This window comes from Phytophthora cinnamomi (genome assembly GCF_018691715.1).
Source record: "Phytophthora cinnamomi strain GKB4 chromosome Unknown Contig119, whole genome shotgun sequence".
Taxonomy (NCBI): domain Eukaryota; phylum Oomycota; class Peronosporomycetes; order Peronosporales; family Peronosporaceae; genus Phytophthora; species Phytophthora cinnamomi.
The window spans coordinates 733254-801835 of NW_027151052.1; the positions used below are offsets into that span (position 1 = coordinate 733254).

At 55.9% G+C, this 68582-nt stretch overlaps 15 protein-coding genes across 17 annotated transcripts in view; 8 read left to right on the forward strand and 7 right to left on the reverse strand.

Moving 5' to 3' along the window:
• IUM83_16813 (Poly(A) polymerase) overlaps positions 1–1748 on the reverse strand; it is a gene marked incomplete at both ends in the record, with an annotated part of 1870 nt that extends 122 nt beyond the window's left edge. The window contains 2 exons of one of the 2 annotated variants that reach the window (XM_067941724.1): positions 1142–1169; positions 1366–1748. In XM_067941724.1, the coding sequence (XP_067781212.1) occupies positions 1142–1169; positions 1366–1748 (411 nt within the window). Of the gene's footprint in view, positions 1–60 lie in introns of those variants that run through there. The other variant, XM_067941723.1, reaches the window with a different exon arrangement.
• A 1041-nt stretch (positions 1749–2789) lies between these two features.
• On the forward strand, positions 2790–3600 carry IUM83_16814 (Avirulence (Avh) protein; the record flags this gene model as incomplete). Its single annotated transcript, XM_067941725.1, has 2 exons — positions 2790–3015; positions 3152–3600. 2 exons carry the CDS (start codon positions 2790–2792, stop codon positions 3598–3600), a joined length of 675 nt encoding a protein of 224 aa, XP_067781258.1.
• Positions 3601–4054: 454 nt separating this feature from the next.
• On the reverse strand, positions 4055–4613 carry IUM83_16815 (syntaxin-61; the record flags this gene model as incomplete). The annotated part of the gene is made up of 3 exons (XM_067941726.1): positions 4055–4226; positions 4311–4471; positions 4557–4613. 3 exons carry the CDS (start codon positions 4611–4613, stop codon positions 4055–4057), a joined length of 390 nt encoding a protein of 129 aa, XP_067781243.1.
• Positions 4614–5025: 412 nt separating this feature from the next.
• IUM83_16816 (Avirulence (Avh) protein) lies at positions 5026–5625 on the reverse strand (the record flags this gene model as incomplete). Its single annotated transcript, XM_067941727.1, has 1 exon — positions 5026–5625. One exon carries the CDS (start codon positions 5623–5625, stop codon positions 5026–5028), a length of 600 nt encoding a protein of 199 aa, XP_067781211.1.
• Positions 5626–5907: 282 nt separating this feature from the next.
• On the reverse strand, positions 5908–11913 carry IUM83_16817 (putative avirulence-associated protein 3.4; the record flags this gene model as incomplete). Its single annotated transcript, XM_067941728.1, has 1 exon — positions 5908–11913. One exon carries the CDS (start codon positions 11911–11913, stop codon positions 5908–5910), a length of 6006 nt encoding a protein of 2001 aa, XP_067781257.1.
• Positions 11914–12201: 288 nt separating this feature from the next.
• On the reverse strand, positions 12202–12936 carry IUM83_16818 (Urease accessory protein; the record flags this gene model as incomplete). The annotated part of the gene is made up of 1 exon (XM_067941729.1): positions 12202–12936. One exon carries the CDS (start codon positions 12934–12936, stop codon positions 12202–12204), a length of 735 nt encoding a protein of 244 aa, XP_067781242.1.
• Positions 12937–31511: 18575 nt separating this feature from the next.
• On the forward strand, positions 31512–32576 carry IUM83_16819 (di-trans,poly-cis-decaprenylcistransferase; the record flags this gene model as incomplete). Its single annotated transcript, XM_067941730.1, has 5 exons — positions 31512–31574; positions 31670–31838; positions 31909–32125; positions 32196–32315; positions 32390–32576. 5 exons carry the CDS (start codon positions 31512–31514, stop codon positions 32574–32576), a joined length of 756 nt encoding a protein of 251 aa, XP_067781256.1.
• A 134-nt stretch (positions 32577–32710) lies between these two features.
• IUM83_16820 (tRNA (guanine-N(7)-)-methyltransferase) lies at positions 32711–33544 on the reverse strand (the record flags this gene model as incomplete). Its single annotated transcript, XM_067941731.1, has 1 exon — positions 32711–33544. The coding sequence occupies one exon, from the start codon at positions 33542–33544 to the stop codon at positions 32711–32713; it is 834 nt and encodes a 277-aa protein (XP_067781294.1).
• Positions 33545–33795: 251 nt separating this feature from the next.
• Positions 33796–35085, forward strand: IUM83_16821 (di-trans,poly-cis-decaprenylcistransferase; the record flags this gene model as incomplete). The annotated part of the gene is made up of 5 exons (XM_067941732.1): positions 33796–34007; positions 34068–34318; positions 34404–34620; positions 34704–34823; positions 34899–35085. The coding sequence occupies 5 exons, from the start codon at positions 33796–33798 to the stop codon at positions 35083–35085; spliced, it is 987 nt and encodes a 328-aa protein (XP_067781293.1).
• Positions 35086–35376: 291 nt separating this feature from the next.
• IUM83_16822 (Transcriptional adapter 2-alpha) lies at positions 35377–37400 on the forward strand (the record flags this gene model as incomplete). Of its 2 annotated transcripts, none has more annotated exons than XM_067941734.1 (4): positions 35377–36837; positions 36903–36993; positions 37078–37155; positions 37234–37400. In XM_067941734.1, the coding sequence occupies 4 exons, from the start codon at positions 35377–35379 to the stop codon at positions 37398–37400; spliced, it is 1797 nt and encodes a 598-aa protein (XP_067781291.1). The 2 variants fall into 2 exon arrangements, with proteins under 2 accessions (XP_067781291.1, XP_067781292.1); XM_067941733.1 differs by having other exon boundaries at positions 37078–37168; positions 37234–37285.
• A 242-nt stretch (positions 37401–37642) lies between these two features.
• On the forward strand, positions 37643–39577 carry IUM83_16823 (tryptophan biosynthesis protein TRP1; the record flags this gene model as incomplete). The annotated part of the gene is made up of 4 exons (XM_067941735.1): positions 37643–37801; positions 37882–37972; positions 38068–38324; positions 38399–39577. The coding sequence occupies 4 exons, from the start codon at positions 37643–37645 to the stop codon at positions 39575–39577; spliced, it is 1686 nt and encodes a 561-aa protein (XP_067781290.1).
• A 187-nt stretch (positions 39578–39764) lies between these two features.
• Positions 39765–40321, forward strand: IUM83_16824 (N-5'phosphoribosyl anthranilate isomerase/indole-3-glycerol phosphate synthase; the record flags this gene model as incomplete). Its single annotated transcript, XM_067941736.1, has 2 exons — positions 39765–39818; positions 39902–40321. 2 exons carry the CDS (start codon positions 39765–39767, stop codon positions 40319–40321), a joined length of 474 nt encoding a protein of 157 aa, XP_067781289.1.
• Positions 40322–40448: 127 nt separating this feature from the next.
• IUM83_16825 (ABC transporter G family member 31) lies at positions 40449–42605 on the forward strand (the record flags this gene model as incomplete). The annotated part of the gene is made up of 1 exon (XM_067941737.1): positions 40449–42605. The coding sequence occupies one exon, from the start codon at positions 40449–40451 to the stop codon at positions 42603–42605; it is 2157 nt and encodes a 718-aa protein (XP_067781288.1).
• Positions 42606–43203: 598 nt separating this feature from the next.
• On the forward strand, positions 43204–44859 carry IUM83_16826 (Dicarboxylate/Amino Acid:Cation (Na or H) Symporter (DAACS) family; the record flags this gene model as incomplete). The annotated part of the gene is made up of 1 exon (XM_067941738.1): positions 43204–44859. One exon carries the CDS (start codon positions 43204–43206, stop codon positions 44857–44859), a length of 1656 nt encoding a protein of 551 aa, XP_067781287.1.
• Positions 44860–44945: 86 nt separating this feature from the next.
• On the reverse strand, positions 44946–46443 carry IUM83_16827 (kinetochore protein nuf2; the record flags this gene model as incomplete). The annotated part of the gene is made up of 3 exons (XM_067941739.1): positions 44946–44954; positions 45032–45076; positions 45166–46443. The coding sequence occupies 3 exons, from the start codon at positions 46441–46443 to the stop codon at positions 44946–44948; spliced, it is 1332 nt and encodes a 443-aa protein (XP_067781286.1).
• Between the last annotated feature and the right edge of the window lie 22139 nt (positions 46444–68582).

Here is a 68582-nt window from a genome sequence, read left to right on the forward strand (position 1 = left end):
TTGGCCCAGTGTTTAACAGCGAGGCCAAGGGTACGTGCTCGGTCATCGAAAGACGCGTACGCGCGCAGAAGTGGGGTGTTGCGTGTCGCCAATACATTCTCGAAGCACAGGTCGCACTCATACTCGCGGCCACTGCGCGTATGTAAAAAGCGAATAATGGGAACGCGGGCTCCAGCGATCACGTGGCGCACCTCGCATTTCGCTGCACGCTGGAGAATGGCTCGTAGGAGGTAAAGATCATCGCTTCGGCGTCTGCTGGCAGCGATGATGGTCTTTAAGTGTGCAGACTTTCCGTTGGAGCCCTTCTGGGGCTCTACGACGCCAAGTAATTTAGTTAGTTCCGCCATGACAGCATTCCGCAGTAGCCGCATCTGCGTGTCAAAGAACTCTAGTTGACGGCGCTGCTTTATATGCTTGTCGCCATTCTTCCCGGATCGATCCAGCGTGTTCAGTGCCTGCGTAAGTTTTTCAATGCTTTTCTGAACTTGAGCGCGTAGGTCCCTCAATTGCTCAGCCACCTCCGCGTCGGTAGTTGGTGCATGTTCGTTGTCACCAGCTTTTCCGTCGATTAATTGCTGGAGCTGGCGCTTCCCCATCACTTCTTTCGGCTGGGCGCCGACACTGCGGCCGGTGGGCAGGAGACACATATCCAGATCCGAGTTGCGCGATCCATAGAGCGTCAACGAGCTGCCGAACAGAACCACCTCGCAATGCCGCCACTTGCTGACCTCGCGCCGAAGAACAGTCTGGATGTCGCGCGCTACGCGGAGCCGCCGCGCCTCCTCCTCCGGCTCAATACTCGACAACTCGACAATCCGCTGCAGCTCCGACGTCCACATCTTCTCCGCGTCAGAGGTAGTGGCAGTCACCGACGCCTCCGCCTCCGCCTGCTTCTGCGTCTGCGCCGACTCTGTCAAGAACGTCAAGAAGGACTGCACCTGCTCGCACGCCGTGTCCTCGGCGGCCTTGGCCTTGTTCTTCTTGGCGCACATCTTCTTCTCCTTCTTGTCTTTCTTCTTGCTCTTCTGGGCAGTAACTGCAGCGTCATTCTCTTCCTCTGCATCTCTCTCCTCCTTCTCAGGACTGACCTCTGGGCCCTTCTCCTCCTTCTCCTGCTCCTCTCCCTGCTCCTCCTCCTCCGTCAGGATCTCCACCCAGCGGTGCAGCGCCTGCTCGTGCTCGGCCGTGGCCCTGCTCAGGATGAGCTCCGTGGCGTTGTCCACCACCTCCGCCACGACGATCCTCTGCAGCGCGCCCTCCGCCTTGGCGGTGCCGCTCTCGGCCGCCCTCTGCTGCCGGCGCAGCGCCAGCCTGGCGGGGCGCAGCGCGTCGCCCACCTGCTGCACGATCTGCTGCACGGGCCACAGCGGCTCCTCAACCTCCTCGTGCGTCTCCGCCTCGTCCTCTTCTGCGTCTGCGTCTGCGTCGGCGCTGACCCTCTTGGAGCCCATTGCCAGCTCCCGCCGCAGCCTCCGCTGGGTTTTAAACAGCGCGAACACGCGCTGCGCCGCCTCCACAGACTGCGGCGTGGCGGCGTCCCCCACGCCGTTGCAGCGGCCCAGCAGCCACTGGGCGAACACCAGGTCGCCCTCCCCCGCCTGGAACCACGCGGCCTCTCGGTAGTCGCCCAGCTCGGCCTTGGGCGCCCGCGCGCTCTGCGGCGTCTGCTTCTGCTCCTGCTGGGGCTGCGGGCTGGCGCGTGGCCGAGGGGGCGTCCCCGCGGCGGCCTCCGGCGCGGACGCGTCCATGCTGAGAGGATATGACCCCAGCGAGCGGAGGTGGGGCGGTCTGCGATTGGTGAGAATAACGCGGAATTTTCGCCAATGAGAGACGAGAGCACTTCAAGGTATCTGGTATCAGAACATGCGCAGGTCAGGCAGGTGGAGCGGAGGAACGCCGTTCCGAGAGGACATGCTGCCAGCTTCACATGGGTGGATCGACCATTTGTCCGGCGTTGAAGGTTGGCAGGATACGGTATCTACGGCGCAGGTTCTGGTGGCCGACGTGGTGCAGGTCGACGATGTGGGGAACGGGGACGATGAAGTCCCTCCACTCTGCCGCACTGAATCACTTACGTCGGCGCCGCTTTCCGGAGCGTGCGCTGGCGACGAACGAGCCTCTGGCCGATCGGTTTGGACCTTCGCGCCGGACTTCGCAGGCGAGAAAGTCTCTGCTGCTTGCAACGCGCTCTATGCGTTGCAGTGCACCCAATCCCGGCGACCAAGTCGTCGAAACTTCTTATCCCTTTCGGGTTTGCGCGCCGATCGCAAAGAGCCTTCTCGCGCGTAAGGAGCCGTACTGTATCTCGGCAGACTCAGCCGAACCCCTAAAGGCAGCAGCGGCGGCAACATGGCCGCATCAATCAGCCGACCGCTTCCTGGCGACTTCGGCGCTGTTAGGTGAAAGGCAAACGCGTTCTCCATGTCAACTCAAGCGAGCCAAGCCGCCGGCAACAAGCGTGGCGATGGCGAATCGCTGCCGGCGTCGCAGTGCGCGAGGGAAATTTGCACACTGCTGGATTGTATCGGTTCAGCTCGCACTTAGGCGGGACACAGTGGCACCGGGGCGCGTCTTCTTTAGCCCTTCTGCGAAACGCGAAATCAACCAATCGGCGCGCGCAGCTCTCGGCCAAGGAAGCAACGGCCATACAGCAGACCGAGCGCATTAGCAGCAGAAGCAGCGTTGGAGTCCACCGAGCGCCATCGCCGAGCATCGAGGTGCATCGGCCCCGGTTAGCACCACCTAACCTCGCGTTCACACCTCCGCCGCTCGCCTGCCTTCCTAGCGCCATGCTCGCCAGCAAGCGCCCGCGCCGCGCCGCCGCGGCCGAAGACTCGCTGGACCCGCGCGTGATGACCGAGCGGCAGCAACTGGCCTTCCTGCTGCGCGCCACGGCGCCGTCGGACGCGTCGGGCGGCTCCAGCGACTCCAGCAGCAGCTCCTCCAGCAGCGACGAGGAGGACGAACCACCACGTCGACGACGTCCAGCCAAGCGCAGCAAGACGCGCGCCACCCGTACGTTCCAAAAAGGAGGAGGAATCTTTTCCCTCCCTCTCTCCCCAACTGGTTTAAGGTAGTGCTAACCGGCCGTTATTTCTTATGTGTGTGTTGCTGTTGCATTTGCGTATTGTTTTTCACGATACTCCTCCAGGTGCAAGTAATGGCAGCACGACGGGGAAGACGTCGCCGAGGACAGGGGACGCTCCCGTGATTTATTGCGGTCGAGGGAGACCGCCCAAGAACTCTATCAAGCTCCCGCCGCACGCGCGCAACCACGCGCTGCACCAGGCGCGGCCCCCAGTCAGGATGTCCCCGCGGAGTCATAATACGCGGTCCGCGGACGCGGCCGTGGCGGCGGCGGTGGCCGCCAGCTTAAAGGCGGAGAAGCTCCGAAGCGTCAAGGCGGGGCGCGAGGCGGCGCTCAAGCAGGAGAAGACCAGCCCCTCCAGCGCCAGCGACGTGGCCATGCTGGGCGGCTCGGCGTTCTGCGCGCTGTGCTGCGACCTGGAGCCATTCTGCGACGCGCCGCTGTTCCTGTGCCCGGCGTGCGATCAGAAGTACCCGACGCAGCAGGCGCTCGGCCGCGTCTGTATGACATAGCCAACGGTGAAGTGGCGGAGGCAAGGGAGACGGGATGGAAATGTTAATCAGAGCACTGAGGAGGATGCGGGGAGCAAGTGGTGCCAAGTGCAGGAGCCAAAGGCTGCGCGTGTGCCGCGGCCTCATGAGTGGCGAACACACTGGGTCAAGTGGGCCAACCTGCTGGAGGAGGGAGGACGGCACATGGACGATGGAAGAGCGCGGCCTCGGAGGCGTGTCTTGTCTATAGCTGTCTGTATGGATTCGATATGATTGAATGGATGCCTGTAAATCCTTCATCCCTGTCGTCTTCCTACCTGCCAGTCTGCCTGCTTCCTGCCAGCCTGTTGCCGTCTCAGGACGTGGAGTTCTCCCTGCGGAGCCCTGCATCCTGCCTCCAGAAGCGGAAAGTGTGGCGTCTCGTAGCGTCAAATATATTACCCCAACTCTCTCGTCGCGCACCGCCGCGGCGGCCTCATGTCATGATCACCAAGTACGTCAGCAGCAGCAGGATGAGCACCAGCACAATAATAACGATGAAGTTCTTCATGCCGCCCGACTGCTTGATCAGCTCCTGCGTCTGCCTTGTCACGGCCTCCAGCGCCTGCTTGGCCTTGTCTGTGTCGTCGTTCAGGTCGTCCAGCATCCTGTCCAGCAGCAGCAACGACAGCACGCGAGTCAGTCTCCTTCCTTCGTCTCCTTCTCTCCTTCTCCCCTCTGCTCTTGCTTACTTGTTCTGCGTGTCCAGCTCCGTGCTGATGTTGAGGCTCATGTCTCCGAGCCGCTTCACGGCCGAGTGCAGCTCGTCCAGACTCTCGTCCTGCTTCTGCCGCTCGACCTGCTGGGCGCGCCGCTGCTCGGCCACGTAGTCGTCGTCCGCGTGGTCATCGGGCTGCCGAAACGTCAGCGAGCAACAACAGCATCAGTCAGCGCGATAAATGACAGACATACTGAACCAACACCTGGCCTGCGCGCACCTCGTGGCCCAGCTTGGCGTAGGACGGGGGCTTCCCCGGCGGGAACGAGGGCGCCATGGCTACTGCAGTCTAGCTCTGGAATAACTCTCGGGGAAGATGAAGCTCGCTGATTGGGCTAAATATAGATGGGACAAAGCCGGAGCGAGGGAGATGGGCAATTGCCTTCGGAGCGTGAAGCGCCGCACCGCACTGTGCTTCTTGGCCGATGTGCGGGCGGCGCAGCAAGGCAAGAGCTGCTATTGCTGCTGGCTGTTCATGGTGGCGGGGTGTCATGTTTTGCTTCGTTATGCGGTTCTCTGGGTGGTCTCCTCTCGTCGAGTACGTCGTAGCTGCTCTCTTCAACGTCACTGGGAAAAAATAAACAATAAATATCCACTGGGGCAGTGACGGCGCGGTCACTTGGTCGTCCGGGGGCGGGGGCTCTGCTGCACTGAGGCTCTTGCTGCCGACGCTTGCTCTGCCCGCCCAACTAGGTCACGCACGCGCGGCGGCTGAGCGCCTGCTGCGTCGGGTACTTCTGGTCGCACGCGGGGCACAGGAACAGCGCGTCCGAGAACGACGCCTCGTACGCCGTGTCGTAGTCGCAGCACAGAGCGCAGCGTGGCGGCCGTGCGGGCGCGAACGAGCGCGCCGCGTCCAGGTGCGCCAAGTCGTCCGAGCTAGACGGACTGGGCTTGTCCTGGGGCTGCTTCGACTTCTCGTGTTGCGTCGACACGCGCAGCTTCGTCCCCGTTGCGGCTCGTGGGCTCTTCTTGTGCTTGGGCGGACGCCCGCGCCCCCGGTGGGTCGGCGCCGCTGCTGCCTCCTCCACGCTGCTGACGCGCTGTATCCGCCGCGGCTTCTTCAGACGGCGCGGCGACGCCACGACCTCGTCCTCCGAGCTATCCTCGCTGGGGTGCGAGGCGTCCGACGCCTCGTGCGCAGTGGTGCGCAGCAGGAACGCGAGCTGCTGCCGCTCCGTCATGAGACTCGGGTCCATGTGCAGCAGGTGGTCCTCCTCGTGCTCCTCCAGCGCCAACTGGCGATGCTGGTGCTGCGCGCGCTGGCGCTTCCTGGCGCGCGTGGCCATCTTGCGCGTTGGTCTGTGGTCTGCGAACTTCGTGGCTTCTTCAGGTCCGGCGCGGGCTGCGAGGCATCCAGGCCGCTCGAGTTGCTCTTGGTGCTCTGCTCTGCTTGAGTCTTGAAAAGTCAAAGTGAGAAACGTATCGGCTGCTTTTCTATCGAACGCCGCACGGCAGCGCTAACAGCGATTAGAACCCCCAATAAGGCGTACAATAGAGGGTCTGTAAATAGACCAATGGGAATCCTCGATTTCCGCACTTCAACAAGATGTTGAAGTTAACACTCTCAGTCAGGCCCGGGGCGCGTACACCTTGCCGTCCTTGCCGCGCAGCAGGCCGATCTCCTGTTTGAGCGCCTCCACCTCCCGTGCCTGCAGTTTCACCAGTCGTACGAGCTTGTTGCGCTCCTTCATCTCGCGCTCGGCCAGAGCCGCGTCGTCCTCCAGGCTCAACAGCCCGCCGCCGTCGCCGCCGCTGCCTCCGCCCTGATTGTGATTGAGCTCGCGCTCCAGCTCGGCCTGGCGTTCCGTGAGCGCGGCAATTTGCGCGAGCAGCGCTGTGTTCTGCTCGGTGGCCTGCAGGATCGCGTGCTGCAGCTGCGGGTGCGTCTGCTTCACGCGGCGGAGAGCGCGTTCGCCCTCCACCTCGCGCAGCTTCACACGAACCTGAAGCTCGTCCACAGCCGACGCGTCGCACGCGCGGTCCAGCACCTCCAGATCAACCAGTTGCCCGAACTTCAGCCGTTGCAGCTGTTCGCTTCGCTCCTGCGCTCGTGCGATGGTTTCTTGCTGCAGTCGCTTCTCACGAGCTAACACGCTCTGCTGCTTGTGAAGATCGCGGAACTGCTGGCGGAGCTGCTTGTTCTCGGCCTGCAGGGATTCGATGCGCTCTGTCAGCGCGGCAAACGCTTGCGTCGTAAACACAAGGCAGCCCGCGGCTTGAGAGGGGAGCAACCAGCTTTGCTGGTTCGGTGAAGGGATCTCCAGGCACCGTAATTGCCGAGTGCTGAGCGCCACCACGACATCCAATTGGTTGAACCGCGATTGCTTTTCGCTCTGGAACAGCTGCGTGTCTTGTTCTGTGGCCGCCAACTCCTTGTCGATAGCGCGTTGCTTGGCTGCTTGGCGATCTCCAGCCTTTCGTAGCTCCTCGATGGCCTTGTTGAGCTCTCCCACTGCATCATCCACGTCTGCGCGCTTCTCGCGCAGCGCAAGCACCTTTTCGTATAGTGTTAAGTCACATCCAGGTGGACACGTATCCTCTTCCTCTTCGTCATCATCGTCGTCGTCCTCATCGTAGTCTTCGTCCTCATCTTCCTCCTCTTCCTCCTCCTCTTCTTGTTCCTCGCCATCCCGCGCGCTCTCGGGAGACTGACCGTTTCCATCCTTCCCATCTTCTTTTCCTGAAGCTGTCGGCTTTTTCTTGGCTCGCTTGATTTTGCGCCTAAACAACTTCTGTAGAGCTGAGAAGCTCGGGTGGGGCGTCGCGCTAGAACCCGTACCGCCATTTACCAGCGTGAGGAACTCGCCCTGTACGGCTCGCTCTTGGCGCGACCACTCGTCCAACTCACGCTTTTTGCTCGCCAACAAATCCTGTACATCTCGTAGCTCCGCCACAATCTGCGCCTTCTCGCCTTTGCTCTTTTCTAGCTTGCTGCTCAACAGATTCTCTTTGCTTTCAAAAGATTCAAGCAGTGAGAGCTCGCTGAAAAGTGTAAACAGCCGTAGCTCTGCTTGTTTAAACCCGACCTCAAGTGCTAGCTTTTCACGCCGTAGGTGCGCTACAGCTGCGTCGAAGGCGACTATCTCACGACGCTGTTTGAGCTCCAGCAAAAGAGCTTCCTGGTGCATCAAGTATTCACGCACGGAAACGTCATCCTCGTCAAAGTTGCCACCATTCGAGCCAAAAGCTTGGGATCCTGTAGCTGGAGCCGGTACAGTAGCAGCAGTAGCCACTACAATGCTATCCTCCATCTGCAGGTGCAGGTGTCCGATAGTAATTCCTGTCAACGTTCCACTTCCAGCTGCAACAGTTGCGTTTGGTCCTTCAAGCGCTCGTGCCACAGCAGCAATTGACCGATCCGGCGATTGGTGGGACTTCTCAGCTCCACCCGAGCGTGCCATGGACACATTGGAGTCTGCGGTTTGGTTTTGGGAGTGTGATATCACTTTCTTTTCCCGTAAGAATAGTTCGATATCGCCATCGCTTACGCGCTCGCGCTGTTCTGGCCACTCACGAAGATCTACGGCGAGCCCAGTGGGTGAGCCAGGTGGCCCTGTGGAGTCGCCACCTGCCCCAGATAACGTAGCACGAAGTTCGACTAGCCGTTCTTGGTCGCGCCGAATTTCATTAATCAGTTGCACCTTTAGCTCTCGAAGCTCGAGCACCTTGGCATTGAAGCGCAACCGCGATGAATACAGGCTCTCCTCGAGTAGCGCCATCTGTCTCAGCTTCTTCACCGCATTAACGCGCTGGTGCTCAGGAACTACGTAGTCTGCGGCCGTTTTCAGCTTGTAGTCTCCCATGTTACGCTGGGCGAACGCGATGGCGACAACATCTCGCGGGTCATCAGCATCCTCTCCTGGTTTATTACTTTGCCAGCGCGCCAGTCTTTCTTTCCTCTCAGTGCGAAGCCGCTTGCGCGCTTCAAAGCCGTGCACTGACTTCGACCCTCCATTCTCTTGCGCTGCAGGAGACCATCCTGTCCCGCCATGACCACCATCAATCGCAGGTTCAAGGTAGCTCATTATCATGCGGCGCTCGTCCTCTTTTAACGGAAACGTATCGTCTAGCGGTGTGTCCTTCTCCATAATGTCCAGCACTGACGGACGTCTCGTTGTCCCAACGATTTTCGTCCCAGTGGAGGGTTGTTTCTTCGCTGCTGCCTCGGCTGTGTGTATCTCTGCTAGACGCTTCTGCAATGTCACCGGCATCTTCATCGTACGAAAAGATTGCACGCTTAGACCACTCTCAAAAGCATGTAAAGTCAACAACTCGACAGCCAGCGGCCCAACATACGTTTCGCGCATCTTAAGCAGCAGAAGTTCTTCCTTCTCCACAGCAAACGCGAGTTCCTTGCGCACTTCGTCGCAGGCTTCGTCACCTTGTCTAGTGAGCAGATCGCCGTAGTCCAAATCTATTTCCCACTCTTCAGGGTCGACATGACTTTGCGGCGGTAGTGCCGCGTCTTGAGTCTGGAGTTCCTGGAGTTGCTTCCGCATCTTGTTAAGCACTGCACGAGTCGAGTCTTGCTTACTTAAGGTTGACCTTGCGCGAGCGTCGGCTTCGCTCTTTAGTTTTGCGTTCTCTATCGTATATGCCTCCCTAGGGTTCGCCAAGTCTGCCACGCCTAGTTGCATTAACACTGCTGCCGGGACTCCCGTTTTGCCTCCACTAGTACTGGAAGGAGACGTCACACTCGGCAGTCCATCGGTACTTTTCACGTCGCTAACAAAACGAATCACCCCCTGAAACTCTTCATTGTCTTTGGCAGCAGCTACACTCGGTGACAGCTTGTTCTCAATATACGCAGCGTAAGCCTTGGCTCCGTGGAAAGCTGGTAAGGCACTTAGGTCGGTGCTTGCAGTCCCTCCCCCACTATTGCTTGAGTCGTCGTCACCTTTATCATCTGACATAGCCTTCTGCTGCATGGTCACCACGGCTTCTTGCTTTTCGAAAGCCTGGTCGCGTGCGATGGTAGCTTCACCTAAAATACTCTCGAATTTGCCAGCGAGCACTGCAGACGCTTCCATGATCTTTTCGCTGTAAATTCGGCAAATACTTAGATTCCCGTCACTTCCCACAGTAATTGCATACGAATCATCAAAAGATAGCGCGAGGTGGAGCCTCCCGCCTGTACTGGAGGTAGCGTAATCGTGAAATTCGCCGCTTAGGAAGGCATGAGGTCTGCGGGCGCAGCGAATTTGGAATTTCCCATTCGACATACCGCACAAAAGAAACTTTTCGGACGTTGACAGCTCGAGAGATGTGATGCTACCACCATCTTCTGACGCAAGCTCCTGGAGTGGTGTAGGCTGATCATACTGAGCTACGAAAAGATTTCCACCTAATGGTGGCTGACAGCTCAGGTAGATGCGGTCTTTGCTTGCGCGACTGAGAGGCTTTCCTTTGTCTTTCTCGGGCACCATTGTGTAAAGGGCTGCCAAAGCCTTGGCCCCTGAATTTCCAGGTCTTACCTCTACCTGGAATTGGTTGCGAATTTTGTCTTCTACTTGTGGGGCGTTGATGCTTGGGTACTGGGTTTCTAGTGTGTCTAGCTCCTTCACACTCATGAAGCGATTGCGTTGGTGCAGTGTCCACTCACGAGAAGATAGATGAAGTTCATATGACTCTCGCTCAGCCGCTTTGGTTCCAGCATTAGCCACGTGGTCTTCATTTTCATGCGTTGTTTCTAACGATTCCGCGTCCTCTCGGTCGCCTGCTTCCTTCCTATCTAATTCGCCAGACGGTAAGAAAAACTCCAATACCTGGCCGTTTGCTAGCGTGGCAAGGAGTGCTTCATCATCATCACGCCAGCAAATGGCTAATACCAACGCTGGCACACGCTGGAACCCGTACGGTTCATATTCCGATTGGTACTTAGCAAACTTCGACGACTTGATACTCGGAACGACCTGAAAGAGGAAGAAAGTGCCGTCTGCACCAGCCGTCACGAAGGCCGACCCCGAGTGTGAATATGCCATGCACGTTACACGCTTGCTATGAGGCTTGAAAATGTTAATGCGCACCCAAGCGCGATGATCAATGTCCATAAGCATAACACGCACCAGACCATCATCGAAACCCACAGCTACTTGCCGACTTTGTGGAAGAGTATCATTGATGACGGCAGCGGTATTTGGTGTCCATGTGATTGCGGAGGCTGGTGCCAAACTCGTTCGTTCGCTGTTGTTGTCTTTGGCGTCGGCAAATGATTGTTCCGGAAACACTGTCATCAAACATGATCCAGAAATGTAGTCCCAAGCGCGAACGCTCCCATCTTCGCCACAAGTAGCTGCAATATGTTCGTAAGGTGAGCAGGCGACCCCAGTCGCCCGACCCGCGTCATTAGGAACATAGTCAAACTGGATTTGATGCTCCTCACTACTTTTAAACACCAACAAGTGAACACCACCAACACCATCTTGCAAAAGATAGCGGCCAATGTCTTCTTTCACCACTGCACGAATATCCATTTGAGGTTTGATCAGAACTTGACGTCTCATGGGAACAAGTGCAACAGTTTCATCAGTCGCAACATCCGCACTGTCTATCGAGTCAAAACTCCAAAACCGCACGTATCCATCTTTCCCCGCAGTCACGATGAGCTCCTCATCTTCGTCAAAGTCTACTACATTAATCGTGCCAGTATGGGGTAGGTGGCGGCGAGACGTCAAGATTTCACACTTGATAAAGTTACCGTCCCACAGCAGCAGCACACCGCGCTCTGTACCACTCAACACTTTCTTGTCAGGAAGTACGCAGAAAGCCTCGATATCGCTAAGTTCACTTTTGCCAAACTTGCCAATGTCACCTTGCAATTTCAGCCCTGTGAAAGTGGCTGCCATCTTCCAGAGACGAATGTGCCCAACGCCACTGGTTGCGAGAAAGCCGTTGTCGGTCGGGGCAAATCGAACACTAAATACGTCCTGACCGAAAGCCTTGCATCGGAGCACGGTCTGCTCCTCTCGCCAATTCCACACAGTCAGCAGAAAATCTGGGGCGCTACCCACAGATGCCAACGTCTCGCCGTCCTGGCTAAATTCTACGCTGGCATAAGCGCGTTCCGTGCCATTTCGTAGTACATGGGACACCGTTATCTGAGGGTAGCGGTAGATCGAGATGTTGGGCTTCACTCCCTTCTCGCCCACAGCGAAGAACTCGCCCGACGGGTGAACCGTAAGGCTGCCAATACCGCTGCCGCCAAATCCGAATACATAGCGACGCGACAGTACACTCGAACCGGAAGCGGCAACTTGAGGCATCATAGTTAGTAGTTGCAGGGTGTTCCCCGCCGCTGTGAGCAGCACACCCCCGTGCACTCCCTCAAGCCGGGGCTCCAGGACGTGTAAGATGTGGCGCTTGCCCGTGTCGAGCCCGCACATCTCGCTGAACACAAGGTGGTCCCTGGAAACCTCCCAGTTCGCCAGCGGTCGCACAAGCTCTGGCGTAGTGTAGTCCGGAGCCTCCTTCTCAGTCTCCTGCTCAGGCATCTGCTCGGCTTCCTGTCCTGCTTCGTTCAGTTCCTGAGCGGCGCCAGGCGGAGCGCCACCACCCTCAAGTTCATCGCCCTCCATGCCTCCAACCCCTGTCGATTGATCGTCTTGTGGTCCGCCGCTTCACTTCCGACCTTTCGAGGCGCCAGAACCTGTTCTAGTAGTTGACAACGCAAGTTTAGCAACAGAGCTCCGCCGCGTCGCTCGAGACGGACCTGAGTGGGTGGAATTGCAGCTTGGTTCATATTTTCCGTTGACAGGGCAGCGTCTCCATCCCCCGCTGCCGCTACACAAGACTCGTCACCTCGTCGTCATCCCTGACGCCGTCTCTTCCCTCTCTCCTACCTCTGCTGCTGCTGCTCCTAGCTCCTAGCTGTTGAAGATGCGCGTGTAGAGCTGGTCGTGCATCGCCTGGACGAGGTCTAGCACGGGCGCCGACGAGTAGGACTGCTCCACAGGGCGGTTCTTCCTGTTCTGGAAGACCTTCTCCAGCAGCGGCGTGGTCTCGAACTGCAGTTTGGCGGCCTCCAGCGGGCCCACCAGGTTGAGTCTCGTGGCCGCGCTCAGCACGTCGCGCGTGGTCACGAACAGGTACATGCGCTGCGCGGGCTCGGCCCCCACGCCCAGCAGGGCGCACACCAGCCCGAAGAGCACGGCGTGGTGCACGCCCGGCTGCTTGCGCCGCTTGGCCTCTTTGCGGAGGTGCAGCAGCGTCTGCACGCGCGGGTGGCTCGGCGCGTAGGTGGACAGCGCCAGTCGCAGCAGCGCCGCGCCCTGCGCCAGCGAGGCCTTGCGCGCCACGTGGTTCGAGTAGAGCGCGGAGGCGCGGCCGTTGAGCTGCAGCGCAGCCTCCACAGGATCCGCGTCCGCGCCGATCTGGTGCGCGGAGAAGACGAGCGGCAGCGCGAAGTTGGCGCTCTGGTGCAGCGACGCAGACAGGAAGGCGCGCAGCGACGACGCGTCCACGAGCCCCTCCTGCGCCGCGGCCTCCAGCCCCAGCGAGTGCGCGAAGCCCCCCGTCGGGTACAGCGAGTCCACCATCTGCCACAGCGCCCAGTCGCTCGACGCGGCGGCGACGGCGGCGGAGATGTCGGAACCCCCCATGAGTTCCCGGAGTGCGGAATCGGAGAGTGTTGGTCGAAGTGAATCTGAGGATTCTCAGGTTGAAGCGGGACCTGAGGATTCTCAGGTTGAAGCGGGATCTGAGGATTCTCAGGATGAAGTGGACAGATCGCTGCTGACGAGAAGTTGCAGCGTTTGGCATGACGAAGCCTATCTTGGGCTTTTATTATCTCCCCCATGCGAAGTGCTTGTAGCTCGTCAGCTCGTCCGTCAGCCGGAGTTGTCCAGTCCTCCGCAGTCCAAAGCCCCATGCCCCCAGTTGAGGATGGAGCCAACCGCGACCACTGCAAGTTTCTGTGCGTAGGTGCACGCTGCGCCGACTGCTCGCTGCCTGTTAGACGCCTGGAGTGCTCCCCAGGCTGCCGGACTGCCACTTGAGCGCGATGAAGTCAAAGAGGTAGTGATATTAGTTTAGCTACGCGAACTAGCACAACTCCTACCTATCCTGAGTTACAGCATCCAGTAGTAGACCTTGTTCAGCGCTCCCCCGGAGCCACCGTTCTCTCGCCCCCTGCACGACGCATCCATACCTCCAGTAATCATCTACTTCCAATACTGCCTGGGAGAGCGCGCAAGTGAACCACCGAGATGCGTACACTGCGCGGCGGGCTCGGGCGCTGGAGCGCTACTGCCACACGGCGTCACGCACGCGCGTGCTGGCGGTGTGTCTGCTGACTCCGGTGCCGGTTTTGGGCTTCATGGTGGCGATGGAGATACTGCCACTGCGCCCACTAAGCGACGGCTGGAGATGCAACTCCGGCTGGGTCGTTTGCTACGTCTTCGTCTTCAGTCTGCTCACGCTGAGCTGCCTCCAGCAAGCTGCGAGCTTCCTCACGACGCTCAACGTCACGCCCGGGCAGGCTCAGGCCATCACATGGATCTGAGTGAGCTGTTATTTTATCGTGCTACTTGCCATCATGGACGTCTGGATCTTCCCCGTGCCCTTCGTGTTCGAGCTTACGGGAGGCGAGTTTGGCATTGCGTTCGTTATCTGCGTCGTAGTAGTGTTTAGTAGCCGGACATTGGTGAGAACGCCAAAGTTTTCGACCCAGATGCGAGTTGCGAATAACAATTCAGTCGTGGAGGGAGTCATGTGCCTCATCTATCCTGCTTTCAGCGCCGCTTTCCACGTGCTTCATGGTGGTTGGCAACTTGCGTTCATAGTGGTGATTTACTTGATGAAAGTGATGCTGCGCTTCTCGATGATTATCGCCTGCTGCTCCAGTAAGACGTGGAAGATAAGGTTCGGCTGCAATCGCGCCTACCTGAACTTGTGGCTTTTTTAACAGACCTTTTTCACCTTGTCTACCTGATGGCATGTCTGCAGGGCCCGCATATATCGGTGTGGACGGCCACTACGCTCGTATTGGTCGATATGTGTACCTCAGCTCTCACTATGCACCGTATTATCCGTCGCCCACCAACGATATTAATCGTGGGCCCTCGGAAGCGATACAGCTTGCCTGTGAAGCACTCACATGCTGCGGTTGTACCTGTAAGTGGTCCACCAGCATCCGCTCTCCCATCAGGGCCGTTTGGTATCTCTGACACAGCGAGCAGATTCACCAAACAGAATCATAACGAACGCCTCAAGCATAAAATTTGCTAGACGCTCACTCTAGAGGTTATCGTGGCGCTCCATTAGTTCGAAGTCGTCTCGACGATCGACCTCGCTTTCCTGTGCTATGTTGTATCGTACAGATCTTACACAGAGGTGAAGGTCTGTAGTATCCTCCATTGAGGAACCCGACGAAGTGACCCGTTTCCAGACATTGTCGATAATCGAATACTTTATCCTCGTCGAGTACGTATCCTGCACTGTCCCTTTAATGATTGGAATGTACACGGTTGTCTTGGCTCAGCTTCCGAACACCGTTTACTACCCGTCGCTGGCAAAAATCTCGCCACAACCTACAAGAATCCCTAAGCAATGTGGTACTCTACGTGATGGTTCAGGCATTATCAATGACCATACTCGACGCCGCCGCCTGCAGTTTCCCTTAATGCATCAGCTTGCGTTCGTCCTCGAGACGTCTGCCGCGGATTTCCTAGCAAAGTTTATCATTTTTATTCCTTACTACTTTTTCTTCTTCCTCGAACACAACGGTACGTACGATTTGAATCATGGCAGGGATGAAAAAAATAACCCACCATTTCGTGTTGTAATATGACGACGACTAATGCAGATGTTGACTCCAGCTTCCGTTTTCGTTGGATGCATCATGCTTGAGTTACTACTTCCGAATGCTAATTTGTGCACTCGAAGTGCTAAAACGAAGTTAGCTCGCTTCACGAACTTCAACAGATTCGCTCTTTTAAGCACTTAAAAGTGCACCAAGGAATACAAACGAACATTCGTCAACTCGCCATATTTACATCCAGCAATTGACGGTGTTCTATTTGAAGCAGGTCTGCATGAAGTTCGTCTGGGGTAGTACATTGCTAATTTGCGTATTCGTAGAACTACGCTCATGATCGATGCCATTATCAACGCAGGCCGCCTTGCCTGCAAGGTGTGCGACCATCTCTCGATTGCCTGGGAACGCGTTCAAGTCAGTCGTCACGGACTTTATACCAGTCGGCGGGCGCGAGCGCTTGGGCGCTATGTACGCACTAAATCACTTGTGCGCGTACTAGCCGTCTGCTTGCTCACACCAGTGCCGATTCTTGCGTTCGTGGTGTTACAAGAACTGGTGCCGCTTGGTCCACCCGCTGCTGGCTGGAAAGCTAACCATCGCTGGCTCATTCGATCTGCTGTGATTTTCATGGTACTCACCCTCAGCTACATCCAGCAAGGCGTGATTTTCCTCGCACCCCTCAAAGTGTCGCCAGGGCAAGCTTTGGTCATCACGCTCTCAACGACGGGAGCTTATTTTGGCGTACTGGTTGGCATTAGCACCGCGTGGGGTTTCCCGATCCCCTTTTCCAGCGTGCTAACTACAGGCATCTTTACCTGCCTGTTCTTCGGCTTTTTCGTAGCTGTCATCGGTTGGGGAACGCTCACAAATACACCTCGGTTATCAGCGAATGCTAGAATTCTGAAAAGTGTGTTGGTAGTGGAGACGATTCTGGTCTTCGTTTACCCGGCATTCAACGCTGCGTTCCGGGTTCTGCGTGGAGCTCAGCAACTCCCCTTCTTGGTGGTTCTTTTTCTGATTAAGGTGATCATGCGCTTTGTCATGGCGTTCGCCCTTCGCCGTGGGAAAGAAGATGCAAGCGCCGCGGAGCGTTGGAGGGCACGCTTGCCTGAAGTGGTGGTGTTCAGCACTGAGTTGTTCCACGTGCTTTATCTAACTGCATGTTTACAGGGCAACCACGTCACGATATGGGCGACCATCGGACTGTCGCTGTTTGATGCTAGTGGTTCTATGATCAGCCTGCGCTATTTGCTTCGTCGCCCTTCAGTCATGCTGACCTCCAATCGAGTTAGTGACAAATTGGGCCCCTCCCAGCATTCCATTCGGGTGATTGTCCCTATTCCTTCATCTGTAAGACCACGGACCGTCGATTCCACAGCATCATTACGAAACTCAAGTCGTCGAAATCCCAGCACAGTCAGTCATTCCACTAGTCGTCGTATTTCCATGGCTTTTGCTTCGAGCGCTGCAATCTTGAAGTTAGCGAAGCGCTCCAGCTCTAGATCATCAAGGTGCTCGAATGAGTCTGCATCTCGAGCTGCTCCCCAGCTATCGTTCCTTGACTGCACAAGTCTACAGCCACTCCCTCAACTCACTACAAGAGAAATTGCTGCTCATGTATCTCGCCTCCGGACACTGTCAATGACCGAGTACTTCCTACTTGTCGAGTACGTCAAGTGCATCATTCCAGCTATGTACGGCATCTTCCAGGTTGTGGTAGCCCGGCTGCCGAATGCTACGTATTACCCGTCGCTCGCAAATGCCACTCCATTCGAGCTTCATCGAGCACAAACGAACATTTTGGTCTTCGTTTCACTTGAGGTGTTCTCGTTTTCGGCATTCATCTTGCTGCTATATCGTCGGTTACACTTTTCCGTGCTTCACCAACTCGCGTTCGTACTAGAGACGGCTGCTGACGACATTCAGGCAAAGATGGCAATGTTTATCCCATATTGCTTTTTCTTCTTCCTCAAACACAATGGTGCGTGGGTTCTTGGCAATTACAGCGATCAACGTCTCACTTGATTGTGACCGTATTGTAGGTGTGGACTATAGCTTTCAATTTGCCTGGCTGGATCAATCATGAGGTTTTGCTTTAGCAGTAGCAGGTAGTCGATCACTTACGAGGTGCTCGATAATGACGTAGAATCACGCTTCAGGCATGCGATTCCGTAATAATATTCCAGGCAAGGAACGGTGCGAACGCGTCTCGGACCGCTGTCCCCTTCGCACCACGGGTGCTTTCACTATCGTGCTTTCGGATTATTTGTTTCTGTCATGGGCTGAAGAACCCTAACAAACACGCCACGATTGTCAGCACACGCCCGTGTTAAAAGGTGTATTTGCGGTGGAAACGATCACTGTTTTGGTTTATCTAGCCTTCAATGCAGCTTTTCAAGGGTTGCATGGAACCCATGGGCTGAAGAACCCTAACAAACACGCCACGATTGTTAGCACACGCCCGTGTTAAAAGGTGTATTTGCGGTGGAAACGATCACTGTTTTGGTTTATCTAGCCTTCAACGCAGCTTTTCAAGGGTTGCATGGGACAGTAGCTCGCGTTTGTGTGCGTGTTGTTCCTACTGAAGGTGGTCATGCGATTCGCCATAGCTTACGCTCTTCGTCGTGTGTGGCCGTTGAAGGGCGCCAGCGAGCGCGTTTACCGGAAGTGGTGGTGTTTAGCACGGAGGGGTTCCGCGTGTTGTAACTGGCGGCATGTTTGCAGGGCCGACATGCCACTGTATGGACGACAATTGGTCTTTCTATCGTTGTGCTTCATCCTCTGATCGATGCCATATTGGTGGAGCTGTGACCTTTGCCCTGAAATGATGTCTTATTTCCAAATGAGCTAGCCCCATCATTTTCTGCCGCTGTAGTTGCAAAGTATTCCTGCTTTTGCAGATCAGCAAAAATACTGGTTTTCGTCAGGTGGTGAATAACGCGATAAAAATACACTGAAACATTCTCGCCCTGCCATTCTTGTCCGTGTTTTTCTGATGCGTTCGCCATATCAGTTGAAAACTACGATGCAGATAATAACACCGGCTGTCCCAATTGCTCCTGCAGCAACTACCGAAGGCAACGTGAATTCTTTTGTCAAGGCAAGTCGGCGCCTGTTGGGGGTACTTGATCGCATCTACTCTGGCTGGGAACGATTGCAAGTCAACCGTTATGGAGCCTATACCAGTCGACGTGCCCGTGCCTTGGACCGATACGTACACTCAAAGGTGCTTTAGCGGTGTGTATATTTACACCAGCGCCAATTCTGGCATTCGTAGTATTACAAGAACTGGTTCCTCTCGATGCGCCTCAAGCAGGTTGGAGAGCCGACTATCGATGGTTCGTGCGGTCTACAGTCATCTTCATGGTGCTCACACTCAGCTACATTCAACAGGGTGTGATCTTTCTTGCATCCCTTAAGGTTTCATGGCGACAAGCGTTTGTTATCACACTATGTACTACCGCAGCCTACTTTGGCGTCCTCGTGGCTGCAAGCACTGCGCATTCGCTTGTGTGCTCACCACTGGAGTTTTCACTTGTCTATTTTTCGGCGTCTTTATTGCCGTCGTCGAGTGGCAGACAGTCACCACTACGCCACGACTGTCCGCGCATGTCCGGATTTTGAAGGGGGTGCTGCTAGTGGAAACGATCACTGTGTTTGTGTATCCCGCTTTCAATGCAGCCTTCCGGTTATTTCATGGGGCTCAGCAGCTTGCATTCTTAATGGTGCTCTTCCTTCTCAAAGTGGTTATGCGCTTTATTATGGCATATGCTCTTCGTCGTGGCAAAGGAGGCGTAAGCGATGAAGAGCGCTGGCGTACACGGCTGCCGGAAGTGGTGGTATTCAGCACAGAACTGTTTCGCGTCTTATATCTGACGGCGTGCCTACAGAGTCAGAACGTTACCACTGGCGCAACAATCGGTCTTTCATTGTTCGATGCAACTGGCTTGGTAATTAGTGTTCGTCGACTGCTTCAACGCTGTAAAATGGTTTTGGTGAGGAAACCAGTAAGTCAGAGCCGCCGAGAATCTGGTGGGCCTGCTTATCATTCGCTCAGAGACTACGTACTGGTCGCAAGGCCACTGCTGTCGGCAACTCAATCACTTAGGAACATTGTCACCGGATTCAAACCGACTTTGTCTACTTCTCGCTCGCTGAAATCGATTGTATCGATGCCTGGTACGGTATTGCCCTTCAGTCCACCTACTCCAGGTCCTTCTTCTGTCATCATTCCAATTTCAGGACGATTTTCGTTGCAATTGAATCGGACCACTGGACCGGTGTTGGGAACGACTATACCTTCGACACGCAGACTGTCACCAATCGAATCAAACACATCGGCACGCTTCTCCAGTCGTCGACGCTCTTCAATCGCAAATGTTTCCAGCGGTCGTCGCTTGTCCGCGGTAATTACATCTGTCGCCCACCTGAAGCTTGCGAGGCGGTCTAGCTCTCGCGTGTCAAGTCAGTCAGGCCAATCGGCAAATCGATCGAATTCGCGCGTTTCGCAGGCCGAACGCAAGAAAAATCGGCCGTCACACCCGATTCTGAGGCTTACTACGGAGGAAATTAGGGCCGAAGTGTCTCGCCTGGAAACTCTATCGATGACGGAATACTTTCTCCTCATCGAATACGTCATGTTCATCATCCCAGCCATGTACTGTATCTTCCAATTCGCACTTGCCCGATTGCCTAATGCTATCTATTATCCGTCACTGGCGAATGCCACACAGCAAGATCTGTATCGCTCGCAGACGAACATGGCTGTCTTCGTAACCATGGAAATCGTTTCTCTGACGGCATTCATAGTGTTCCTCCATCGCCCGTTGCGCTTTTCCGTGCTACATCAACTGGCGTTTGTATTGGAGACGGCAGCTGACGATATTCAAGCGAAGTTGGCGATGTTTATCCCCTACTGCTTCTTCTTCTTTCTTGAGCACAACGGAGTCGATTACACATTCCAATTCACCTGGGCGACCAACGCGTAGTATTGAATTGCACAACGGTATGTTGCGTGCAGTTTGAAATCCAATGAATTGCACGCCTAAATAGTCAAAGATGAACCGATCTGCGCAGACGTGAACTTGGTTCAGAGCAAAATTCGCCAACGCACGATCCCGTAGCTGCCGACCAGTATTATCATGTATTTTAACCATATAACAACTATTAAAATACATACTGATGACATTTTGCCATCTTGTCGGCTAAGGCGTTAAAGTGCTGATGCAGCCGTCGAAAATTTGTGTGTATTGTGTCATAGTTGCGCCGTCACTACCTATGAATTAAGAGTGGCAGAGTAGTTACGGGTACTTGGGAAAACCCTGCCTCCCCCGGGTATACCAGCCTCATCCTGTGGGGCTTAATTAAGACCCGTCCTGTTAAAGCAACCCTACGCAGTAAATCTTCTTCGCTGTATACAGCAGCCCGAGAACCCACAAGCCCGACAAGCCACCGTATTAGGAACAAAACGACCGTCAGCTCGTACTTCATCCGAGTGAATCACTCGAGGAGCAAATGCTTAAAATCCCTGAGAATGAGAGTAACAACCACGACCGAACTGAAAATACGCTTGCTTGACGATGGCTTGCACGACGGGTACTGAGTCAGTATTACTGACAAGATGGCGACGACTGTTTCCAAGTCTTCGGCTATATTTGGCTGGTCACCAACACGCAGACACCTCTGTCGACCATTGCACTATTGACCATGGCGTCCAGGGCGTCGTCAAGCATCCCCTTGTTCACCCCCGTCAAGGCCAGCACCGCCACTGTCACCCGCCGTGCCCTTTTGATCTTCAGTGGCATCTACTCCGCCTGGGAGCGGGTACAGGTCAGTCGACACGGAGCGTACACTGCCAGGCGTGCCCGCGCACTCGAACGCTACCTGTATTCAGCGTCAATGGCAAGAGTTCTAGCCGTGTGTACACTCACGCCGCTGCCGATTTTAGCCTTCGTGCTGCTACAAGAACTGGTACCTCTTGACGCGCCTCAGGCTGGATGGAGAGCCAATTATCGATGGCTCGTCAGATCCACGATCATCTTTACGGTGCTCACGCTCAGCTACATCCAACAGGGTGTCATCTTTCTCGCACCGCTCAAAGTGTCCAAGAAGCAAGCACTGGTTATCACATTTTCTACGACGGCAGCATACTTTCTCGTGCTCGTAGTTGTTAGTACATCCTGGATGTTCCCGATCCCCTTCGCCTGCGTGCTCACTACCGGCGTTTTCACTATCGTGTTTTTCGGATTATTTGTCGCGGTTATTGGCTGGCACACACTGATAGATACCCCACGCTTGTCAGCCCATGCTCGCATCTGGAAGGGAGTTCTGATCGTAGAAACAATCATAGTGTGTATCTACCCTGCATTCAACGCCGGCCTCCATGTCACGGTTGTAACGGACCAGCGGGAACTGCGATCGAGATGGCGTCCGTTTTGGAAGATGAACAGTCACAAGCAGTGAGAGCCCCGCTAACCTTAAAAATATATCACTTCGTTAGTTTCCTCCAAGCCGCAAGAACCTTTCCAGCCTCCTATCCTCGAGCAGCGCAAGTTCGAAGTCCGCTGCTCTCCAACACTTCGCTTCCTCGCCTAAAAGTGACCGTGAATATCAACAGCTACGAGGGATCGTCCTATCCGGAGTAGGTGCCACCATATTTGCAACATTGTAGAGCTTCACGAGTGAGGGGACAAGATGGACATGGAAGGCGTCAACATCGACGAATTTAACGCGGAATATGGAGATACAACTTCTACCAGTTTGTATCCGAGCGAGGTAGAAGAGGTCCGTGACCTGTTGACTAATCTGCCCCGGCTGGAGGAAACCCTCCACACATTGCGACGGGACCAGACAACTCTAACCGATACGGTGGCGGCATTTGCCACCCGTGTCGAGCGACGGCACCACGAGACCGTGGAGCAGGCCAATCGGACGAATCAGCTTCTGCAAGAAGTGATAGAACAAATGCAGCAGTTCTCAAATCGGAGCTATACTACGATGCGAGATCACTCAGAGGGGTTGACTGAAATGCGAGAAGGAATGGAGCAGATGCGCGCTGAGATACAAGCTCAACACGAGGAACTCACTGACCTTCGTGCTACTGTTTCTGCTATACAAGTTGGGAGTAACGAAACTGGAGCGAATGTAGCCAACAACTCCGAGCTGTACCCCGAGTGGGACGTGCTGGGCCGGATGCCTGCAAACACCCCAACTTACTCGGTGGATGAGCTTGAGCTTCGTCTATCCAAGATTTTGAAACAGAATGAGACTCCAACATTCGGCGGAGCAGATAATGAGGACATTGAGGTCTATGTTCTCAACATGATTTCCTGGTATGGTGCATTTGGTTTATTTTTCGGGCAACTCCAAGTTGATTTTCGTGTGGGGCAGCTCATGATGAATCACACAAAAGGTGAGGCAAAAGTCTGGCTATTGCAGGAGTACTCTGGTGAGTGGCGCTGGAGTCTCATTGTGAAGAAAATGCGGCAGCGTTTTCTTACAAAGTCGCGTGAAGAAGATCGAGTGGCTCGTTTGTTTGACTGTACTCAAGGATCACGCACGCTGGACAAGTACATCGAAGAATTTTTGCGCCTAGCTAGAACTGAGGAAGTCTCAGTAAAATTTAAGTTGATACTTTTCAAAAAAGGTCTGCAGTCTCAAGAGCTGCGGAATTTTCTTCAAACGAAGCAGTACACCACGCTGGAAGAGCTGATGGACGCCGCACGGACAATGAATCCTCGGGCGCCACCAGCGGACCCAAATAATAAGCGGAGTGCAAAGCAGTCTGGACCTGGAGCTCAAGAAAGCGCCAAGAGTCGAAGTAAGGCTGCGCCGAACAAATTCGATAAGAAGCCAGACGCCTCGCGGTGCACTGCGTCTCACTGCACAGAGCAAGGTCATGCCAGGGATAAATGCTGGCAAATGCATCCGGAACTTCAGCCAAAGTGGCTCAAGAACAAGAACAATGCAGCCACAACAGCGTCTACACCGGCCCGCAGTGGCGGCAATGATCAGCTGTTGAAGATGATGACTGCGCTACAAGCTGATATGGCGAAAATCAAGGCTGATTTAAACTAGGTGGTTCTGGGGATGGCATCCCAGGACCAGATATTGCCAACGCAACGGCGAAGTCGAGAGTCTTCGACCCCGGGAAGAAGGAAAATCAGATGTACTTTCGTGCTAACGCAACCCTGCCCGCGCCCACAAAGAACTACTTAATCAAGGACGTCGGCTGCGATAGGGGCAAGAGTAAATCACAAGGTAGAGCCTTCTTTGACGAGGGTGCAAGCTTTTGCGGCGTCTTGGAGGCGTTTATACGGCGGAATCAGTGGGATAACGCTGTTGTTGATTTAGGCTTCTTCGCTGTGACATACGCGAACGGAAAAACGGAGCAAGTTCCTAACCGCATCGTCACGCTCACTATCTACGTGGACGACATGGCACCTTTCACCTTCGATTTCAACGTTTGTTTTATCCCAAACGACTGTGATCTAATGCTGGGTGTGCCTTGGAAGAGAACGACGCTACCTATCATTGACTGGAAGACGGATCAAGTTTACAGTAGAGAGCAGTACCGCCAAAAGATCGAGCGGCTAGTGCACGAGGTACGGCAAAGCAAGGAACTAGCTGCACCAGTCCCGCCAGTAAGTGTGTCTGCAGTACCTGAACTACCAGCTGAGAGGAGTGCTTATTATTGTGGTCGTTGGGGATTCACCAAGCACATCTCGCTGAAGGCAGCAAGGAAACTAGTAAAGAAGCGCGACGTGGAGTTCATGGTGGTGATGCCATCAGAGACGATTAATGCAATTTATGTTGAGTCTCTAATAGAAGATGGCTACACGACGACTGCAGCTGCAGCAGCGGGAGCGGCAAATTCAGCTACATCCGACAAAAAACAAAGGCAAGAGTCTACTGATCTTGCGAGTTTTCGGATAATCCTGGTTATCCGCTTCTAGTGGAGTTCCTGGAAATATTTCGTGCTGAACTGCCTATCGGTCCTCCCGAGCATGGCGAGCATGAGATGGAGATCAAGGAAGGAACGGGTGCTGTCTATCGACAACAGTGGAGACTCAGTCCAGAGCAGGAAGCCGCACTGCGAGAGTGGGTGAAGGCGATGCTGCGAGCAGGGCTGATCCGCCCAAGCAAGTCGCCTCACGCAGCTCCGACTTTCTGCATTAAAAAGCCTGTCGGCTGGAGAGTGGTCCACGATTATCGTGCCATGAACGAGCGCACAATTAGGCAATCCTCACCCATGCCGAGGAAAGATGCAATATTTGACCGCATGAGCCTTTCATTTTGGTTCAGCTGTTTCGATCTCTTATCAGGATATTACCAGCTTCGGATGCGCGAGAAAGATATCCCGTATACAGCCTTTCAAACTCCTGACGGCCTGTACGAGTACATTGCAATCCCGATGGGCCTCAGCAACGCACCTGCCACTTTCAATCGGATTGTGCAGGCGATATTTGTTGACCTTCGCGACTTCGTTGCTACTTACTTTGATGATATTTACGTTTTTACCAAGGGAAAGGACGTGGAGTCACACTTGGCAGCGGTGCGGAAGGTCTTCGAGCGCTGTCGGGAGAAAAAACTTTATTTGAAACTAGCCAAATCAACACTTTGTGCAGCTGAAATTCCGTGTTTAGGAGATTTTGTGGGTCGAGAAGGCGTTAGAATTGATCCCGACAAGGTTCGAGTTATTAAGGACTGGCCTCGCCCGAAGACAGTGCGAGAACTCCAGTCATTCTTAGGGACGACGGTGTACGTACAACGTTTCTCCCGGTCCTATTTTGAGCTTAGTGTACCACTGTTTGAATGGATGATGAAGAAGCAGAAGCAAAAACGTCTCGAGTGGACCGAGGAGCACGTTCGGGCTTTTGAGTTGCTGAACGAGGCGATGAGCAACACACCCGTATTGGCTCTTCCAAATTTTTCGAAGCCATTTTTTTTGAGAACAGATGCCTCGCGATACGCAGTAGGTGGTGTTCTATTTCAGCACGACGAGAACGGTCAAGAGCAGCCAGTAGCCTTTTGTGGTCGGAAGATGAAGTCTGCAGAACTAAACTATCCGACGCATGAGCAAGAAATGCTTGCCATTGTTCATTGTTTGCAGATTTGGAGAATTTATCTGCTCGATGGGGGATGTCTTGTCGAGACCGACCATCACTCGCTAGAACGTGTGCTGAAGCAGAAAAATATTAATCGGCGACTGTGTCGCTGGTACGATCTGCTTGCAGAGTTTAATTTGCGGTTTAGGTACATTCCCGGCTCAACTAATACAGTAGCAGACGCTATGAGCAGGCGACCGGACTTCGAAATCGATTTTTTGGAGCAGAAGCAGCGACAGATGTGTGCAGCTCGGCGCCTACAACCGAAGTCACTGTTAGAAATGATACGAGTGGCTCAGCGAAAAGCAGGATATAACAAGACAGCACTGCCACCACAACCAAAAGGAGGCGCTCAGTTCATTTTCGTGGAGGAGGAGAACCTCATTCGATGGGTATCGGGCGCGTCAAAGCGCATTTTTGTTCCGGCTGACGCTATTGAGCTTCAAAATACTTTACTTTGGGAATTGCATGATATCGCGAGCGCTGGACACCCGGGCTTCGAGAAAACACTCATCGCAGTTCAACAACGATTTTACTGGACTCACATGCATCGCAGAATTCGCGAGTATGTAGCCACCTGTGAGTCGTGCCAGCGAAATAAATCTCGTACCGGGAAGGCACCGGGACTCCTACACCCGCTGGAGATCCCAACCGGTCGCTGGTCATCCATTGGAATGGATTTTATTACGGGCCTTCCTGAAACTACAAGCGGGTATGACACGATTTTAGTCATTGCAGACAGGTTGACTAAGCGAGCACATTTTATCGGGACCGTCTCGACAATTTCAGCCGAGGATCTGGCGGAATTGTTTGTCAAGGAGTACGTTCGTCATCATGGGTTGCCGACGGATGTGGTTTCCGACCGTGATTCAAAGTTCACCTCAAAATTCTGGTCATCGTGTGCACGAATTCTAGGTACTAAGCTGAAGTTGGCCACGGCACACCATCAACGAACCGATGGACAGGTCGAAAGGATCAATGGTATCCTCTCAGGGTACCTACGTCACTATGTCAGTGGTTTCCAAGACGATTGGGACCGGTATTTAGCTCTAGCAGAGTTTGCCTACAACAATCGGTACCAGTCAAGCATCGAAATGAGTCCCTTTGTTGCCGATTTAGGGTACTCACCGAAGCTACCAGCCGATCTGCAACTTCCTACGGAACAGCGAGCTCCTGCATCGAAGTTCCTGATTCGAATGGAATCTATTTTACGAAATTTACAGGCTCAGTTGCGATCGAGTGCAGAGCGAATGAAGCTCCAGTACGACAAAGGCCGGCGCGATCAGAAGTTCGAGGTGGGCGACATGGTGCTCATCTCGACCAAGGATTTCAATCCAAAAACAGTAGGAGCAGTACAACGCAAGTTTGCCGCCAAGTGGATAGGTCCCTACGAAATACTTCGCGTATTGCACGATGGAGCCAGCTATGAATTGAATCTCCCGCACGAGTTACGAATCCACCCAGTTTTCCACACAATGGTGTTGAAACGATTCGTAAAGGACGCTACAGGGTGCTCACGCGACTCGACAATCCCAACAGTACGGCTGAAGGACGGATCTGAAGGCCATCTTATCGAGGAAATCATCGATCACCGGATAAAGCGTGACGGGACGGAGCAGTACCGATGCAAATGGGTCGGAAAGGCAGATGATATCACCTGGGAGCCGACCACAAATTTATTTTCGGTGCCCGGTTTAATTCGCGAGTACCATCGCCGAGCTAAGGGGCTACCAATTCGAGTGTCCAAGCGACTACAAGATCAAAAGCAGCATCATTATTGCGAAATTCGCAGCTGGTAAGTTGTTTACGAGGAGGGCGTTCTCCTGACGGAGGTCGTGTCACGGTTGTAACGGACCAGCGGGAACTGCGATCGAGATGGCGTCCGTTTTGGAAGATGAACAGTCACAAGCAGTGAGAGCCCCGCTAACCTTAAAAATATATCACTTCGTTAGTTTCCTCCAAGCCGCAAGAACCTTTCCAGCCTCCTATCCTCGAGCAGCGCAAGTTCGAAGTCCGCTGCTCTCCAACACTTCGCTTCCTCGCCTAAAAGTGACCGTGAATATCAACAGCTACGAGGGATCGTCCTATCCGGAGTAGGTGCCACCATATTTGCAACACTCCAGGTGATGCATGGAGCTCATCAGTTCGCGTACTTGTGTGTATTGTTTCTACTGAAGGTGGTCATGCGCTTCGTCATGGCATATGCCCTTCGTCGTAGCAATGGAGGGATGAGTGTGGAAGAACGCTGGAGAGCGCGTTTGCCGGAAGTGGTGGTGTTTAGTACGGAGTTGTTCCATGTCTTGTATCTAACGGCATGTCTGCAGGGCGAGCATGCCACTGTATGGACGACAACTGGTCTTTCGCTGTTTGATTCCATCAGCTCGATGATTAGTGTGCGCTATCTGCTTCGACGACCCACAATGGTATTGATCGCGAAGTCTTCCAGGAGCAGTAGCTCAACTCAGGGCTCAGGCTCGATTATTGTAATAGTCCCAGCTTCTGGCCCAACACTGGCGGCCATCGGCTCTGCGCCACCTCAAAAGCCAACCGTTGCCCTTCGTCGCCGTCATAGCACTGGCGTGCATCCCTCGAGTCGTCGTCTCTCGATAGTGGTTGCACCTGGTATTGCTAACCAAAAGCTAAAGAAGCGTTCCAGCGCTCGCTCCCTATTATTTGGACCGCCATTGGCGACTATCGAGTCTCAGAAATCTCTCAATAGCCTTCGTCGTCATTACAGCACTAGCGTGCTATACACTGGCCGTCAGCTATCGAAGGTGCTTGCAACTAGTGCTGCTAACCTGAAGCTAGCGAGACGATCTAGCGCTCGATCGTCTGGTCGGTCGTTCCACTCGTCTGTAACAAGACCGCGTCGAGCGTCGAAAACTATGGCATCTCCACCTCCATTGCCACCACCACCACGTCTCCCCCACCCAAGCGTCAGGCCTGCGGTCCTCACCGCAGAGGTTTCACGATTGGAAACACTTTCCATCACGGAATATTTCCTCCTTGTTGAGTACGTGAAGTGCATCATTCCAGCTATGTACGGCATTTTCCAGGTCGTAGTAGCCCGACTGCCCAACGCGATTTACTACCCGTCCCTAGTGAACGCTACGCCCCTCGATTTGTATCGAACGCAGACCAACATGGCTGTGTTCGTGTCCATGGAGTTTTTCTTTCTGGCGGCATTCGTGCGCTTGTTGAATCGGCGGCTGCAGTTCTCCGTCCTACATCAGCTCGCGTTCGTGTTGGAGACGGCAGCCGATGACATCCAGGCAAAGCTGGCGATGTTCATCCCGTACTGCTTCTTCTTTTTCCTCCAGCACAACGGTACACGTACCTGTGTACTAGTACCTCTCTCATCCTGGCATTGCAGGCAGACAGGGCCGTCTTGCTTAACATCATTTGTATGCTTTGCTGTGCGGTGGGCAGGCGTCAATTACACTTTCCAGTTCGCGTGGAGGCATCGCAATCATTGAGTGCGGGATGCTTTCCTCAACGATGCATTCGTCGACGAGTGCTATTCTAAGGCCCCAGTGTTCCCCGTCGCTGTGATCAGATTGCTGGAGCTGGGGATTGTGCTGCTGCTACAAGTAAACACACCCTGTCAAAATCGTTTTCTAGCTTTCATGCACAACACGAGGGAGGACGCCTGTCAGTTGGAAGTTATGCGTCGTACATGTATCCATTTCCCACCCTACTTGCAAGTTTTACAAATCAAGGTGCAAACGACTGGTCCATGCAATTTTTTTAATTTGAGGCTACGTTTTCTGACGATTTCAAGAAAAAGCCACATTTTTTATGACTTGCAAAACATCCGGAGCACTTTTCAGGCAATTTGCAAACCCGTGCTACAGCATCTTGAAACTCCACTATGTAATAATGCAGACGGAGACGTTGGGGGCTCATCAAGTATCCATTACGTCGCTCAAACTTGATGAACGCATTCGTAATAGCATTATATAGCTTACAGGCGTCAAAAATGTGCTTTTTGCTGCTTTGTTTCGTCCTTGGGTTCGATCGGAGGATGCGCACATTATTACATAGTGGAGTTCCAAGATGCTGTATAACAGCACGAGTTTGCAAATTGCCTGAAAAGTGCTCCGGATGTTTTGCAAGTCATAAAAAATGTGGCTTTTTCTTGAAATCGTCAGAAAACGTAGCCTCAAATTAAAAAAATTGCATGGACCAGTCGTTTGCACCTTGATTTGTAAAACTTGCAAGTACAGTAGGGTACATGTACTACAGGTGTCCCCGCTGAATCTGCAAAGGTGGGACCAAAAAAAACTGCGAGGTTACAATATCTGCACAGGTTGCTGATAGAAGCTAATGTACTGCTTTTATAGACGCTAATGTACTGCCCAGTCAGCAAGTGCGTGGATGCTGAAAGATCGGTTGCCGGTCTGCTTGTGCGCCATCTCGCACACCATGACCTTCTCACCCAGCGTCAGGCGCACGTATGCCTTCTTGTTAACTTTGGACTGGTTCGTCATGAGGACTTTAGGTAAATGGAGTTGGTTGTTGTGTACACTGCATGTCCTGCAAGATATAATGTTCATTGTGGGCCTTTCATTTTCTACCGTGATCTAGCAACTCGATGTTTCACGCAGAGACATTGTCCCGCAATGATCTTACTAATTCAGTACATCTCACCAGACAGCTGTGGCAAATCTTGTGCACTGGCAGACTCCCGCACACTGTGTTCGCCGTAGATAGCCGATGGCAGTTGCAGATTCAGCGGGGAAACCTAGAGTAGGAAATAGTAGTGTACAAGAGAACGTGCCAACCTCCAAATGTATCGTTTTACAGGACCGCGCGGCACTCGCGACCTGCGACCTCCATCCAAACTGGTTGGGACTCTCAACTTGAGAGCCGCGTTGGCCTTACTGTGCATGATCCTGTCGACCTCGACCTTGCGTTTTCAAACTTCCGATGGGCGCAACCCGTCGCAACCCCGTGCGCTCTTTCACAATCGAAGATTGCGCTCAGAACCTGGTAATGTCGATCTATAGAGACCAGCGGTCATGAGTGATGAGTGTCATGGCTCAGTTCGTGTTGCGTTTCGCTTCTTTGAGATGGCAACGCGGGGCGGGGCCCATGGAACGTGGGGTCGCTGTAGCTCTGAAGCTGCAGCATTACTTGTCCCCCGTGACCTGCCACGTGATAATACAGTAATGGGCTGACCGTTCTGCCTGCTCGTTGCCAACAGCTTCAGGGGGCGGCACCCTTGATGACCACAAGTTGTCGTCGATCTTGGGCGCAGGCCCACGCCAAAGAAGTTCCAGGCAGACGGCCGCTGTCTGCCCTGCCACGGCGCGAGATCGAATCTTACCTGCACATGTCCGAGGGACGTGCCGGAGGTTTACCGCCAGCGCCGTCTCGATTGGCGTGGGGATTGGGATCTACCCAATATCCCGATACTGGCAGAGACTGTCCAGGCGACGACGAGACATCAAGGAATTTCCATAAATCAGTGATTTTCACTGAGATTCGTAATTGTGGAAAAGCAAATTACTGATTCAGCGATTAGGGAGGTAGTAGCACTACCGTAATACTATAATAGTACTATCGTATTCCTGATCATCACGTGTATCATCAGTGACAAAATGCAGGGTTAGTGTATCCTCGTAATGTACCAGTTTGAGACTTTTAATATTCACGTTTGCAAACGTGCTTAGCTGTTTGCCATCCTATTGTAGCGTTTTGCGAATTCGTTACTCGGAATACTGCGTTTTAGCCGAATCCGCTAAGCACACGCCCGGTGAGGACGGTAGCGTAAAGTGGCGAGCTTTAGGCGCTCGCTAAGGGATGAGTAAGTCGAGTTTAGATGGCGTCACGAGGGGCGGGTATTGATAAGTCACATACGGACACGGAATTTGCTACAAGTCTTATTGATTCCACCACAACATCTACGTGGTCCAGGTTTCACTAGACGTTTTTGCCAAGTAAAGGTCGCTACATGACATCACTAGTATATATTGCAAAAACAAGAACCAACTTACTATTTTTGGCGTACTATACTATTGATATTGCATTGACTTGAAATTTGTATGTCAGTCCAATTCTGAGGTTAGTCTAAGACACATCAGCACAGTAGTACCAGACAATTATGACAATCGTTGTACAAATCTCAGTGAAAATCACTGATTCGAGGCATCGCGCGTTGAAGTGCGTGCCAGGTGCTGGCGGTCTTGTTCATGCTGCTCTCCCGACGACGACACGCCAACGGATGATGCAGCGGCGATCGGGTGCCGCGAGGGTTCCCTCGCCAATCTCGAGCTCATTCCCAGATTGACGTCGCACAGAGCACACGACGATGGGCGCCGAGGCTATCAGCAACAACTGCACCGCCGCCATGCCGCAGGTCGAGGAGCTCAAGGTTCGTCGTAGATTTGCGTCGTCGTCGTCGTTTGCTTGCCTGTCTGTTTGGTGGCTGAGCGCTCACCCCGCTGTCATTTTCATTTGTGTCGACAGGTCCCGCGCCACATCGCCGTCATTATCGATGGCAACCGCCGCTACGGCAAGAACAAGTATGGCTCGGGCACTCGCGGCCACTCGGACGGCACCAGGACGGTCATGAACTTCACGGAGTGGTGCATTGACGCCGGCATCGAGGCCCTCACCGTCTTCGCCTTCTCCACGGGTGGGTCGGTTCGTCCTCGCTGTTGATATTGGCGGCGCTGGTGCTGATGCTGACCTTGGCGTGTTCGCAGAGAACTGGAAGCGCGAGAAGGCCGAGATCGACGCGCTGATGAAGCTGGTCGACGGCTTTATCCACGACATCCTGGGCGAGGCTCTCACGCGCAACATTAGGGTGCGTGTGCTGGCCTCGGACAGCCGCAAGCTGCCAGCCTTCCTTGTCAAGTCCATCAAGGAAGTCGAGGCCAAGACCCAGCACTGCAACGCGTTCCACCTCAACCTTTGCGTCAGGTACCTGTCCTCAATAAGCCTTTTCATCCCCAACCGTGAGGCTAATCGAGATTTGGTGTCGCTTTTACAGCTACGGCGCCCGCGATGAGATCGTCGGAGCCTGCAAGAAAATCGCTGCCGAGGTCGCCGAGGGCGAGACGAGCATCGACGACATTAACGAGGACCTGCTGAGCCAGCGCATGCTCACTGCGTACGTTCTCATGCCCAATCTTTTCGTTCAATCGTTCAGGAGCTCGAATTCACCCCCGTGCTATGCTATCCCAGTGGTTTGCCGGATCCGGACATCATGCTCCGTACGTCGGGAGAGCTGCGCATCAGCAACTTCCTGCTCTATCAGATCGCCTACGCCGAGCTCATTTTCATGGACAAGTTTTGGCCGGAGGTGACCCGCGACGACCTGCAGGACATCATCGTCGAGTTCAACCGCCGCAAGCGCCGCTTTGGCAAGTAAGCATCGACCATCACACACAAGCTATGCATATCTAAACTCAGGTCGCTGCGCCCTAGACGCACATGCATCATAACATGAAAGAAACAAAAATGAAAAAAGTCTACACGAATTATCGAGAAAGTCTGAGTGGTGCCTTAAGCGTCAGATGATGTCGGCACCTCTTCCTCCGCCTCCTCCTTTGGCTTATCTACGATGAACTTGACCCTATAGATGTCGCCTCCTTCGTTGTAGACGAACTTCTCTCTGTCCGTGGGGATCCCGAGCGGGTTTTCATGCAGAGCGTCAAAGTCGTAGAGTCTTGACAGCTCGAAGACTTCCACCATGTACGCGAACAGTTCCTCTACATCCGTCTGCACGTAAATAGGCGTGCCGTTCGGCAGGTGCTTGGCCATCTCCTCCACGAACTCGTCCGTCACCAGTCGCCGCTTGATGTGGCGCTTCTTCATCCAAGGATCCGGATGGAAGATCGACACGCTCTTCACGGGCGCAGGCAGCGACTGCAGCAGTGAGGCCTGGTGGATGTTCATGTTGGCGTGCACGAAGGCCAAATTCTCTAGCCCGCGGCGCTCGGCCTCGCGCTCCGCCTCCTGCAGCACATTGCGGCGGATCTCGACGCCGACGAAGTTCCGTTCGGCGACTTGGGAGGCGGCCACATCCATCAGGTACTTGCCGCGTGCGCAGCCAATGTCCAGATGGATGGGAAGCGAGGCGTCCGCGAAGCACTCATTCCAATCGGGCAGTTCCACAGGCTGGCGGTAGACCATGGAGAGCGGATTCACGTGCTGTCGGAACCGTTTGGAGCCCGACGGAGAGTTGCCAGGAGGCGATGACCCCGTTGCCCCCACAGCCCCAAACTTCGGGGTCGTCGCGCTGAAGCATCGTAGAAGGCTGTCACGGCGGAGGATACAAGTGGAGGCCATCCCCTCCCCGCCCAGGCGCAGCCGTCGCGAGCGGTTGAGCAGCGCCATTGTCTTTCGTGCGTAGCAACGTTTGACTGGCCAATGCGCCACCGCCCTGAGTACCGTGACTCACTCAATTGACCCACGTGTATCCGTTTTGGGGTATACGGTAGTGGTCCGCCCTTAACTAGCCAATCAGAGTGCGCAATTGCTGTGGACACGTAAGCTCGAGTCAGTCGATAGAGCTGAGCTGCCGTGCTGCAGCGACACGGACTTATCTTATCGCCCCTTGCGCAGACCTCTGTGGGCGTGAAGCGACGATGGACGAGAACGCGAGCGGCGTAGCATGGCTGCGCGAGAGCGCGGGGCGGCAGACGCTGACGCAGCTGGACGCAGGCCGCGACCTGGGGCTGGCCGCGTCCTTCCACAACGGCTTCGAGATGTGGTGGCTTGCCGGCATGCCCATCACGCTCGTGTTCGTGCTGACGCTGCTGAGCTTCTCGCTGGCCTCGGGCGTCAGTGGCCTGGGCAAGTCCGTGCGCTGGCACCGCGTGCTGCCCGCGGCGGTCTGGCGCCTCGTGGGCGGGCTCAGCGCGGTGCTGCGCGAGGACTTCGAGGCGCTGGAGAAGAAGACGGCGAGGACCGCCGCGCTCCGAGACAGCGCGGACCTGAAGGTCCCGCGCCACATCGCAGTCATCATGGACGGCAACAGACGCTACGGCAAGCACAAGTACGGCGCGGGGGTGAAGGGCCACTCAGACGGCAGCAGGACGCTCGTCAACTTTACGGACTGGTGCATCGACGCCGGCATCACGGCGCTCACAGTGTTCGCGTTTTCAACGGGTGAGCTGGAGGTTGCTGGTGCCTGTGTGTGGAGATAGTGATGTTTGCAGCTGCTCATCGTGCTCGGGTGTTGTATGCTGCACAGAGAACTGGAACAGAGAGCAGTCGGAGGTGGACGCGCTGATGAACCTGTTCAACCAGTTCATGCATGAGATCGTGCCGGAGGCGCTGAAGCGAGAGGTGCGCGTGCGTGTGCTAGTCTCGGACGGACGGAAGCTGCCGGCGTACATCGTCGAGGCGATTGAAGAGATTGAGACCAAGACGCAGCACTGCACCAGGTTCAGCCTCAACCTCTGCGTCAGGTACGACATTGTCTGCATCAACTGTTCTTGTCGCTATTGTGTTGCGGTCAGCTAATGGTTGGACTCATGTTGTTCTGGGACAGCTATGGCGCGCGTGACGAGATCGTGGGCGCGTGCAAGAAGATCGCGAAGGAGGTTGCGAGTGGACAAACGTCCGTCGAAGAGATCAACGAGGAACTGCTCAGCCAACGCATGCTTACAGCGTACGTATTATAATGCACTTTGCGAGCACTTGTCTGAGTTTGTTCCTGACGAGAACGTGATCCCTTTTGCAACAGCGGCCTGCCCGACCCGGACGTCCTCATTCGCACGTCTGGCGAGTTGCGCATCAGCAACTTCCTGCTGTACCAGATCGCGTACTCGGAGCTGATCTTCATGGACAAAATGTGGCCCGAGGTCACGCAGGACGACCTGCAGGGCATCATCGTCGAGTTCAACCGCCGCAAGCGCCGCTTTGGCAAGTAGAAGACGCAGCCGCTGTGATGTAAGGCAGGCGTTAGCCTCCACCCATGTAGCGCACCGTATGCAGCGCTAGAAAAGAACGCAAATAGACCCCGCTGAGCGACCGGCAAGAGGGCAAACACATGTAAAGAGCTCATTCCTCGACTTGACCTGGTTGAAGTACAGTACCGCTTTTTAGGTACAACCTGCCGTACCTCATCTCAAGCTGTGTGGCAGTTCCTTCGTCCTCCGCGCGCGCCAAAGCGGCACTCATACTGAAGGCAAGTATCAAGTGACCTCGCAGCAGGCAGCAGCATGGCGGCCAAGGACTCGCGCCGCAGCCACACCAAGAAGAGCAAGCCCAAGGGCGCCAAGGAGGCCGCGCCCAAGGCGGAGGCCGCGCCCAGCGAGCCGCCGCCGCCGGCCAAGCCCGCCGCCCTGAAGACCAAGTTCTGCCTCAACTGCCAGAAGGACCTGGCGCGCAACATCCGCATCACGTGCGTCGAGTGCGCGTCGCAGCCGCCCTTCGAGCTGTGCGTCGAGTGCTTCGCCGTGGGCACCGAGATGGGCGCGCACAAGAAGAGCCACGCCTACACGGTGTCGGACTGCCTGGCCTTCCCCATCGTGCACGAGCCGCAGGCGGCGGACGGCGCGTCTTCTTCTTCTTCTTCTTCTTCGGCGGTGGCGGTCGGCACCAATGCCGCGGCCTTCCCCACCGCCAGCACGGACGCTGCCAGCGCCGTGTGGACGGCGGACGAGGAGCTGCTGCTGCTGGAGGGCATCGAGATGTTCGGCATGGGCAACTGGAAGGACATCGCCGAGCACGTGGCCACCAAGAGCGACAAGAAGTGCGAGAAGCACTACCTGACGGCCTACTTGGGCTGGAAGGACCTCATGCCCAGGTTCATCGGCGACTCCACCGAGGTGGCCGAGGACAAGGACAAGGAGGGCAAGGACAAGCAGCCCTCGACCGACGAGAAGGCGGCGGAGATGAACGCCGCCTCGGACCACGTGCTGCGGGGCCCGCCCGGAGAGCGCAACGGCCCCAGTCAGCTGGCCGGGTATATGCCGCTGCGCGGGGACTTCGACGTCGAGTACGACAACGAGGCGGAGATGATCCTGGCGGACATGGAGTTCTCCGAGGCGGACCACCCGACCGAGCGCGAGTTGAAGTTGAAGGTCATCCAGATCTACAACCAGAAGCTGGAGAAGCGCACCGAACGCAAGAAGTTTGTGGTGGAGCGGGGCTTGCTAGACTACAAGCTGCACCAGCACACAGAGCGCAAGCGGCCGAAGGAGGAACGCGAGCTGCTGGCGCAGGTGCGGCCCTTCGCGCGGTTCCAGTCCCCGGAAGAGCACGATAACTTTGTCGAGGGCCTGATTGCGGCGATGCGGCTCAAGAAGCAGATCCTGCTGCTGCAGGAGTACCGCAAGAACGGCGTGCGGACGCTTGCGGAGGCAGAGTTGTATGATGCGGACAAGAAAAAGCGCGAGCTGGACCAGGCCATTCAGAAGCAGCGTGACAGCGCCTCTTATTTATACGAATCGGGCCGGACGTCCTCGAGTGGACGCGATCGCGCCAACCGCTGGCAGAACAGGGACCAAGGCGCGAATGGCGATGCAGGTGGCGACAACTCGAGGACAAGAGGGGCCGCGGCGGGTGCAGCTGGGCTCAACGCTATTGCGGCAACCTTTTCTGTTGAAGGCACACCTGGCTGCCACTTGCTCACCCCGAAGGAGAAGGAGCTCTGCAGCAAGCTGAAACTGCTGCCGAAGGTAATTGCAGGTGGTGGTGACAAATGGTGGTATCCGCTCGCTTCCTAACTTGTTGTGCATTGTAGCACTACTTGGTGATCAAGGACGCACTGGTTCGCGAGTGCTTCCGCTTAGGCTACCTAACCAAGAAGATGGCCAAGGAGACTGTCCAGATAGGTGCGTCCCGCGCACTGCGCTCGTTGAAGGTGTTGTAGCCATTGCAATTGCTGACCCACTGTGTCGTTTCGGTGGCTCGTACAGACGTGAACAAAACCGGCCAGGTCTACGATTTCTTCGTCAAGTGCGGCTGGGTCAAGTCAGAGAACGCCACGCCCACGGGTACGTCCGCGTTGTTGCCAGGCTGCATTGCAACGCAGCTCGACTGACTGTCGCCTTATTCACCTCTTGCCATTGCAGTTTCGGCGTCGCTCAAGACGAAAAGCCCCAAGAAAGGCAAGAAGCCGGCTGAGGCGGCCTCTGTAATAGCAAAGAAGGAAGAGCAGTCTGTGACGAGCTCCAAGCCCGTGACGCCGGCCAAGCGCAAGGCGGCGGAGATGGAGGCAGGCAGCGGCACCAAATTGTGAGCAGAACCACGCTTTAATGTTAAACCGCATTGTGCACATCCAGTTGTCGTGCTGTCTGTTGTCTCGTATCGACGCTGAAGACGATTATTCGGTGTTTATTCTGCCTCACAGAGCAGCGCAGATGTTGTGTACCGCAATCGCGAGCATAAATCGCCCCAGCGTCACGTAATCACTACGTTTTAGTGCTAAAGTGAGCTGCCAGTCAGCCCCACACTTTAAAACCGCGCACCCCACTCAGAAGCATGGGGAACATCCTGGAGGAGATCGCGGCGCAGCGCCGCCTGGACGTGGAGGCCGCCAAGCGCGTGGTCTCGGCCGAGCAGCTGGCCAAGAAGATCGAGAGCGCGGAGGCCGTCCACGGTTCGGCGCTGCGTGTGCTCGAGCGCCTCAACGCGCCCGCGGTGCGTGGCCCAAGCTTTGGGCCGCTAGGGGACTAAGGGAAGGGAGGGCAGGGGAGCTCACGTGTTGTCGATTGCTGCAGAGGGAGGGCTGGTCCGACGTGGCGCTGGCCGCCGAGTTCAAGCGCGCGAGCCCCAGCAAAGGAGACATCGCCATGGAGCTCAACCTGCAGGGTGCGCGGTCTGGAGGCGCCTCTCTTGCTGACAGGCAGGGGGCTAATGTATGGGCGTTTGCTGCGCTGGTGGCTGTGCGTTGTGTGCTGCTGCAGAGCAAGTGCGGGCCTACGCGGACGCGGGCGCCAGCATGATCTCCGTGCTAACGGAGCCCAAGTGGTTCAAGGGCTCGCTGGAGGACATGCAGGCGGCCAGGGACGTCGTACAGAACATGAGCGCGCGCCCCGCCATCCTGCGCAAGGACTTCATCATCGACACGTACCAACTGCTGGAGGCGCGCGCGCACGGCGCCGACTGCGTTCTGCTCATCGTGGCGCTGCTGTCCCAGGAGCAACTCACCGAGCTCATCGACGTACGTGGCGACGCTGGGAGCGTCAAGTTGCCAGAGCTATTGGCGCTGATGTTGTGTTGTGTTGCGCTGTGCAGGCCACCCACAACCTCGGCATGTGCGCCCTGGTGGAGGTGAACTGCGTCAGGGAGCTGGACATCGCGCTGGCGGCCCGTGCCAGACTGATTGGAGTCAACAACCGCGACCTCCGCACCTTCAAGGTGGACCTCAACACGACGGCCCGCATCGCGGACGCCATTCGCGAGCGCGGACTTTCGCTCGGACGGGACGGCATCACGCTGTTCGCGCTGAGCGGTATTCGCTCGCACGCGGACGTCGTCAAGTACGAGAAGTGCGGCGCCCGTGGCATCTTGGTCGGCGAGTTCTTGATGAAGAGCGGAAACGTTGCGACGACTGTGAAGGAGCTGCTGCAGGCTGTGACTCGCCACAGTGAGCTTGGCGACCTCCCTCTGCTCCCGCCCCTCGCGAAGGTGTGTGGTGTCACAAAGGTGGAGTACGCACTGGCGGCCTTGCGCAATGGCGGCAACATGATCGGAATCATCATGGCCGAGCACTCGCCTCGCTACGTCCAGGTGGAGGAGGCCAAGGCGATTGCCAAGGCTGTGCGTGAATACGGCGAGCGCACAGGCCCGATTCTTCCCGACATCCTGGAGGCTAACCTCGACGGCCAGAACGACTGGTTCCACAGAAACGTGCTTGCTCTCCGTGAGGCGTGCTCGCGCGCGCCGCTCGTGGTTGGTGTGTTTGCCAACAAGACGGCCGCAGAGATGAACGCGGCCGCGGAAGAGATCGGACTGGACCTGGTGCAACTGCACGGCGATGAGGGCTTCGAGATCTGCAAGGACATCAAGTACCCCACTATTCGCGCCCTGCACCTCCCCGACACTACGCTGAGCGACGGCGTGGACGCCGAGGCTATTCTGCAGCAGGTGCAGGAGGGTCTCGCCAACTACATCCTGCTCGACACGACGATGAAGGGCCAGCAGGGCGGCACGGGCGTCACGTTCGACTGGAAAATCGCGGCCATCTTCACGCACGCGCGAATCCCGTGCCTGATGGCTGGCGGTCTTACCCCCGAGAACGTGGTGAAGGCTCTCTCAGTCGGGCACCCTGTGGGCGTGGACGTTAGCAGCGGCGTGGAGGTGAAGGGCTCCCCTGGCGTGAAGGACCTGGACAAGGTGGCCGCGTTCCTGAAGGCCGTGAAGGACTACCTGTCGGTGGTGACGCTCAAGATCGACGAGGAGAAGGAGACGTAGAGAGTGTGAGGTGCAGAGATACCCGGACAAAAGGACATGTCTTCAGCTTCAGTTGCTTGATAGACTTGGTGTTGTTGAAGTTTGAACAGCAGAGTGTTGGTCCTAAAGTTGAAGATTGACGTGTCTGAGTCATTCCGCAATTTGCGCGCTAGAGCTCAAGCCCCTCCACTATCGGCCAGGCTTCGCGATGATGCTCGTAGCTGGACAATGGGAAGAGGGAGGCCAGACGCCAGAGCATGCGGTGCGTCGGTCTTGGTCAGCCTGGAGATACCTACCTACATGTCTGAGCAAAACTGCATGAGCTTGACCCCATTTACTCTGCAGCTACAAATGTCATCGACACCTCCGAGCCCAAGTCGCTCAGCCAAGCGCAGAGAGGGGCCGGCGAGGACTTTGGTCTTGCAGTACTGGGGCCGCACGGACGAGTGTCTCGAGCGCAAATGGGCCCACATGGACATGGTGGACGAGCTCTTCGAGTCCCGAGAAGAGCTCATTCTAGCCACCACGCTGAGCGACACCGAGGTCGCGCTGGAGCCTAACATGTTTCCGTACAACACGCCCGGCGGGATCGAGCACTGGACGCTGTGGAGTCGGCACGAAATGGACAGCGCGGAGATCGAGAAGTTCGTTGGCGGCTGGCTGCGGGAGAATGCCCCGCACGTGGAAAGCTGGAACTACGACGAGAACGCGTCGCGCTCGATCGACATCTTCCACGTCCACGTGTATCTGCAGGGTCCAGCTTAAGTTATGCAACAGGGCTTAGGCTTCGTTGACGATCATCTATTGCTTCTCGTTCTAAGCTTACACGATTCTCTCCATGAAGGCAAGTTGAAGTCACTAAGTGTCACTAATCCCCTTCGCGATCCGAGCCATGGCCGGGCGCTCGCTGCTCGACGACACCGCAGCGCTGCGCGGGCTGCTGAGCCTGCTGCCTGGTCGCGACAGCGCGGCGGGGCGCGAGGCCGCGTCGCTGTCTCTGGTGGTGAATCTCCGGCTCGCAGCGCCTCGGTCCGTGGCTCAAGCGCTCGCGTCGGTGGCCGCGATGGAGAGCTACTCGCGGTCGCTGCAGCGCTACCCGCTGGTAAAGCAGGCCTTTTGGGAGCAAGTTCTGGGCTCGGACCTCATGGTAGGGGCCACCAAGCCGAACAAACAGCAGCTGCAGCCTCGACACGAGCAGTTCCCGCGGCTGGTGCTGGACTTCTCGCGCTGCAAGCTCACGGCGGAGCTGCTGGAGACATTGGCGCAGTTCTTCGCGGGATCGGGCGAGACACAGCAGTGGCAGCCGACGTTGCAGTCGCAATTTTCGGGTGTAAAGGTGGAGGACGGGGAGGTGGCCACTGCTCGGGTGGTTCCGGTGGCGCTGCGGTTCATCAGGAGTCGGCTGACCGCTGATTTGATCCGGAAGCTCGAGGTGGTGGTGACGGCGGAGAGAAAAGAGGTCGCGGACGGCGAGAAGGGTGCAACGCCAGTGAGATACTGCGTCACGTCGCTGGACTTGAGCGAGAACGCTATGAAGGCTGAAGAGCTGACGGCTCTGGCGGAATTGTTGGATGGCTGTAGTCGAAGGAGAATGGGGCGTTGGGACCTGCCGCTGGAAGAGCTGGTGCTAGAGAACGCCGTAAATCGGACGCTCACGACGGAGAACTGGGCTGCATTTCGGGCGCTCGTGATTGCGGCGTTTGGCGTCGCTGGGGGCAACAGGAACTCGTTGAAGCGGCTGTCACTTGCGAACAACTCGCTGAGCTACCATCACGTGGCTTGCATCTGCTCGGCGTTGCGATGCGAAGACACGCCAATTGAAGAGCTGTCCCTGGCTCGCACCTTTTCGCTGGTAGACCCTGGCGAGCGGAGTATGTGTTGGCAGTGGTTGGCGATTGGACTTCGCCCCGCGGTTCCTCGCGATGGACGATCAGGATTGCGAAGACTCGACTTGTCAGGCAACCCCTTGTTCCCACTAGAAAGCGAGGCATGGCTGGACTGCCTTCGTGATTCACAGATGGCTGTGCTGCGATGGCTTGAAGATGCTGTGCCTCAAGGGCGTTCCAGTCGAAATGCAGCCGCAATTCGATGCCTCTTGTCCAGTAGCACTGAGCTATACTCCTCGCCGAGTGAAGCTTCTCCACGGCTACACATCATCGAGAAAGAGGTCCAAGACGCGAACGTTCGAGCTGAGTCGAAGGAGTGGGAAGTTCTGGCGTCTCTAGGTTCGTGGCTCTGCGTTGTGGTTCCGAGCTTCGGAATTGCTTGGACTCAAGCAAAGCATGCAATGTCTTGGGAGCACACCGAGGACGGCGTTGCCTCTGGTTCTGCAGTGTTATCCGAGCTGATCATGAATGATATGGCGGCCTCCCTGACTACGACAGAGGCGTTGGAGAGCTTCGTGGGCGGTTTTCGAGGACAATTGCGGTCACTAGAGCTGCGACGCAACGCGTTGTCTGCAATGGATCTGGATGCGATTCTTGCTGGATGTCGGCAACTCCACACTCTAGATGTAGAAGGCTGCAGGATTCTGCAACTGCAGCTACTTGTGGATGCTCTAAGCGGAGACCTAGGCCAGCACTTGCGCATTCTGAACCTCAACGCCAATCTGGTTGGTGCAGACTCTATGAACGTGCTGGCAGCAGCTCTGCGCGGGATCGTTCATGACCAAGTTCCAGTACTCCAGGAGCTGCGTGTGGCGCACAATGAAATTGGCGCCAACGGTGTGCGCCATCTGCACGCTGCTCTGGAGATGAATAAGAGGCTGCTGCTGCTGGAGCTAGATCTCCCGAACGAAGGTGCAGACGCTCCTCGACGGCCGGATGACGACGAGTACATCCAGCTTTATCGCACTCGCTGCATGCGACTGGATGTGTCCTTCCAGAACGAGCTGCTGGGTGTGGCTCCGGTGCCTGTAGATCGCAAGTTGACGTTCTTGCTCGTGTTAAACGCATGTGACGTGGTGCTGGATCCGGGAATCTGCAGCGCCATCTTCGACTTTGCAGCGGACGAAAAGCGGCGCCGGATACTCTGGAACTCCGCGAGATGACCACCATGCATGGGTCCATCTCAAGAGATGCAGAGCCTCATATGCTCAACGACGCGTGAACCCTGGATCGCCCATTTCGATCTCATACCAAGCAAATGCAAAGCGAGGGAAAAGATGGTGAGCCAAATACATGCCGATGCCCCCAAGGCATCCGCGGTCTCAGTTTGTCCTTGGTATGACGTCAGTGGATCCTGGAGCTGCTTGTACTTCTGGTGTACTTGGAGTCGCCTGCATATCCGCCGGCTGCGGACACTTCTACACGAGCTCTTCTTCACCCCGACAAGCGAGGAGCTCACACGAAGTTCATGGAACTGCGAGCTGTGAGGAGCGGACAGAGGGCGGGCATGAACGCACCCTTGGATTTGCACGAAGTAATTTCTTCGTTGATATGCTGCCGGCTGGTTAGAGCGCTGAACCATTTCGATTTTCGGGCGGGGCGAGTCTATCAGGGCGAGGCAGCAGGACACGATATACAGCAGGGAGGAGCTGCCAGTACAGGACTGCCGGCCCTCAGCCGCGAGAGCCGCCACGCAGAGCCATCATGAAGGGTGGGTACGACTCGAGGAGCGGCAGATCAAGAAGTGGGAGGTCCAAGAGCATGTATGACTCGAGGAGTGTCGGGTCCAAAAGCCTCTATGACTCGGAAAGCGGCTTCTCATTGACGCCGCACAGCGCGATACTGCAGTTTGATTTCAACTCGAGAGATCGAGTGCCACCCCCGACGCAGCGCACGATTCCGTTCTCGTACCGAGGGCTGGGAGTGAAGGACATGATCACATCGCCGTACGATCAGAGTGCGAGAGTGAGCATTTGGCAGGTGGCTCTCGGCGCAGGGATCGGGCTCACCACAGGTGCCATGCTCATTCACTACGAGGTTAACGGCGCGTGGGCCGACTGGATCGCGATGCCTGGCATCCTCTTTATCGAAGCTCTCAAGTGTTTGGTGATTCCGATGGTGTTCTGCAGCGTGGTCGTGTGCATCGGTGAGTTGGTGGAAGCTGGCAAGGCTGCGTCCATTGGAAGACGTATCATCACCTCCTTCGCTATGGCCTCCATCGCATCTTCGACTATCGGCACGCTGTTTGCCTTTGCAATGTCACACTTGTATCCGTCAAGCGCGGTGGTGCCGATAAAGCCGACCGTCGTGTCCCTGACATTCCAGTGTGCTGATGGCACATACCTATCGTACTTGACAAACGGAACAATCGCTTGCAGCTCGGCCAACAGCACGTCGACAAGCAACATGTTTGTACTAAGTGACGTAAGTGGCTACCTAAAGACCTCGGACACGAAGTTCAAGAACTTGAACGTATCGGAGCAAATTTTTAGCATTTTGAAGGATCTGGTGCCGGAGAACATCTTCGAGTCGTTTGCAGGCTCGTCGACGCTGAGCGTTATTGCGTTCGCTATCTGGGTGGGAGTGGCACTAGTCAAGAGCGTGGACAGGGAAGCAGGAGTGGATAACTATCCCTTACTCATGGTGACGCATGCAAACGCAGTTATCCTCATGCTCGTGAACATTGTGGTGAAGTACATCCCAATCGCCGTAATTTCGTTGATCGCGGGCTCACTTGCTAGTTACAGTTCATCGACGGAGCTGGTGGAGGGCGTCGCCTTCTTACTCGGCACTTTGATCGTGGCTCTACTTACGCTCACTGTGGGGGTCTTCGGGCTAGCGCTGTTCGTGACGACAAGACGGAATATTTTCTCGCATCTGTGGCAAATGGTTCCGGCACAGATCTTCATTTTTGGATGCTCATCCTCAATCGCAACGCTGCCGATAACCATGCGCTGTGTGGACGCTACGAAAGAAGTATCGTACCAATTATCCCGGTTCATGCTGCCTCTGGGAGCCACGAGCAACCTGAATGGCACAGCAGTGTACATGCCGTTAGCGTGCGTGTTCCTTGCGAAAGTTGGCGGGTACGACGCTTTGTTGACACCATTGCGTTTTGTGCTGCTGGGCATTGTTAGTGCCATCGCCTCCTTCGGTGTTGCTGGCGTACCCCACGCTGGTCTGGTGATGGTTCTAACGGTGTGGAGAACTGTTTTCGGTGTGGACGTGCCAGTCGTGTTCTCCATTCTTGTGAGCACAGACTGGGTCCTAGATCGCCTGCGATCAATCGTCAACATCACGAACGACACTATCATCGTGCGAATTATTGCTGCGCGGTGCGACGAGACCATTCTTCACCAGCTAAGTACCCAGCACACAGAGGGTACCGAGCTCTTAAGTCATATGCCAAGGAGTTAATATATTAAAGTGAATCAGTCGAATGCTTCCCCAAAGCTGCTGACGCATGAAAAGAAGCACAAGTCGTGCCAAGTTCGGCATCATCATCAAAAACGCTTATGATGACAGCATACACAGATATTATGATTCATTTGGAAGCAAACTATGAGCTTGGTCGAATTGCGTCGAGCACCTGCCGGTTGTAGTACTCTGCGGCTTGCTGAAGACGTGAATACATCTATGACAACCAAGCCAACAACAAAACCGAACGCAGGCAAGATCAGTAGTGACCACAACACATTCGACACAAATACACGCCAACCTTACCTGCTCAAGGTCCTTCAGCTCCTTCTGGAATTGGGCTTCGTCCTCCTTCATCTTGAGCTCAACCTTGCGGCTTGCGTCCGTATTCTGCGTGATGCGCTGACGGGCTTCATAATGAACAGACTCCAACTTGCTCAGCTCCTCACGGGCGCTTCGTAGCGCATTACTGGCCCCCTCCTCTTTCATTCGAGACTCCGCAATGTATCTCTCCAGCTCGCGCTTCTTGAGTTCCACCACCTTCTCCAACCGCTGTCGGCGCGTGATGGTCTCCGCGGTTCGGTACTGCAGCTCGTTGATCCGCTTTATCGTGTTCTTCACCTGGTGCTTGGCCTCCTTGCAGGCCTTCATCTCCTGCTCGATCTCGTTCAGCAGCGCGAGCGTCCTGGCCAGCTCTTTCTCCGCTCGCTCGTACACGCCGATGAAGGCGAGGACGCTGTCCTGCTTCTCCTCCAGCTCGCGCAGGTCTTCCTTGGCCCTGTCCAAGTTCTCGGCGATGACCTTGAGCTCGCCCTTGACGCGGTCGGGCGACGTGACGATCTGGCCCTTGAGCCGCTCGATCTCCTGCTCGGCCTCGAGCTTGTTGAACCTGGCGGAGGCGACGTCGTCCTCCATCTTGGTGCGCGCCGCCTTCATCTCGTCCGTCTCGTAGTGCAGCACGGACTGCTGCCGGTTGAGCACGTTGATCTCGCCCTCGAGCTGCGCGACCTCGTCCTGCAGCTGCCGGCGCGCGGGCTCCTCGGTGCGCTGCTCGTCCAGCAGCTGGTCCAGCTCGCGCTGCAGCGCCGCGTTCTCGTCCTGCAGCGCCTTCTTGTGCTGCAGCAGCTCGTCCGTCTGGCGCGTGACCTCCGCGAAGGCGGCCAGGCGCTCCTCGCGGAACTTGGCGAAGTTGATGAGCGCGCTGAGCTGGCGCCGCACGCGCTTGGGCGTCGGGCGCAGCACGTCGCGCAGCCCGAAGTCGTCCACGCCGCAGGCGGCCAGCAGGCGCTGCGCCGTGCGGTAGAAGGTGAGCTCGGGCACGGACTCGGCGTGCAGCTCCGGGAAGCTCAGCGTGGGCAGCCCCGGGAAGGCGATCTGCGCCATGTCCTCGCGCGTCACGCCCATGGTGGACTCAATGAAGGCCTCCAGCACCTTGCGCACGGCGCCCGCGTCGCACGCGCGGATCTCGTCCTCGGACACGGGCACGCGCATCTCACGCAGGCACGCGAAGATCTCGCGCGGCTTGAGCAGCGGGAACGAGTACACACCCGCGGCCGCGGCTGCGGCGCTGCCGGTGGCGCTCATTTTTGAATTTGAACGCCCCGCGATTTTTTTATAACGTTAAGTGCAATTTGAACGCCTCCGACGATTTTGCCGTCCGATTCTTATCTCGGAGTCCGAATTATATAAAATGGAATGTTCTTCCGATTGGCAACAAAAGGCTTAAAGAGGAGGCACTCGAGATGGCCATACCTCTCCGTCACTTAGGATCGTCTATCCCTATAAGACATTGGCCCTCTGTATATCTTCATCTAATGACAATGTTGCTGAGTCAATCATCTGTACAGCCATCTACAGGAGGTACCCCAACCGGAGAGGGTCTAAGGAATGTTTAGATGCCGGTCCCTATGCCGGCGAAAAGCGGCAACTATTATTGACCACTCGGGGTCGCCAGTCAAATCCGGTTAGATATAGCTAGATTCCCAAATCCCGCCTTGCTAAGTCGGACCATCCCTAATCCCTAAAAATCGGGCCAGATATATCGGATATGGGACCCTCCGTTTTGCCAAAGTGGGTGAGAGTCACAAGTCTAGGCAACTGAATAAAAAAGTCTAATTGGATTGATGACCTCGTACTTACGCCATTCTAAGAGTAGACACCACATCGCGAGTGCGGCGCTGTCTGAATGAAGAGAAAAGTGAGCAAGGGCGACGGCTGTTTACCGTACGTGTTCAATTGGATCACGCAATCATAATGGTCCAGTCCACAGGTAGGGAACGTGCTGGATGCGTAACATCATCGCCAAGGTGGCGATCCCGTAAAATCCTTTATAAGCCATTTGGACTTTATAACGTCCGATCTCATCGGCTGCACAAACCGCGAGAAGCACGCCAACGACCGACCTGATGGTCGGGAACAATCGACAGCATATGTGGGACCTGGTGGAGGTGTGGAAACGGCGCAAAGAAGGCAGCACAACGAGATGGAGAACGGTCGAGATTGTGGCAGCAAAAGAGCTTCCCGTCCGGGAATTGAACCCGGGTCACCCGCGTGACAGGCGGGTATACTAACCACTATACTAACGAGAATCCGTACATACACCAACAACCAAACACACTCGCAACCAAAAATACCGCTTCCCACACAAATACGCATCACACACACGCTCACACACATCTGCCCGACCCGCTACCGGCTGCGCCACACACTCACCTATCAAACGGACCCATGTCAATCGCGTGGAAACTCCTAGCGCTCGCCGCACTCGACCGTGCTTCCTCGCCTGCGCACAGCCCTTACGACGCGTACGAGGTTCGCCAGTCCACATACAGGACCCGCACGAACCCTGCTGCCACCCAGCAAGCGCCACGCCACGTCCGATCAACCCTACACGAGTGTAACGGGGTTACACACACAAGTGACAACAGTCACTTGTGCATGACAACGATCACAAGTGGCAACTGTCACTTGTGCATGACATTTGTCACTTACGGTTTAACAGATAAATATCTGTTAAAGGTTTTAGATACTTCCTCACATTGGTGTAAGTCACACCAATGGATACATTGAAGTGGGCCACCACAATGAGTGGTCCACACATACCCAAAGATCCTATTGGTAGAAAGCAGCATCTTTCTACCAATTAGAGACGTGCATATTGGCGGGGCTCTGACAGCCAGCCGCTGTCAACCCCTTTCATAGATGATAAACAGTTTTAGCAGATTTAGAAGGAAGATCAATTCACAAACAATACAGTTCTCATTTTACCTTAAACTACCTAATTGGTGTTTTATTTGATTTATATTATACTTGTGGACTCAAGTATAATTAATTCAAATTATTAATAAACTCCTACGCTTCCTCATACACGTAGCGCGACGTGTAAGCTAAAGCAGTGAGCCAAAGTAGGCCCACTACACCTGGTAGCACTTTGTAGTCCGTCCAACGACCGACTACGCTGACGTTCGTACAGGGTGTACGAACGCGGAGCCGAGAACCACATGAGCACGCAGGTGCCCATGGAGAGCTCCAACACGCCTGCAACGCATGTTGCACGCGCTGACTGCCCCCACCTGTCTGACCCAGAGTGGGAGGCCCTCCAACGACTGTCAACAGTCATTGGAGAAGCGGCGATAGCTACGATGCTGCGTACGCTATCGCCGACGGAGCAACATGGTGTTGCTCTGGGCTTCATCATGAAGGAGCAGCGTGATGCTGCTTCCTCAGTGACGGCGTCGTCAGGGACGACACCGCGTGCTCAACCATTGTACTTGAGCGTAAGCATTTACGTGGGAAGAGAGGGCGAGCCTCTCCTCCGATGGCTTGTCGAGCTCGACACAGCCATAGCGGCTCGACGCATCGTCGACCCGCTGTCAAAGGTTGCGTTCGCCATGTCATGTCTTGGCGGACGAGCGAGGAGTTGGGCGTACGGTCGCCGACTCTCAGATCCTACGTGCTTTAGCACGTACGAGATATTCAAAGAGGAGCTCAAACAAGCGTTTGAGCCCCCGCAAAATGAGTTCCGGTCGAGGGCGGAATTCCTCGACCTGCAGCAGGGTAAGCATGACGTCCATGCTTAAGCGCAGCGTGCACGGTACTTGGTCTCGAACATCGTGACCAATCCGATAGACGAGGCGACTAAAGTCGTCACGTTCATGAAGGGACTGAGAGATGGGCCTGTGAAGACCTATCTCTTCCGAGAGTACCCGAGTACTCTCGAAGCTGCGATTACTCTCGCAATGCAAGAAGAGTTTAGCCTGCGGCAGGCTAAACTGCATGCGAACGTGCCGAGGTCGCAACCGCGCCCGGTAGTGAGCACGGGAGGTCCGGAACCAATGGACCTCTCGAATGCAACGGCTGCTGGTCACCAGCAGCACGGAAGTAATCTGCGATGCTTCCGTTGCGGAAGGATCGGTCACTTTGCCAGAGAGTGCACGGCTCCCGTGCACTACAATGGTGGCCGTCGTGGCGATGCCGGGCATCGCCGCGAACAAACAAAAAACGTGAACATCCAGTAGGCGCGGGGCGTCCTACTGGTAATGCAGTCACGCGTGCCGACATCGGGCACGCGACACTGAGGACTGCAGCCCCCAGTGAGACCAGCTCTCACTGCAAGAAACAAGATGACAGGCCGAACCTAGTCATCTTGAAGGTAACGTCGAAGAGAGCGAGCGACTCTCTTCGAGCTTTGGTGGATTCAGGCGCGTCGAACAACTTTGTTCGACTGCGGAGCTTACCGAGTCTTGACTTCGAGGAGGTAAAGGTACCTCGAAGTCTTCTGGAAGTTCGACTGGCAACAGGTGCCATCGTGAAGACCGAGAAGCGCGTCGTGAACGTGCGCTTCTCGTACAAACAACGGGTGTTTGTCGAACACTTTATCGTCCTGGACCTGGACGATAAGTTCGACGTTGCTATGGGCATGCCGTGGCTTGCACGGCATGATCCGGTGATAGAGTGGAAGAAGCGCACGCTCGTGCGCTTCGGTCGCGACTGCGGAACAGAGAGCGATGGCCCTGTTACCGCAGCGCACGCACCAGCAGGTGCGCGCGACTCGCCAGTCGAGACAGCGCTTAATGCCGCTGTCCCGGAATGCCCAAGGGGTGCGCGAGGGCGCGCACAAGTGAGACCCACGTCGGCAACGCTGCCGACGTCGGAAGAAAAAGATGTGTCGGTTCCGGGAACCAACACTCGCGTTCAAGCGTGTAAGGGGCAGTCCCTGACCCGAAGAGGTCAGGTCGACAACGACGCGTCGGCTCCGGGAGCCGACGCACCCTCGGTCATGAGGGGCTCCGCCAATGAATGGCGTCGAGGTGACGAAGGCGTGTCAACTCCGGGCGTTGACGCTGCAAACAGCGTGGGCGGGTGCAAACGTACCGCACTGACGCAATTTGTATGCTGTCGTGCAGCCGGGCTGCACGACGAAGCGCCATGCGATCAAGCCGGGCTTGATACCGCGCGCCCGCGGACAGGGTCCGCCGGCGAACGACAGTCCACGGCCGGGCCTGGACCAGAAGAACAGCTGGGCGGAGCTGAGCTCCGCACAACAAGAAGACGGCGCAAGCGGAGAACGCTGCGCAAGTCTCGGTCCGGGACCGAGACGCAACAAGAACAGTCTGCTGGGCAGACTGAGGCGGTGACGCCGAATGTCAAGACGCTAAGCGTCTTGACGCGCACCGATACTGGATTCCAGTATCGCGAAATGGGACTCGATAATCCTCCGACGACGGCGTCGGAGTTGACTTCGCTTCCAGCCATGAGCTGGAAGCGCTTCACGCGCGACTTGCACGATGGACACATTGAGCAAGTCTGCGTTCTTTCGGACAGCGAAAGAACGGCGAGCGAGAGCGAAGAGCTGAGGCAGCTCTTCATGGGAAGTACCACTGAGAGTGAAGACACGCTCAGTGCGAAGACGAAGCGAGAGCGCTTCGAGGAACAAGGTTGGGACTCGCTGAAGTCGAGTCCCTATTATGAATTGTTGAGGGAGTACAAAGACGTACTCCCGGAAGAGATTCCTGCGGAGCTTCCGCAGGATAAGGGCATTCAGCACGAGATTGATCTCGTGCCGGGCACAAAGTACTGTGTCACGCGGTAGTGGCCACTGCCGCGAGAGCTGGTGAAAACAATCGACGACTTCTTTGAAAGTCGTCGCAAAGCAGGACAAGTGCGGGAATCAAAGTCCCCGCACAGTGCTCCGACGTTCTGTGTCAAACAACCACAGGGCGGATGGCGCATCGTTCATGCCTACAACAAGCTGAACGATGCGACGGTACCGGCGCAGACGCCGATACCGCGAAAAGATGTTATCATCGATTCGATGGCCGGGAGCACCGTTTACAGTGCTCTCGACTTGCGAGATGGATTTTGTCAAATCCTAATGCGTGAGAGCGATATCCCTCTCACGGCAGTGAGCACGCCAAGCGGCATGCTCTGGGAATGGCTAGTAATGCCACAGGGGCTTAAGAACGCCCCTGCGACTTTCAACAGGTGCGTGACGCACTTGTTGCGCTCGGTGCGCGACTTCGCACCGAGCTACTTCGATGATGTATTCATCCACAGCCGGGCTGTGGACGGGAAGACCGACGTAGAGATGCACAGGGTGCATCTCCGAAAGCTACTTGAGCTTATGCGAAAGCATAAGCTCTACGCGAACCTGAAGAAGTGTATCTTCGGGGCGAGCGAGATACCCGTCCTCGGGTGTCTCGTAGGGAAAAACGGTGTTCGCCCTGACCCGGAAAAGGTCAGAGTGATTAAAGAATGACCAACGCCTTCAAGTGTCAAGGAACTGAGGCAGTTCCTTGGTTTGGCCACGTACTTGTGCAAGTACGTGGAGGATTACGCGGGCAAGATCCACCCGCTGTCACAGCTTCTTAAGAAGGAAGCTGTGTGGAATTGGACAACCGATTGCCAAAAGGCATTCGATGCAGTCAAGTGGGGCTTGACTGAGGCACCGATCTTGGCAGTGGCTGACCAAGATCGTCCATTCCACGTCGTATGTGACGCATCCGACTTCGCGATCGGATGTGCGTTGATGCAGCACGATCACGAGGGCCGTGATCGTGTCGTCTATTACCAGTCGCGTCAGCGGAAGGCAGCTGAGCGTAATTATCCGGTGCATGACAAGGAACGCCTTGCCATGAAATATGCACTCGCAAAGTTCCGAGTGTATCTACTTGGAAGTAGACCATTTGTGGTCTACACCGACCATGCATCACTGCGCACCGCAGTGAAGTCGCCACACATATCACAAAGAACGGCGAGATGGCTCTCATTCTTTGCAGAATATAACTTCCGGGTCGAATACAAACCCGGAAGATTGAATGTGGTGACCGACGCGTTATCACGTCGGCCGGACTACGCAGAAGCTGCTGACGTCAATACCATTGACGCCATGCGATCGAGCAAACCCACATCGTCTCTGTTGGACGACGTGAAGGCCGCGGACGCGAAGCTCTTGCTGGCCTATGGCATAACACCTTCTGACAAGGCTCGTCAGAAGTTGCCCAAGCACCTTCGAGCGCGTGCACACCGATACAGGGTGCACGAGGGACTGCTTCTTTATAATGCAGTCGACGACAACGCGGACCGCGTTGTCGTGCCAAATGACCATGACCTGCGACTCAGGATCATGTACGAGTATCATGATGCCCCGACTGCGGGACATCTCGGACGTGAGAAGACATACGTCCTTCTCACGCGCGACTTCTACTGGCACCACCAGTATAAGTGGGTGCGCAAGTACATCCGTGCTTGCGAGGTATGCCAACGCGTAAAGCCTGCGCCATTCGCGCAGGCTCCACTGCAATCACTACCGACTCCGTCGGAGTGTTGGAAGTCCATGTCTTTGGACTTCATCTTTGGTCTTCCCCCGAACAGCGGAGGGAACACCGGTGTTGTGGTCTTTGTAGACCGCTTCAGCAAGATGGTACATCTTGCTGCGGTGCCAGCAGCGGTGACCGCGAAGCAGACGGCCCGTCTGTTAGTTGACATGGTGTTCAAACACCATGACATGCCGACCGACATTGTGTCGGACCGAGACCCACGCTTCACAGCGAACCTGTGGCAAGAAGTGTTTACACTTCTTGGGAGCCAACTTTCAATGTCGACTGCGGACCATCCGCAGACGGACGGTCAAACCGAGCGCGTGAATCGCGTGCTCGTCGACATTTTGAAGAGCTACGCTCACTCGTTCCAATACTGGAGCGAGTGCTTATCGATGGCAGAGTTTGCCATCAACAACTCAGTGCATGCTTCGACAGGGCATACACCGTTCTACGTGAATGCCATGCGGCATCCACGCCTACCGAGTTTACTCGGAGTGATGGCTCCCACTTTAAGTGGGGGAGGATCTACGACTGCAATACAGCAGCCGCAGAAAACTGCTGACACTTGCACAGTGTCAGCCGCGACAACAAGGAACAAGACAATCAGGTCAGCGCCTTGCGCTGACCCCAAAACAAGGAAAACGAGTCTGTGCAGAACACAGACTCCACAAGGAACAAGGACTACGCTACGGGTCTGCGCAGGGCGCAGACACTGCGAAGAACCACGCAGAGGCCGGGCCTCTAGCGGAGAGCGAGCTGAACGAGTTCAGCTCGGATGCGATTGACTTTATCAATAAAAGACAAGCCGTAATTCGGTTTGTCCAGGACACGATTGCAGCTTCTGTGGATAAACAGAAGCTGAACGCCGATAATATTGGCAGGGGCAACACAAATGAATTCAAAGTGGATTCGTTGGTTTTGTTATCTACTCAAAACCTGCCTAAACATGCAGTTTCGGATTTCGGAGCAAGTAAGCTTGCTCCGCGCTTCATCGGGCCATTCATGGTGATGGCATGCCACGGTAACGCATACACGCTAGACATACCGTCTAGCATGCGGCTCCACCCGACATTTTATGTCGGGCGGTTAAAGCCATACCTCCAGCACGAGCCAAGTGGTTCGTCTGACCCGAAGAGACAGACTCGACAGGGGAAACCCTCTCCAGCGCGTAGTCGCGCTGGAGCAGTTAATACAGTCGGGCCTACAGCCCGACCGGCACGTTCAAGGCGGTCTGGGAGACCGCCAGAGCCGGGACACGAAGGAACAGAGCGGCAACCGCCGCGCTCTGAAAGTACTCCACGACCGTCACTTGGTCGTGGAGCAACACGAGATGAAGGTCAACACGGCGTTGACCATCGGGGCGTGTTTCAACCACCTCCGCCACCGCTGCGAGACGCACGCGGAGAAATTCGCTGGATCGTCCAGCGAATTGTTGATCATAGGAAAACAATCCGAGGTCCGGATTGTTTTCGCATTCGCTGGAGAGGTTTCCCTCCCCAACACGACACGTGGGAACCACGGAACGTCCTGATGGAAGACGTTCCGGACATGGTGAAGGAGTACGAAACCCAACACGTACTACCAGCAAGAAGGTAGTGCGAGCGCTGTAGTAATCTACAACGCCTGACGACTCGCGTGCTAGATAATTAGCACGGAGATCATTGAAGCTCTCAGGTATACATATATTATACCTGTTATGGTCGCGGTTGCTAATACACACCGCCACCTGGACGGACAGTGCGCACGGCGCACGGACACCAGCCTCCACCGCAACAGCGTGGAGTTGCTAATACTTGCCTCACTTCGAGAAGGACTCGAAGTGCTTTGGCGCTTGCTTACCCGATCACGGTAAGCAACAGAAATTCGCTTAGAGATGTCGACGCATAGACGCGGTCGACATCGAAGAATCGTACACAGACACTGTGTTGTCTGTCCCCGTGGTAGCGGCGCACCTCGCGCTACCGCGCATGGTACTCAGCAACAGAGAGTTTACACTCTGCTGCAATGACAGTCTTCAGCTTGGTCGTGCTCATTGCGCATGAGCACGGAAATCCCCAACCCAAACAATTGACAAGCAGTCAATATTAATTGACGTGTCGAGACTGACACGTCTAAGCTTAACGGGGGGATGGTGTAACGGGGTTACACACACAAGTGACAACAGTCACTTGTGCATGACATTTGTCACTTACGGTTTAACAGATAAATATCTGTTAAAGGTTTTAGATACTTCCTCACATTGGTGTAAGTCACACCAATGGATACATTGAAGTGGGCCACCACAATGAGTGGTCCACACATACCCAAAGATCCTATTGGTAGAAAGCAGCATCTTTCTACCAATTAGAGACGTGCATATTGGCGGGGCTCTGACAGCCAGCCGCTGTCAACCCCTTTCATAGATGATAAACAGTTTTAGCAGATTTAGGAGGAATTTCAATTCACAAACAATACAGTTCTCATTCTACCTTAAACTACCTAATTGTTTTTCATTTGATTTATATTATACTTGCGGACTCAAGTATAATTAATTCAAATTATTAATAAACTCCTACGCTTCCTCATACACGTAGCGCGACGTGTAAGCTCACGTAGTGAGCCAAAGTAGGCCCACTACAACGAGCGCTCCCGACAGCCCTCTTGGGTCGAATCCCACCGACTGTAGTGACTGCGAGAAGCGCGCCAACGACCAACCCGACGGCCAGGCTTGATCCACAGCGTGTGCGGCAGCTGGTGGAGGTGTGGAAACGGCGCAAAGAAGGCAGCACAACGAGATGGAGAACGGTCGAGATTGTGGCAGCAAAAGAGCTTCCCGTCCGGGAATTGAACCCGGGTCACCCGCGTGACAGGCGGGTATACTAACCACTATACTAACGAGAATCCGTACATACACCAACAACCAAACACACTCGCAACCAAAAATACCGCTTTCCCACACAAATACGCATCACACACACGCTCACACACATCTGCCCGACCCGCTACCGGCTGCGCCACACACTCACCTATCAAACAGACCCATGTCAATCGCGTGGAAACTCCTAGCGCTCGCCGCACTCGACCGTGCTTCCTCGCCTGCGCACAGCCCTTACGACGCGTACGAGGTTCGCCAGTCCACATACAGGACCCGCACGAACCCTGCTGCCACCCAGCAAGCGCCACGCCACGTCCGATCAACCCTACACGAGCGCTCCCGACAGCCGTCTCGGGTCGAATCCCACCGACTGTAGTGACTGCGAGAAGCGCGCCAACGACCAACCCGACGGCCAGGCTTGATCCACAGCGTGTGCGGCAGCTGGTGGAGGTGTGGAAACGGCGCAAAGAAGGCAGCACAACGAGATGGAGAACGGTCGAGATTGTGGCAGCAAAAGAGCTTCCCGTCCGGGAATTGAACCCGGGTCACCCGCGTGACAGGCGGGTATACTAACCACTATACTAACGAGAATCCGTACATACACCAACAACCAAACACACTCGCAACCAAAAATACCGCTTTCCCACACAAATACGCATCACACACACGCTCACACACATCTGCCCGACCCGCTACCGGCTGCGCCACACACTCACCTATCAAACAGACCCATGTCAATCGCGTGGAAACTCCTAGCGCTCGCCGCACTCGACCGTGCTTCCTCGCCTGCGCACAGCCCTTACGACGCGTACGAGGTTCGCCAGTCCACATACAGGACCCGCACGAACCCTGCTGCCACCCAGCAAGCGCCACGCCACGTCCGATCAACCCTACACGAGCGCTCCCGACAGCCGTCTCGGGTCGAATCCCACCGACTGTAGTGACTGCGAGAAGCGCGCCAACGACCAACCCGACGGCCAGGCTTGATCCACAGCGTGTGCGGCAGCTGGTGGAGGTGTGGAAACGGCGCAAAGAAGGCAGCACAACGAGATGGAGAACGGTCGAGATTGTGGCAGCAAAAGAGCTTCCCGTCCGGGAATTGAACCCAGGTCACCCGCGTGACAGGCGGGTATACTAACCACTATACTAACGAGAATCCGTACATACACCAACAACCAAACACACTCGCAACCAAAATACCGCTTTCCCACACAAATACGCATCACACACGCTCACACACATCTGCCCGACCCGCTACCGGCTGCGCCACACACTCACCTATCAAACAGACCCATGTCAATCGCGTGGAAACTCCTAGCGCTCGCCGCACTCGACCGTGCTTCCTCGCCTGCGCACAGCCCTTACGACGCGTACGAGGTTCGCCAGTCCACATACAGGACCCGCACGAACCCTGCTGCCACCCAGCAAGCGCCACGCCACGTCCGATCAACCCTACACGAGCGCTCCCGACAGCCGTCTCGGGTCGAATCCCACCGACTGTAGTGACTGCGAGAAGCGCGCCAACGACCAACCCGACGGCCAGGCTTGATCCACAGCGTGTGCGGCAGCTGGTGGAGGTGTGGAAACGGCGCAAAGAAGGCAGCACAACGAGATGGAGAACGGTCGAGATTGTGGCAGCAAAGAGCTTCCCGTCCGGGAATTGAACCCGGGTCACCCGCGTGACAGGCGGGTATACTAACCACTATACTAACGAGAATCCGTACATACACCAACAACCAAACACACTCGCAACCAAAAATACCGCTTTCCCACACAAATACGCATCACACACGCTCACACACATCTGCCCGACCCGCTACCGGCTGCGCCACACTCACCTATCAAACAGACCCATGTCAATCGCGTGGAAACTCCTAGCGCTCGCCGCACTCGACCGTGCTTCCTCGCCTGCGCACAGCCCTTACGACGCGTACGAGGTTCGCCAGTCCACATACAGGACCCGCACGAACCCTGCTGCCACCCAGCAAGCGCCACGCCACGTCCGATCAACCCTACACGAGCGCTCCCGACAGCCGTCTCGGGTCGAATCCCACCGACTGTAGTGACTGCGAGAAGCGCGCCAACGACCAACCCGACGGCCAGGCTTGATCCACAGCGTGTGCGGCAGCTGGTGGAGGTGTGGAAACGGCGCAAAGAAGGCAGCACAACGAGATGGAGAACGGTCGAGATTGTGGCAGCAAAAGAGCTTCCCGTCCGGGAATTGAACCCGGGTCACCCGCGTGACAGGCGGGTATACTAACCACTATACTAACGAGAATCCGTACATACACCAACAACCAAACACACTCGCAACCAAAATACCGCTTTCCCACACAAATACGCATCACACACGCTCACACACATCTGCCCGACCCGCTACCGGCTGCGCCACACACTCACCTATCAAACAGACCCATGTCAATCGCGTGGAAACTCCTAGCGCTCGCCGCACTCGACCGTGCTTCCTCGCCTGCGCACAGCCCTTACGACGCGTACGAGGTTCGCCAGTCCACATACAGGACCCGCACGAACCCTGCTGCCACCCAGCAAGCGCCACGCCACGTCCGATCAACCCTACACGAGCGCTCCCGACAGCCGTCTCGGGTCGAATCCCACCGACTGTAGTGACTGCGAGAAGCGCGCCAACGACCAACCCGACGGCCAGGCTTGATCCACAGCGTGTGCGGCAGCTGGTGGAGGTGTGGAAACGGCGCAAAGAAGGCAGCACAACGAGATGGAGAACGGTCGAGATTGTGGCAGCAAAGAGCTTCCGTCCGGGAATTGAACCCGGGTCACCCGCGTGACAGGCGGGTATACTAACCACTATACTAACGAGAATCCGTACATACACCAACAACCAAACACACTCGCAACCAAAATACCGCTTTCCCACACAAATACGCATCACACACACGCTCACACACATCTGCCCGACCCGCTACCGGCTGCGCCACACACTCACCTATCAAACAGACCCATGTCAATCGCGTGGAAACTCCTAGCGCTCGCCGCACTCGACCGTGCTTCCTCGCCTGCGCACAGCCCTTACGACGCGTACGAGGTTCGCCAGTCCACATACAGGACCCGCACGAACCCTGCTGCCACCCAGCAAGCGCCACGCCACGTCCGATCAACCCTACACGAGCGCTCCCGACAGCCGTCTCGGGTCGAATCCCACCGACTGTAGTGACTGCGAGAAGCGCGCCAACGACCAACCCGACGGCCAGGCTTGATCCACAGCGTGTGCGGCAGCTGGTGGAGGTGTGGAAACGGCGCAAAGAAGGCAGCACAACGAGATGGAGAACGGTCGAGATTGTGGCAGCAAAAGAGCTTCCCGTCCGGGAATTGAACCCGGGTCACCCGCGTGACAGGCGGGTATACTAACCACTATACTAACGAGAATCCGTACATACACCAACAACCAAACACACTCGCAACCAAAATACCGCTTTCCCACACAAATACGCATCACACACACGCTCACACACATCTGCCCGACCCGCTACCGGCTGCGCCACACACTCACCTATCAAACAGACCCATGTCAATCGCGTGGAAACTCCTAGCGCTCGCCGCACTCGACCGTGCTTCCTCGCCTGCGCACAGCCCTTACGACGCGTACGAGGTTCGCCAGTCCACATACAGGACCCGCACGAACCCTGCTGCCACCCAGCAAGCGCCACGCCACGTCCGATCAACCCTACACGAGCGCTCCCGACAGCCGTCTCGGGTCGAATCCCACCGACTGTAGTGACTGCGAGAAGCGCGCCAACGACCAACCCGACGGCCAGGCTTGATCCACAGCGTGTGCGGCAGCTGGTGGAGGTGTGGAAACGGCGCAAAGAAGGCAGCACAACGAGATGGAGAACGGTCGAGATTGTGGCAGCAAAGAGCTTCCGTCCGGGAATTGAACCCGGGTCACCCGCGTGACAGGCGGGTATACTAACCACTATACTAACGAGAATCCGTACATACACCAACAACCAAACACACTCGCAACCAAAATACCGCTTTCCCACACAAATACGCATCACACACGCTCACACATCTGCCCGACCCGCTACCGGCTGCGCCACACACTCACCTATCAAACAGACCCATGTCAATCGCGTGGAAACTCCTAGCGCTCGCCGCACTCGACCGTGCTTCCTCGCCTGCGCACAGCCCTTACGACGCGTACGAGGTTCGCCAGTCCACATACAGGACCCGCACGAACCCTGCTGCCACCCAGCAAGCGCCACGCCACGTCCGATCAACCCTACACGAGCGCTCCCGACAGCCGTCTCGGGTCGAATCCCACCGACTGTAGTGACTGCGAGAAGCGCGCCAACGACCAACCGACGGCCAGGCTTGATCCACAGCGTGTGCGGCAGCTGGTGGAGGTGTGGAAACGGCGCAAAGAAGGCAGCACAACGAGATGGAGAACGGTCGAGATTGTGGCAGCAAAGAGCTTCCGTCCGGGAATTGAACCCGGGTCACCCGCGTGACAGGCGGGTATACTAACCACTATACTAACGAGAATCCGTACATACACCAACAACCAAACACACTCGCAACCAAAATACCGCTTTCCCACACAAATACGCATCACACACACGCTCACACACATCTGCCCGACCCGCTACCGGCTGCGCCACACTCACCTATCAAACAGACCCATGTCAATCGCGTGGAAACTCCTAGCGCTCGCCGCACTCGACCGTGCTTCCTCGCCTGCGCACAGCCCTTACGACGCGTACGAGGTTCGCCAGTCCACATACAGGACCCGCACGAACCCTGCTGCCACCCAGCAAGCGCCACGCCACGTCCGATCAACCCTACACGAGCGCTCCCGACAGCCGTCTCGGGTCGAATCCCACCGACTGTAGTGACTGCGAGAAGCGCGCCAACGACCAACCCGACGGCCAGGCTTGATCCACAGCGTGTGCGGCAGCTGGTGGAGGTGTGGAAACGGCGCAAAGAAGGCAGCACAACGAGATGGAGAACGGTCGAGATTGTGGCAGCAAAGAGCTTCCGTCCGGGAATTGAACCCGGGTCACCCGCGTGACAGGCGGGTATACTAACCACTATACTAACGAGAATCCGTACATACACCAACAACCAAACACACTCGCAACCAAAATACCGCTTTCCCACACAAATACGCATCACACACGCTCACACATCTGCCCGACCCGCTACCGGCTGCGCCACACACTCACCTATCAAACAGACCCATGTCAATCGCGTGGAAACTCCTAGCGCTCGCCGCACTCGACCGTGCTTCCTCGCCTGCGCACAGCCCTTACGACGCGTACGAGGTTCGCCAGTCCACATACAGGACCCGCACGAACCCTGCTGCCACCCAGCAAGCGCCACGCCACGTCCGATCAACCCTACACGAGCGCTCCCGACAGCCGTCTCGGGTCGAATCCCACCGACTGTAGTGACTGCGAGAAGCGCGCCAACGACCAACCCGACGGCCAGGCTTGATCCACAGCGTGTGCGGCAGCTGGTGGAGGTGTGGAAACGGCGCAAAGAAGGCAGCACAACGAGATGGAGAACGGTCGAGATTGTGGCAGCAAAAGAGCTTCCCGTCCGGGAATTGAACCCGGGTCACCCGCGTGACAGGCGGGTATACTAACCACTATACTAACGAGAATCCGTACATACACCAACAACCAAACACACTCGCAACCAAAATACCGCTTTCCCACACAAATACGCATCACACACACGCTCACACACATCTGCCCGACCCGCTACCGGCTGCGCCACACACTCACCTATCAAACAGACCCATGTCAATCGCGTGGAAACTCTAGCGCTCGCCGCACTCGACCGTGCTTCCTCGCCTGCGCACAGCCCTTACGACGCGTACGAGGTTCGCCAGTCCACATACAGGACCCGCACGAACCCTGCTGCCACCCAGCAAGCGCCACGCCACGTCCGATCAACCCTACACGAGCGCTCCCGACAGCCGTCTCGGGTCGAATCCCACCGACTGTAGTGACTGCGAGAAGCGCGCCAACGACCAACCCGACGGCCAGGCTTGATCCACAGCGTGTGCGGCAGCTGGTGGAGGTGTGGAAACGGCGCAAAGAAGGCAGCACAACGAGATGGAGAACGGTCGAGATTGTGGCAGCAAAAGAGCTTCCCGTCCGGGAATTGAACCCGGGTCACCCGCGTGACAGGCGGGTATACTAACCACTATACTAACGAGAATCCGTACATACACCAACAACCAAACACACTCGCAACCAAAATACCGCTTTCCCACACAAATACGCATCACACACGCTCACACATCTGCCCGACCCGCTACCGGCTGCGCCACACACTCACCTATCAAACAGACCCATGTCAATCGCGTGGAAACTCCTAGCGCTCGCCGCACTCGACCGTGCTTCCTCGCCTGCGCACAGCCCTTACGACGCGTACGAGGTTCGCCAGTCCACATACAGGACCCGCACGAACCCTGCTGCCACCCAGCAAGCGCCACGCCACGTCCGATCAACCCTACACGAGCGCTCCCGACAGCCGTCTCGGGTCGAATCCCACCGACTGTAGTGACTGCGAGAAGCGCGCCAACGACCAACCCGACGGCCAGGCTTGATCCACAGCGTGTGCGGCAGCTGGTGGAGGTGTGGAAACGGCGCAAAGAAGGCAGCACAACGAGATGGAGAACGGTCGAGATTGTGGCAGCAAAAGAGCTTCCCGTCCGGGAATTGAACCCGGGTCACCCGCGTGACAGGCGGGTATACTAACCACTATACTAACGAGAATCCGTACATACACCAACAACCAAACACACTCGCAACCAAAATACCGCTTTCCCACACAAATACGCATCACACACGCTCACACACATCTGCCCGACCCGCTACCGGCTGCGCCACACACTCACCTATCAAACAGACCCATGTCAATCGCGTGGAAACTCCTAGCGCTCGCCGCACTCGACCGTGCTTCCTCGCCTGCGCACAGCCCTTACGACGCGTACGAGGTTCGCCAGTCCACATACAGGACCCGCACGAACCCTGCTGCCACCCAGCAAGCGCCACGCCACGTCCGATCAACCCTACACGAGCGCTCCCGACAGCCGTCTCGGGTCGAATCCCACCGACTGTAGTGACTGCGAGAAGCGCGCCAACGACCAACCCGACGGCCAGGCTTGATCCACAGCGTGTGCGGCAGCTGGTGGAGGTGTGGAAACGGCGCAAAGAAGGCAGCACAACGAGATGGAGAACGGTCGAGATTGTGGCAGCAAAGAGCTTCCGTCCGGGAATTGAACCCGGGTCACCCGCGTGACAGGCGGGTATACTAACCACTATACTAACGAGAATCCGTACATACACCAACAACCAAACACACTCGCAACCAAAATACCGCTTTCCCACACAAATACGCATCACACACGCTCACACACATCTGCCCGACCCGCTACCGGCTGCGCCACACTCACCTATCAAACGGACCCATGTCAATCGCGTGGAAACTCCTAGCGCTCGCCGCACTCGACCGTGCTTCCTCGCCTGCGCACAGCCCTTACGACGCGTACGAGGTTCGCCAGTCCACATACAGGACCCGCACGAACCCTGCTGCCACCCAGCAAGCGCCACGCCACGTCCGATCAACCCTACACGAGCGCTCCCGACAGCCGTCTCGGGTCGAATCCCACCGACTGTAGTGACTGCGAGAAGCGCGCCAACGACCAACCCGACGGCCAGGCTTGATCCACAGCGTGTGCGGCAGCTGGTGGAGGTGTGGAAACGGCGCAAAGAAGGCAGCACAACGAGATGGAGAACGGTCGAGATTGTGGCAGCAAAAGAGCTTCCCGTCCGGGAATTGAACCCGGGTCACCCGCGTGACAGGCGGGTATACTAACCACTATACTAACGAGAATCCGTACATACACCAACAACCAAACACACTCGCAACCAAAATACCGCTTTCCCACACAAATACGCATCACACACACGCTCACACACATCTGCCCGACCCGCTACCGGCTGCGCCACACTCACCTATCAAACGGACCCATGTCAATCGCGTGGAAACTCCTAGCGCTCGCCGCACTCGACCGTGCTTCCTCGCCTGCGCACAGCCCTTACGACGCGTACGAGGTTCGCCAGTCCACATACAGGACCCGCACGAACCCTGCTGCCACCCAGCAAGCGCCACGCCACGTCCGATCAACCCTACACGAGCGCTCCCGACAGCCGTCTCGGGTCGAATCCCACCGACTGTAGTGACTGCGAGAAGCGCGCCAACGACCAACCCGACGGCCAGGCTTGATCCACAGCGTGTGCGGCAGCTGGTGGAGGTGTGGAAACGGCGCAAAGAAGGCAGCACAACGAGATGGAGAACGGTCGAGATTGTGGCAGCAAAAGAGCTTCCCGTCCGGGAATTGAACCCGGTCACCCGCGTGACAGGCGGGTATACTAACCACTATACTAACGAGAATCCGTACATACACCAACAACCAAACACACTCGCAACCAAAATACCGCTTTCCCACACAAATACGCATCACACACGCTCACACACATCTGCCCGACCCGCTACCGGCTGCGCCACACACTCACCTATCAAACGGACCCATGTCAATCGCGTGGAAACTCCTAGCGCTCGCCGCACTCGACCGTGCTTCCTCGCCTGCGCACAGCCCTTACGACGCGTACGAGGTTCGCCAGTCCACATACAGGACCCGCACGAACCCTGCTGCCACCCAGCAAGCGCCACGCCACGTCCGATCAACCCTACACGAGCGCTCCCGACAGCCGTCTCGGGTCGAATCCCACCGACTGTAGTGACTGCGAGAAGCGCGCCAACGACCAACCCGACGGCCAGGCTTGATCCACAGCGTGTGCGGCAGCTGGTGGAGGTGTGGAAACGGCGCAAAGAAGGCAGCACAACGAGATGGAGAACGGTCGAGATTGTGGCAGCAAAAGAGCTTCCCGTCCGGGAATTGAACCCGGGTCACCCGCGTGACAGGCGGGTATACTAACCACTATACTAACGAGAATCCGTACATACACCAACAACCAAACACACTCGCAACCAAAAATACCGCTTTCCCACACAAATACGCATCACACACGCTCACACATCTGCCCGACCCGCTACCGGCTGCGCCACACTCACCTATCAAACAGACCCATGTCAATCGCGTGGAAACTCCTAGCGCTCGCCGCACTCGACCGTGCTTCCTCGCCTGCGCACAGCCCTTACGACGCGTACGAGGTTCGCCAGTCCACATACAGGACCCGCACGAACCCTGCTGCCACCCAGCAAGCGCCACGCCACGTCCGATCAACCCTACACGAGCGCTCCCGACAGCCGTCTCGGGTCGAATCCCACCGACTGTAGTGACTGCGAGAAGCGCGCCAACGACCAACCCGACGGCCAGGCTTGATCCACAGCGTGTGCGGCAGCTGGTGGAGGTGTGGAAACGGCGCAAAGAAGGCAGCACAACGAGATGGAGAACGGTCGAGATTGTGGCAGCAAAAGAGCTTCCCGTCCGGGAATTGAACCCGGGTCACCCGCGTGACAGGCGGGTATACTAACCACTATACTAACGAGAATCCGTACATACACCAACAACCAAACACACTCGCAACCAAAAATACCGCTTTCCCACACAAATACGCATCACACACACGCTCACACACATCTGCCCGACCCGCTACCGGCTGCGCCACACACTCACCTATCAAACGGACCCATGTCAATCGCGTGGAAACTCCTAGCGCTCGCCGCACTCGACCGTGCTTCCTCGCCTGCGCACAGCCCTTACGACGCGTACGAGGTTCGCCAGTCCACATACAGGACCCGCACGAACCCTGCTGCCACCCAGCAAGCGCCACGCCACGTCCGATCAACCCTACACGAGCGCTCCCGACAGCCCTCTCGGGTCGAATCCCACCGACTGTAGTGACTGCGAGAAGCGCGCCAACGACCAACCCGACGGCCAGGCTTGATCCAGAGTGTGTGCGGCAGCTGGTGGAGGTGTGGAAACGGCGCAAAGAAGGCAGCACAACGAGATGGAGAACGGTCGAGATTGTGGCAGCAAAAGAGCTTCCCGTCCGGGAATTGAACCCGGGTCACCCGCGTGACAGGCGGGTATACTAACCACTATACTAACGAGAATCCGTACATACACCAACAACCAAACACACTCGCAACCAAAAATACCGCTTTCCCACACAAATACGCATCACACACACGCTCACACACATCTGCCCGACCCGCTACCGGCTGCGCCACACACTCACCTATCAAACAGACCCACGTCACTCGCATGGAAACTCCTAGCGCTCGCCGCACTCGACCGTGCTTCCTCGCCTGCGCACAGCCCTTACGAAGCGTACGAGGTTCGCCAGTCCACATACAGGACCCGCACGAACCCTGCTGCCACCCAGCGAGCGCCACCCTACGTACTATTAATCGTGCTTGAAAGTTACCGGATGCATTACTGTCAAAGTAGTGGTAGGTTCGATACTTGCCTTGAAATAGATATTCCTTTCGTTCTCACCTCTGTTTGCTGTTGCCTGTGGTTGTGGAGGTATAAGAAAGCTATCGGTTGCACGAGGGAGACGTTTCCACTGGATTCGGATCTGTGCGACGTCGCATACTGGGGTAGCAGCCAGTTGTGCTGCGAATGTACAAGTGTACTACCACCCTGCGATTCGAACATTCTCAAGAGTAAAGTCCGACCTAAGGCACTTTGAACTCCCGTGAACCCCTACCAGTTTTAAACTTGAAATGACTAAAGTATAATTTTGTGTGTACGATATCAAAGAACGAATCGTGACACCGGATGTGCCGACGCTCTCGGCCACTTGCGCGGGAAGCATTTGCGACGTCGTGGATATCAAAACCACCAAGGACCGAGCTGTCAAGGTGGAGTGCATTCGGCACTGTCACGCGGAGATGTCATCAACCGAAAGAACGACTTGTTGCCCGATTGTGACCTTTTCTAAAGAAAGCAGCAGGAGCCCAAGCTGCAACGCACGTGTGGCGAAGTGGCTCCGCGAAATTTGCAGATCGCGGGGTTCCTCTTGCACACGGCGCCCGAACTGCCGACTGACGGAGGGGGTACTCCGATCTTCCGTGAAGTTGCTGATCCTCACCTTGTGCACCTGCCGGTGGGCTGGATCGCCCTTCGGATGATCTAGGAAGACGCGCTTGCGGTCGAGTCTTGAACTGTCTGGCGGACAGCGGGAACTTGTGGCAGCAGCGGGGATACTTCTACGCGCTGCGCCGGTGTAGGGTCGAGTCGTTGATCTTGGGTTGCCTGGATCGAGACTCGTAGGCCGATGTTGATCTTGGCCTGGGGTAGCCTTGTGGTCGGTGTGTGACCTTGTCTTGCCTTTCCTTGCTTGCCGCTTCCTCTAGCGGTGGGTTGAAACGAGGGTTGACGGACGCTGGGCCAAGCTATCCCGGCGTCCGGGGTGATTCGATCTTGGAGGCGTCGCTGACTTGGCGGAACGTCGGGTGGGCCAAAGTATATCCCGTGCCCGGTAGCGCGAAGGCGAAGACCACTTGTGATGGAGAAGGAAAAACCAACTCAGTTTAATGTGTTACCATACCCTAGTGCTGGCCCTATTTGTTCTCCTACACCACTAAACTTGGCGCGCTATTACTGGCTCCTTGGACCTCGCTGACTCTCTCTATGGTGTTTGCGTCATCAGTGGAACTGAGATTCGGTGTCCATCTTCAAGATCAGCGTCATCCCTGTCAAGATCGATATCGTCGATCCTGATCAAATATACCGGATATTGGACCGCTGGCTTCCGTGACACCACTCTTGTGACCTTGGCACTCTTCCGATGTATTATCTTGAGCGATACATTGCGATCACAGCAGAATTTGGTTACCCGCTCCACCACAGTCGTCCCCTGCACGAGAGAATGCCGCGCAACGGTGTTCACTCGCTGCATCATTCTTGTCGCTACATGTACTCTCACGCGCGCGCTCATGTCCGCGCTGACAATTGATCGAAACGACAGCGTGTTTGGCGATAGGCAACTTCCAGATCAAGACCCCGAAGGTCAAAACTTTTCGTCACCCGATGATCGATGGCCTCATGCTAGATCGAGATCGTCGTCGCTGATCTTCAGTTTGCATGTGGCGGCAGTCGCCGTGCGCGCTCAGATGCTATTGGCGACGCTACTGAGGCGAGGCGGGTGAACGCCTTTCTCGTCCAGGCGTGTAGCGATGCCCTAGACACTCCGCGAGTCGTAGACTCGGGAGGGGCTAGCGTACGGTAACCCGAAATGCGCGATAGAAAACCGCGTATCCCGGTTGGCGTGTGACCTTGTGCAATCCCTATAGGCGTCGTTTATCTTCGGCGGACCGGGCTTGCTAACCGAACACCGATTGCTATCAATTCGGGATGAATATACAGAAATGCAGTGAACTTCCAGGCGCTACACGTCTGGGGAGTCCTGAATGGGGAGTTAGATCACGAGCAAAGACCTACTCCAAAAAAATAGATAACCTAAATCAATACAAATTTCGTACACACAATATGCAGTCTGTAGTAATTGGGTTGCACCCTGCATAAAGGTCAATTCAGGACGCCCCACGCGCACCACTCCCGAAAAGTCGAGAGAACTATTCAGGTACCGTCCTACCACACGAAATCTACAATCGGGTCCTAGGGGGCGATTGCTACAACCTCCTAAAACAGGAATATGAAATGCGAATGCACACCCGGGGGGTACACCGCAACTGGTCAAATGAAACAGGTGTACCAGCCCGAGTGGACCGATAGCTTTGGGGGTACCTGACTTGGGTTGGATATGCAGTGAGAGTTCCACGCGCGTCTGCTGCACGCGATCTTCAGCGTCCGTCGGTTATCGCTCGCGCCTCTGGGCCTTCCGTTAGGCAATCCGTCCAGGGCGGGGGATTAGTTTTGCCACAGCGCCGTCGCTTCTTGACGAAATGTGTCCAAGGTTTGGATGCACAGGAACCACTTGTGCTCTTGAACGCAAAACGAACTCTGTTTGATCTTATCTCTTTTTTCTATCTCTTTTCTTGGGCTATCTTCTTCATTACCTTGA